Source organism: Strigops habroptila, chromosome 6, assembly GCF_004027225.2.
Source record: "Strigops habroptila isolate Jane chromosome 6, bStrHab1.2.pri, whole genome shotgun sequence".
Classification (NCBI taxonomy): Eukaryota; Metazoa; Chordata; class Aves; order Psittaciformes; family Psittacidae; genus Strigops; species Strigops habroptila.
The window spans coordinates 11705024-11774807 of record NC_044282.2 but is presented as its reverse complement, the minus strand read 5'-3'; the positions used below and the strand labels follow the sequence as shown (position 1 = coordinate 11774807).

Here is a 69784-nt window from a genome sequence, read left to right as displayed (position 1 = left end):
TTTGATTTAGAGAAAGATAATTTGGGATTGGAGTAGACGATCTCCAGAAGTCTCTTCCAACCTCAACTATTGTGTGATTCTGTGACAATGCTACTTTCAGTCATATTCTGGGAGGAAGGGCTGGTGTCCATAGGTGCCAGAACGTAGAAGAGCCAAGTGGGATTTCAGGTTCCTCTCACTACAGGTCACTGTAGGCAGCCCTGAGCTTAGCCAGCTGTTCTTAAGGAACTCTGTTTTTGAGAACCTAGATCTCCTTATGTTCATACAGCAGGTAAGCTGTTAGGCACTCCTCACTCAGCTGTAAGGAGCTATGCAGGCAAGGGCCAAGATTCCTGAAGGTAGATAGGTTTTATGCCATCATTAACTTGGTTGAGGTTTGATGCTTAAATACATTTAAAATTGACTCTAAAACTTCTTGGACTCTAGGACTTCAGGCCAACTTATCTTTTTTTTTTTTTTTTTTTTGAGAATTGATTCAAGGTTGTCATTGTCACCCTTATTCTGGAATTTTTTATTTATTTTGGTTTTCTTTTGAGATCTTAAAAGGTCTCAGCTCACCTTACAAGGTTTAACTGATTGTGTTATAAAAGTAAACACACATCTGCAAAGAGAGTACAGGCAGAACAGGTGACACTCATAAAAATTCCTTTCAGATAAGGAAAAGAACCCCAAACAGCAAATCTGCAGGAGTCACTCTGGAGACTGACTTCAATCTTCAGAGTTAAAGACTGAAAAAAAGGTTCACGAATCAAACCCATTGGGAATACTCGCTGCTAAAAAGTTCACTCTTATAATCCTGTAGAATAACCTATCACTTTACACACTTCCTACAGAATATTGTACACTGTTGGTTAAGGAGAGCTCACATACACAGAAATACTCCATTACTAACTTTGAGGTTAATGCATGTATTGTTTTCCCATCCAATTTTTTTATTAAAATCAGTATTGTTTCCTTTTTTTCACACATCAACTCGTTTATGTAGATTTCCATCACTCACTGGGGAAGTTCTGTTTTCCTTTTATTCCTAGTGATAAGTAAAATGTGAGGTACCTTAGAAAAACAAAACATAAAAAACCTCTTGATTTTAAGGAAACTACAGCTGTGATTTCATCACCAATGGCTGTCAGAGTTGTACTATGAACTAATAATTACTTTAATATTCAAACTTGTTAAAATCCTTCATCTACATCAAACACTTTAAAATGCAGATACCACGTTCTCTAAAAATGTAGAATAAATATTCTTGTTTACATGGATGCAGAATTCTTTAACATACATTTGTCTGAGAAGGTGTATGTGGGCAGCAGCTTTTTAGACTCATAGAATGGTTTGGGTTGGAATGGACCTTTAAAGATCATGTAGTGTCCTCCCCTGTCATGGCAATGTAACTTCTGCATTGCATTATTAACATATAAACGTTAATGGAAGAACAAAAGAAAAAAATGCAAATAGCTCATCTGCAAGAAACACTAGCTTTGTATATGTATCCAAGTAGTAAGCAAAAGCAAGCAGCTAGAACAAGGCAGACAATTACAATATTATTTTGTTATGATTATATTATAGTACTACTGACACACCATTCAGTGTATGTACGTCAAACAGTTTCTTAACCCATACATCCTCTGGCCTTGCACAGATCATACGTTCTGATCACAGACTAATATTCCATGCTCCATAGTGGACTGATTTACAACATAAAGAGAAATAGACAATGAGATGCCAAGTTTGAATGCCTGTACAAGACTACCTTCTTGTATTTGAATATTCCCAGACTTCGACGGCACCGTTATTATTTCTCATGCACAAATAAAACCAAACCCAAACCAATAACAAACAGTTCAACTGTAACTGGAAGTGAATATTCTTAGTAATAATTATTATGCACCCTTTATTTTGGTACGTAAGTGACTAGACCACTGTTAAACAACAGGCAAAACACATCCCCTTCCCTACCAGTAATGACAAGTGCTTTAAGAATTAAATGGACTTGTTAATGACAGAACATATTTAACTTTTAAAAACAGCACAGTCTCTGAAGGGAAGCAGAATGAAGAGATGTATGAGCATGCGAACTTGCTCATTTTTTCCTAGCTTCCCAACATGACACTAGATATGACTGAGACAGACAATGTTGTATCACCTACCCTGCTGCCATCAATAACAGTAAAACTCTTCTATAATAGGATAAGAAAAAGGAACACTCATCCTGGGCCTGTGCAGCTCCGGACAGTGATCTACATTAAGAAGAGTGAAATTCTGTGCAGCAGTTTTGCTTAGAAAATCCCAAACGCTGGTCCCTGGAGGTTGTCTATAGTTATGCTTCTCTTGGCTTGGAGTCAGCCTTCATTTTATGGCACAGTAACCACATAGTAATCAGAAAATACAAATTGAAGAGACATTCCAAATTTAGGTAGAGGGGATCTATTCAAACAAATATTCAATTTAAAAATATTTTATTCTGTGAGATAAGTAAAGAGGATAGCAGAAAAACATTTCTGTTTCGTGTTCACTAATTGGAAAGTTATGTTTCAGAGGATTTAACACAGATATACTACCACTGGCAATCTCTCTCCTAAACCCTTTTGCACATAAGTACGCAGCTTCCTCTATACTCACAGTACAGATAATATCCTTGTTTGAAGACTAATGTAGGCACAGAATTTTTACAAGTACTTCAAACTGCCTTCCCAGCTCTACTGTAACAGAGGATTTGAGGAAGTTGCTGCTGTTTCAGTAGACATTAACATGCCTGTTGTGAGTTATATAGAATATCAGAGAAAAAATAATTCTTAAATGCGTATTTTAGGGTCAGAATTGTTTCATCTTATTGATCCAACAGAAAATGTTTTGAAGAAACACAGTCTCCAGAGTTTCTTATCATTAAATTCATTCCCATGAGAGCTTTCCTGTTCTTACCAGGTCTAGCCCTTATTTGGTCTGTTTTAATTATGTTATTTCCCATTTGTAAACAGTGCATGTCCAAGTGCCTTGTTTTTAATGAAGTGTAGCAGTAAAATTTGATTGGAATTTAGATAAACAAACAGATAAATCCATATCTGTTTTCTTCAGGTTTATATGCATATGTATTAAAAATTAAAAATGTAGCTAGATAAAAACAAAAGGCTGGTCTTTACTACCACATCTTATGGTATTGAACATATTGTGGGAAATAGAAAAGATATTGTGGGATCGACAAAGTTCTTTGTGGGATTCCCCTGAATGTCAAAATAAAAGTATTATGAGAGAATCTTTTGTGGAGCCCTTGTAAAGAGTAATAGGAGAGTTGCATGGAAAAGTCAGAAAAAAACTATACCTATAAAAAATTAAGAACTTCTTTGTCTTGCACAAGATAATTGCAATGGCTCTTTTCATAAATTTCAGCATATACTATGAATTGTAATACTTCCATAGTTTGTGACTATAAGCATCTATAGGCACTTATACACTAGGCAATGCACATAACAAGAAACAGTTCTTCCCCCAAAAGATTTACAGGCTAACCAAACCCAAGAAACCATTTAACTTTATTTTACAGAGAGAGCACATGACTTTTCCAAGGGCAAATCAGATATGCTAAGAGCAAGCATATCTGCTTGCTCTTAGCATATAGCAGCCTTTACTGAGTACCATCACAATAACCCATCCATCACTTCAGTATGCCATTAACTCAAGCTCACATTTGTTCAGATTGCAGTGGGATGTACTGCTAAATCCTGCACAAATGTTCTGTTCACTTAATCTGTTGATAACAGACGCAGCAAAGACCCTTCTGATGTTTTCAAAACAGTTAGCAGGTTGAACAGGTGGTGTTGAAGGTGTTCTGGGTGAAGGAAAGGACTAGGTGAGGCTGGCTGGGGCTGAGGAGACACTCAGCCTCCTTTGGCTTGAGTAAGAGAGTACAGAGTAAGAACAGAGTAAGAAGTGAGCAAGCTTGCTTATTTAATGTCAGTGGTTTGGAAAGCACCTTGCCCGCCAGGAACCTGACCGTTGCTGGGTAAATCTAGTACCTCTTTACCAAGCAACCCTTATCAACACAGATCCTCTGTGGCATGTGAGGCTTCACACTGTGCCCTCCCCAGAGCATGGCTTGGTTTCTGTCCACTATCACAGCGATCCCAATGATCTTGTCTTTGGCCAGTATTTGCACTTAGAAATTCTGAAAACATCATATAATCACAGAATGTTTAGGGTTGGAAGGGACGTGACCACTTTGTGGTTAAAAATAAGAGATCTTTGACAGTAAGCAACACCACTTCTCAGACACAAATATCAATCAGACTTCATTTTTCTCCTGCGCAGATTCCAGAATCTGTTACTGGCAAGAACTTGTGATTTTACGTAGAGCACAGTAACACTGTGATTGTGTACATGCGGCAAACTGAACTTCTATCTATTGTTTACTTAGCAAATAAAAACCTAATCAAGAGCCCATTGAAATCATTCAGAAGAATACTATTGCCTCTGAATCAGGCATTGAATTGCTCTGACATTTTCTGTCATTAAGTCTAACATATATAAAAAATTATTTTAAAAATATTGTCCAAATACATCATGCAGAAAAATGTCATGATTTTTTCTTCTGTCCCAGAATTTAAAAATAATTCACTATAATATATAAATTTCTGGCAAGCACCATTTTTTTCAGTGTCAATCAGGGGCAGGTGGCTGCAAACACCTGGTTCCTAACCTTAGAAAACACTTGCTGGAATAATTATAACTCAGAGACTAATGACTGCGTGAATTTCTCTCCATCCAGGAAACAGATTCAAAGCCTCATCCCTACATCTCAATACAGAGCATATGCTACAAATAAGAATATGCAAAAGGGCAAGCAGTGGTCTTGTTTCCAGGCTAACTGGGGGCCTGAGTAACTTCCAAGTAAGGACACTGTCTGTCCCTGAGGCCTTCTGTAGACTGTGGCTAATCAATCTCAAGAAAAAAATAAAAAAACCTATATTGAAACACAGAATTCTCCAAAGCAACAGAACACCAGAGTCAGATACATCCCATTACAGCACTCAGCAGCTTCCTAAGGCAGCATGCTTCTACTCATGCATAGCAGGAAGAGCATTGGTAATATTCCATAAAAGATGGAAAGTCAAGCCTGGGATTGGAAAAAAAAAAGGGGGGGGGGGGGAAGGAAAAGGTTAGTAGTACATTACAGAACTGTAATGTATTATTTTAATGTAATAAAGTCACACAGTAACTGGGAGATCATTTGTTCAAAGAAACCTGAATAAATCTACAAAGTACCTTTTGCCAGATGCACATTACTCCTGACAGCTGTGGATAGGTCTATGGTTCCACAGGCAGTTGAGCAGATCTTGTTGCTGAAAAAGTGAAGAAATCTTGCACCCCTCCATTCTCACATAACTTCTGCCTCCTCTATCCTACCCCATCCTCCTTCCCTTTCCCTCAGCCCCAGCTGTACTCTCCCACCTGTATCCTGGCTCTCATTACAATCTCTGGCTTATTTAACTAATTTGAATATCAGAATGCTCTTCACTAGTTTTTTTCATGTCTTGTTTTCTGTTATTTTAGTGAATTAAACTGGCACAGAAGTGTCTGACAAGTGCTAAAGCTGTCACAAGGTTAGCAGCAGTAGTGTGTGGCCCAGAATAGTGGGGACAGAGAGACACATCAGGTGAAAACAACCTGTTTTCAGCAGTGGTGAGCTGCCTGTGAATGCAGCACTTAGTGAGCTATACCCAACTGCTGGTAGAGCCCTTAGGACTCAGGTTTACATAAAGAGAATAGTCCCTTGACTTCAGTGGTTTGCTTCTGTTAACACCTATTTAGCAGTTATTTGCGGATAGGCTAGGTATACAAGAACAAGTGTTGCTGATAGAGCTGCTTGGAGTATCTGCAGAAACTCTCAAAACCACTTCTTCAAGGGTGAACATATTCTCTAACTTCAGCTCTGTTCTTGGGTCATTCACAGGGAAACTAGAGATGTTTGTATAGCTGCCCAGTGAAAAACTCAGGTGACCTCCTTACTCTTCTTTTCCTGGATCCTGCCCACCAAAGCGCAGTGCAAATACATGAATAGTTAAGTGGCTGTTCGGTCTACAATGTTGTAGGAGCATGTACGTATATGAATACAAATATTTTCTCCTAATTTGGCAAAGGGAAAAAGAACAGATACTGAAAAATGGCATTTTAAAAACAAGATAAGTAACCTCGGATAATTGTCTAACAGCAGCTCAAAAGAGAGGTAAGCATGGGAAATTTTTACTTCCAATATAGCTACATGAGGTCAGAATATGAAGTCCCCACCTGCACTTTACCTTGACTACCAACAGAATGTGGAGTCTCCCTGTGTTTGTAGAGCGTAAAGACATGTGAACTGTGAAGGGATTAGTGTCATACAAATATAAAATGAAAGTTTATTTTGAAGTTTCCTCCTTGGAAAGAAAAGCGGAAGTGTCTACTTTTATACAAAGCAATGGATTTTCGTTAAAGAGAATATGAATGGATGCCGGAGAGGGACTCTTCATCAGGGACTGTAGTGATAGGACAGTAATGATAGCTAATGGGTTTAAACTTCAACAGGGGAAGTTTAGGTTACATATAGGGAAGAAGTTCTTCACTGAGAGGGTGGTGAGGTACTGGAACAGGCTGCCCAAACAAGTGGTAAATGCTCCATCCCTCACAGTGTTCAAGGCCAGGGTGGACAGGGCCTTGGGCAACATGGTCCAGTGTAAGGCATCCCTGCCCGTGGCAGGAGGGGTTGGAACTAGATGATCTTACGGTCCCTTCCAACCCTAACCATTCTGTGATTCTAAGAACTGGAAAGAAGTAAAATATCCAAATGTAATGAGACAGACAGACATGTCTGGCCTTCTCAGCTGGAGACCGAGTATGAAATACTTTATTAAACATCACCATCTACTGGATGCCAGCATCTGTTCCTTAGGAAGGAAACCCTAAGCTTCTATACCGAATTAACTACTCAGACAAGCCTCTGCTTTCACACATCTGATGCTGCTCCTATAGTTATTGTCAGGATAAGGTTTGTGGACCTTTTCAGTGACAAGTTGGGAAAAGATTTTCAGCATTAGGAAAACAAACTCAAAAAGTTCAGGGTGATATAATACAGTCTGTGAAATTGTTAATAAGCCACAATGGGAACTTAAAAACCAGAAGGTGGAGGTAGTCAGGCACAGAGGCAATGACATCCTTTGAGTAATCAGTTTGTTTTTTTGTGGTGTGTGGTATGTTTATGTAGACACACACACATACGTGCACAGCATGGAGCTGCATGGCTGTGCCCCTGGGTAGCTCACGCTGACTGCAGTTCCACAGTTTTGAACATTATCCACTCATTCTCTTGGCTGCACAGAGAAAGTTCCACCTTATTTGTGTGATTTTACAGCACCAGGACCAGCAGAGGGGCTCACAGAGCTTGCTGAGGGCAAAAGGCACCAGTGCAGGTTGCACTCCTCCACTATAGCTGCTGGGCTGACCCAGCTGGGCAGTGAAGGATGCTCCTTCTCTTCCTCACTGAGAGAAGTCCTTGGCTCCACAGTTAAGGATGGCTCTTTCCTAGCCTGATACTTCCTCTCCCCCTTCGTTTTAGTTCAAGTTTCAGAGAAGCTGCAGCATTGTGTGGAAGAAATGGACTATACAAGTATCCTCCTCTGTAGTAGAAGAAAGATCTAATGGAGAAGTAGTAAAACCTTGAGGGCCCTGTCTTTCTTTCCCTTTGCTTTCTCTTTTGCTTTGATTTCATTCAGTTGTATTCACACAAGCAATGACTCAAGCCACCAGAACTAAACAAATTCTTCAGAGAAATTAGAAAAAATTGCTGAGGTATATGCACCTTGGGAAGGTCTCAGAAAAACTGCTGCAATAAATATGCAAAGGCAAAGAATTTTTCCTGACTGTGAACGATGCTCTAAAGCCATCATTACAATTGGTTTATCAAAAGGATTGATTGGATAACTATTGAAATGATAAATCTGATATTATGGAGGATGCTTCAGAGCTTAGACTCTTTAATTCTTAGACAGATATTTCTCTAAAGAAATTTTTGTGATTAAAAAACTTATTCCTGGTTATATCCTTTCAACAGGTGTTGATTTTTATTTTTTTCTTTTTCGTCCAGAGAAAAATTACCTCAAAAGTAAAAAAGAAAAAAAAGAAGGGAAAACTGTCTTGTTGGAATTGTTGGTATTTAAAACTCCTTGTAATGAGTCACAGGAAACCAGAAATGGGGCATCGGGCAGAGCTAGAACCACGCTACATCAAGGCAGAGGGAATGACAAACACTGATGATAATGAGAAATTTCTTTATTATTTCCTTGTGGAATACTGTTACATATATGTTGTTACATATATACATATATACTGTCCAAATATGCCAAATATACTGTCAGCATATTTGGAAAGAAATAGGTGTTAAAGCCTAGCAAATAGTCCTGACATCAGCACTGCATCAGAGTGAGGATATGAGGTGAAACAGTTTCCAACACTTATGCAAACATCATGAAGTTACACAGGAAGAGATCAGTAACAAATTATATTTCTATTGCTGCATTTACCTCCCAAACCTTTTCCAGTACAACACACAGAATCCCTCAAGTAGGTTATTGTTATTGGCAAGTCACACTGATACAAATAAAGTTGAAAACATTTTGTTTCAATGTGGTGAGTTGGCAACAAGAAGGAACACTGACGCAAGATGAAATGGTCCAATACATGAGCGCTGATATAAAAAATATTTCACATGTAAATTATTGAAAAATAATTCTACTGTGCTACAGAGCACATGTACCTGAGCATTCACTCCAGGCTGCATAACAGAATCTGTTGAATTTTGGTGGGATTGAGCCATTACCAAATTCACCTAAAACTAAGGGAGACTTCCTAGGCTCTCAGTACAGACAAGGAAGGAAACGGATTTGTGAGAGGATGATTCGTTTCAGTGCGTAATGTGCCCGGTATGCATTATTCCAGGGAGACACCTTTCTCTATAAAGAGAGACTTGAAGTGACCAGATCAGACTCAGAAAACTAACTCTGAGAAGTTAGAAAAGAGGGATCCCATGCTTCAGGGACATATCATAGAATTGCAGAATGGTTTGGGTTGGAAGGGACCTTTAAAGCTCCCCTAGTTCAACCTTCCTGCAATGAGCAAGAATAACTTCAACTAGATCAGGTAACTCAGAGCCCCATCCAATCTGACTTTGAATGTTTGTATGGGTGGGGCACCCACCACCTCTCTTGGCCATGATTGCGGTTAAGTATATATATATACACACACACACATATATACAATTTTTGAATAGGAAGATCATAAAGAAACAGATATATGTGGATATACTATTTAAGAGTTCTACTTTATAATTTTGATTTCACTCAGTAATGAGCAATATTGATAGCATCATAATTCTCAATGGACACATCACAAAATGATAATAAATATTTCTAGGCCCCAGCACTGCTGTCATGTCTGTGGTACTTCTGGCTCCAGCTAGCCCAGCTCTGCATCAGTTCCCTCCCTTTTGTCTCCCAAAAGCTGAGATCATACCTCTTAGGTGGACAGCCCACTCCAGCAGCAGAGAGCTTAAACATGGGGTAGGATTGTCACCTGCCGTAGCTTTTGGTGCCCTTCCTTTGCTACAGCAAAGAGCAGGAGCACACAGAGTTGCTGCTCAGAGCGGGTTTGTAGATCCCAAAAAATGATTGAATGAAGGAGAGGTGTTGTGCGGGGATAGTCTTTTAATCCCAGGAATGGGAGAGAGGAGAAGGAGGTCCCAGTGCCCTCTGGCTCACTTTATTCTGCAGTCTGTACCAAACAATAAAGTCACCAACAGCTCAAATGTGGAGTTAATGATGACAAAAAGAAAATTATATCCCAGGCCAACATGAACCACCCTGAGCCTCCCCTGGCCTCTTCTCCAAACAGTTCAGCATTGCACTGTTTGATTCTAGTGCCAGGAAATGGTGGAAGTTTTTCCCAGCCCCATGTTTAAGGCACTGCTCAGCAGAAACCAGCCTTCTGACTGATACAGGATGAGAGCTGTGTTCCCAGCTTCCAGGGAAACTACCTCTTCTCAGCTATGACAAGTTTTGAGACACAGATGAGAATCAGATTTAGCCTTTGGGAAAGGCTTATCTTTCTTATGACATTACTAGCTTAAATATATATTTTTTAGGCAAAATATGAAATATCTTGCTCTAAAATTACTGCTTTGACTCCTAAAACACCTACAGAACATATACCTGTAATCACCTGAAGTGCAGGGGTATTCTCCTCATCTGCTGCCTTATTTGTTAGATGCTGCTGAGCTGATTCGCACAGAGTGCAGGGAGAAAAGCAGTCTCTGCTGCAGGAGGATTAGTCCAAGAGTCTATTCTTCTAACTACATTGAGGCTATAGATGGACTATTGGCTTAAAACTTGAGTTAGATGCTGAAGATTTGTTTCTAGCATGGAATCCATTTCGAGAAATTTGAGTTTGCAGCTCAGATGTCTGTGCTCAGGACTCAAAGCACTTATGATACTTGCCTTCGAAGAGAGTACAAATTAAGAATGCTAGATGATAATGAAAGCATATGTTTTGTTTATATGAAATATGACCTTTTCATCAGGATGGATGCTTTTGAGATTACATCAAACAACAGAAAACCAGGAATTAACTCCCTGAGGTAAAAAGAATAGTACACAGTGTGCTAGTTATTTTGCAAGATACCTTTTCAGTTGCCTTGAATCAACACCTTCAATAGGCAGGTGTAACAAGTTGTCACATTTAAGCTCATGATAACTTGCTTATGGTGCTTCAGAATGCATTAATGAGGGAAAGGCTCTAGGGAAGTCAGGCAGATGAACAAAAATAATAGCAAAGGTGCCACTAAAGGCAGAGTTGAAGTATGGCTTAACAGACTGCTAAATGGACTTGTAAATGGAAGCAACATGGTACAAAGAGAATGGTTGGAACTGGATGGAAGCAGGAATAGTCTGAAAGCAGGTAATGAGTGATGAAATAATTAAGGTAGAAGATGAAAACCAAAGCTAAGGCAATTGTTTTAGTTCCAAGAGTGGGAAGGTGTCGTGATTTTTAAGGAATTTATAAAGAAAATTGCAAAGTGGCAGAGAAAATTACTTGAGACTGCAAGCCTATGGACAACCCTCTGGGCTTTTTGGCTAGGCTTGACAGTTCATGTTGGGAGTATCGTTGTGCCAGTAAAATACTACAGATGTACTATGCAGGTACCAGAAATACGGCAATTAAAACTACTCTGAGAACTCCCTGACAGCAAAGCATGACGTGGTGACTGCTGAGGAGGTATCCTCTGAAGAATGGAAATCTTCCATGGTGACAAAAGAGGGCAGAAAGAACTTCAAGTAAAGAACAAACATAAATTAAAAAGAGTTGAGAGTCAGGAGAAACACTGGAAGACATGAGGAGATATGAGAAATTGGTACAGTACATTTAATTGTACTGGTTTGGTTTTGGTAATGAAATGACAGAAAGCCAGAAAAGAGACATGCTAACAATCCTCAAATACTGAAGAAGTGACAAAAATAGAACAGGAGTAATCATGTTCTTATATAGATAGAAAAAAGAAGCAATGGACACAAGGTGAAGGGAGATCGTTTGACACTAATACAAATTTTTCACTGACAGATGATCTGGGCATGACGTGATCCTCCATCACTGGACATCTATAAGAACAAGCTAGAGAAATTATTTTTGGATCATACAGGTATAGTGATACCTGTCTGTAATCGCAGGGTGGAAACTAGCTGGTCCCTGGGCTGGACTCCTCATTCAGTTAATGCCTGTGTTGATGATAGTTAGAATTCATTAGCATCACTGAGGATATTCTAATGTCACAGCAAAGGAAAATCCTGGTCTTAAGAAATAACTACATTTAGGTCCCTACTACCAAAAAGACATTGGATCTTGCTCACAAAAGTCCAACACAAGGATTAGTAGCTGGGAAGTTTTATTATACTGTAGAAATACTGATCCTAGTGAGCCAAATTCTGAAGCACTCAGGTCAGCCAAAAGTCACAGAAAAGTCAGAGGGTCAAATGTGATTTTACCTCAAAACAAAGCCATTGAAAGCAGAAGCTGAAGTCTCTTACTGAGTTATGCTAAGAACTGATTATGCTAAGAACTTGAGGCAATACCAAGCACAAATACAGGCTGAGCAGAGGCTGGATTGGAAGCAGCCCTGAGGAGAAAGATCCAGGGGGTGCCAGTTGATGGGAAGCTCAACATGAGCTGGCAGTGTGCGCTCACAGCTGAAAAAGCCAACTGTATCCTGGGCTGCATCAAAAGGAGCGTGACCAGCAGGTCAAAGGAGATGATTCTGACCCTCTACTCTGCTCTGGTGAGACCCCACCTGGAGTACTGCATCCAGCTCTGAGGCCCCCAACACAAGAGGGTGAGTCCAGAGAAGGGCCATTAAGTTGATCAGAGGGCTGGAGCACCTCTCCTATGGAGATAGGCTGAGTTGAGCTTGTTCAGCGTGGAGAAGAAAAGGCTCCGGGGATACCTTAAAGGAGCTTCCAGTACCTAAAGGGGGCCTACAAGAAATCTGGAGGGGGACTTTTTAGAGAGGCATGGAGGGATAGGATAAGAGGTAATGGCTTTAAATTGAAAGAGGGTAGATTTAAATTAGATACTAGGAAAAACTTCTTCACTGTGAGGGTGGTGAGACACTGGAACAGGTTGCCCACAGAAGCTGCGGCTGCCTCATCCCTGGAAATGCCCATCGGTACTCCTTGCTCTCACCGGGAGTGGATGACGGGAGTCCCTGCAGCCACCCTCTGCTCTGAAGAGGTGCGAGGAGCCCCGGCGGCGCCCCCTTGTCTTTGCTGCGACGGGGCGGCAGGCCAAGAGCTGCACCCTCACACAAGCGGGAGCCACCGCTGGCGGGAGTTAATCATTAAGTTCCCAGTAGATCCGCTCCGAGCAGGTTCTCCTGAACCTCTCGAGCCTCCAGCCATGCCCCGTCCCCTCCCGGTCAGGTGCGACCAGCCCGACTGAGCACCAGGGCGGGCGGGGAGACGGGAGGCAGGGACGGGCAGAGCTCCCCACTGCCGCCCGTCAGCGACCCCATCCCAGGCGGAGCCCTCTCTGCCGGCACGGGGGAGCAGCCGTGAGGAGGGAGTGGCGCCCGCGGGCCGCCTCTGCCCGCTCAGGAGCAGCCCCCTGCTCCCTAAGGCTGCCATTGCCTCGTCCCGTCCCGCCGTCCATGGGGCTGAGCAGGCGGCGGTGAGGAGCATGGCCAAGGGACCCGAGCAAGAGGACGCCTTCCTGCACCTCCCTGTCGCGCAGGCCGTGCCCTCCGCCGCGCAGGAGGACTGCTACGAGGACTTGCTGCCCTACGCCGAGGAGGGGTTGTGTGCCGCGGCGGGCGCCGAGAGGGGGCTCCCGAAGCCGGCGCTGCCCGCCGGCATCAAGGCAGGTACGAGCCGGGGTGCCGGCAGCGCGCTCGTCGCAGCCTGCGGGCAGGGCGGGTGCGGGCAGCCCGGGCGAGTAGCGGCGGGCGGGCGCTCGAACTGTCGGTGCTGCTCGGGGTCCTGCCTCGGGCGGCCCGGCCCCTCCGGCAGCGGCGGGCAGGGCGGCCGGTTAAACGGGCGCCTGCGGCGCCGCAGCCGCGTCGGGAGGAGGCGGCTGCTGCCGGACCGTAACGATGCTCTTGGGTTTCTCTTCTTGTTCTCCCGCCGGCGCTCAGAAACACGCTTTAACAGCGAAGCCCTGTCCTCGGAAGAAGAGGATGCAGACACTCGCGACGGCGCACTGAAAGCTGCGGACCAGTGCCCGTCTGCGAAGAGGAGCGTCGCGCAGATCATGAAGGACAAGAAGAAGCAGACGCAGCTCACCCTGCAGTGGTAGGGCTGTCCAGGCGAGCCGCTGCCGCCCTGCCCCGGGGGGACCTTCTAGTAAAAGCCGAGTCAGCACGGAGGGCTGCACCTCACAGATCTTTTAGGAATAATCTATGGGTTTGTGGGGTGATGTTTGGTTAGTGGTGGGTTTTTTTCGGGTAAGCCTCGTCTACAATTAAGGACATCCACCCCCAAATTTCTAGCAGAGGTTTATCAGGTAACCAAAATCTCCAACAGATTCTAACAGTATGTGGCTATCAATGAAACGTATCAAAAAAAAAAAAAAAAAACAAAACGTAGAAATGAAGCATTACTTAAGAATTACTTTTGTGAATGAATGTTTTCATTATCCTTTAAGGCTATGGCTGTTAGATTTTCACTGTTCTATAATGTATTTCTTTAAGATCATAATCTACCATCCATGGAATCTCTAACTTCATTTAATCTGGGCAAAAAAATAACCAAATAGCAGATAAAATTCTGTGGACATTAACTGATAAATGTTTCTATTAAAGCACATTTGAAATTAGGAAGGAATGGTGTTGAATTAAATGGAATTTAGTTACCAAATACAGGCTGTACATCTAGATTTATTTTTTCTTTTCCTTCTAACTGAGAAATGAGAGAAACCCAAATTACTCAGTTTCTTAGTCTAGTTTACATCTGATTTAGAGCATAAATTGTAAGGATTTGAGTCTGGTGAGTCAGTGCAAAATTATTCAGTGAGCAGCATTTACTACACAGTATTTTCTTACAGATTTGTGAAATTTGAGAAAGAAATAGTCTGCACGTCATCCCAGGAGTAGCAAATAGCGTAAACTGATAAAGAAACAGGACCACAGAGAAATACCCAGCTGTTACCAAGAGTTCAGTTCAAGTGAAGACAGACTGTTTTACTTCAGTTTTTAAAGTTATACTTTAGTGACCATCACTAGGCACTTCTATTCTGCAAATTGATTGGGAAGCTACATAAAAAAGGCACCCCTTTGAGAAAAAGCCAGTTCTTTGCTTTTCGGTATGGTTTGGTCAAGAAATGGCTTCAGGTCCAGTATAGAAATTAAAAAGCAAAAGTAGGAGAAGAAGATATGTTAGCACAGATGTTAAAAATACAGTGGGGCAGAAGATGCAATCCAAGCCCCCGCTCTATTCAAAGGACAGACTTAAATCTTTCGTAGTCTACTCTTATTTTCAGAGCCGGGCTGGCCCTTAGATGATGATCATTTAATTATTTCTACAAAGTAAAAAGTTCAAACGTTGAAAAAGACTCATTAAGAAGAGGGGCCTGGCCCCAGGTTTTCCATATTCTGCAACTAACCTGAGCGCCAAGTGTGCAGCCAGTCTGTGATACCTATCTTGTTCAGGAGAAACCTATTTGCATGCTCTCATGGAATTTTTCAGTAAAATTAAAAAAGAAGCGGGCAGTACAAAGAACCAGAAGGAAAATAAGATCAGGAGACATGGAATGTTGCTTCTTATTCTGCAGTTTCTTTCTCTGTACAGGCTGGAAGAAAACTACATTGTCTGTGAAGGAGTTTGTTTACCAAGATGCATCCTATATGCACATTATTTAGACTTCTGCAGAAAAGAGAAGTTGGAACCTGCCTGTGCTGCAACTTTTGGGAAGGTAAAGAGTAAATGCCTTCATAATTTATTGGATTAATTCTTTGATGGAATCACAATTTAGTATACCTGTGTCAAAATTCCTCTCAAATTCACGTTATCTACACGCATGGAATCAGACTACATTGTTTCATACTACAGGATTTTGTGACGTTAGATTTAGGAAACTGAGATTCCCTTTCATTTATTGCTATTTCATACAAAGACATTCTCTCAGAGAGATTTTTGTTTTCCTTTTTGATGATGATGTTAATAGGGTTATTTCCACAGACCCAGATCTGACATGGAGGACACTTTTAATTATACTAAAGGCAGTGAAAAGTGAGATGTGATGCAAGAAGCAATACAATAGGAGGAATAAAAATTAATAACACGGAGAGCTCCTGAATGGAAAACTGTTGATTCGTCCTCTTTTCTACCTTTCTCTACAATTAATCCTAAAATCATTTAATGAAAGGGAGATGTGAACTCTCCAAATTAAATCCTCAGTAGTTAGTGAAACAGGAAACCAAAAATGCTTCAAAGATCATCTTTTTTTAAACACTACTGATCTAGTCATTGTTCATACATAGCAAAATGCATTAATTTAATTAAATAATAATAATGGGTTTTAAATCCAGTTCATAAAATGTTCATTTACCAATTTTTTCCTCTTGAAATGGATATACTGAGAAAATGTCTAATTTTCATTACAGTTTCAGTATGAGGAAGACAATGGCTTTCCATATAAACATTGTTATGACGGTAATCTGTCTGTTAGATATATCTATTACGTCTACCTCTATTATTGAATTACTTTTTCACTTACTAAACCTTTTGCCTAAAGTATCATTCTTCACAGGAAGAGTAGGATGTTTTTAGGATACTAATCTCAACCTTAGGACTCCAGTGGCAGAACGTTTTGCTTGATTTGGATTAAATCACATAACATGAATTCTTTATGTGCAGCATAGAGCTAACAGAAACTTTCATAGGGTTTCAGTGGGCATAAATAAGTTTAAGACTGCTCAACAATTTGATAGTGGATGACACACAAGAAGCAAATATTTGCTTGCTTTAACCTTCAGATCACACATTTCAAATAAAAAATAAATTTATTTTTAGTTGTTTGACTGTAAACAGAATAGCTAGAGGGCAGACCTTTCCCTGGTTCTGTTTAGATCTCTGAAGCAAAAGGTACAGTTGCACGTTAGGGACCTGAATGAAGCAGGATCCTGGTGAAGAAAACTAGATTTTAAACCGTAGAAGTGAAAACAGAAGGGAAGAACAGGTGAGAAGGGTGGGAAAGAGTTTATGGGTGGGGAGATTGGACATATATGACAAGAGGGACAAAGGATGGAAGGACATCTGCAGTGTAAAAACATAGAATCATAGAAACAGCTAGGTTGGAAAAGACCTTTAAGACCACCAAGTCCAACCAGTACCCTAGGACTGCCAAGTCCACCACTAAACCATATCACTGAGGGTATCTACACAATTTTTGAACACTACCAGGGACGGTGGTTCCAACACTGCCCTGGGCAGCCTGTTCCAATGCCTGAGCACGCTTTTGGTGGAGGCATTTTTCCTAATATCCAGTCTAAACTTCCCCTGGCACAGCTTGAAGCCATTACCTCTTGTCCTGTCACTTGGGAGAGGAGACCGACCCCCACCTCACTACAACCTCCTTTCAGGTAGTTGTAGAGAGTGATAAGGTCCCCCCTGAGCGTTCTCCCAGCTAAATCCTCCAGTTCCCTCAGCTGTTCCTCATAAAACTTATTCTCCAGACCCTTCACCAGCTCCGTTGCCCTTCTCTGGCCCCGTTCCAGCACCTCAATGTCTTTCTTGTAGTGAAGGGCCCAGAACTGAACACAGGGTTTGAGGTGCAGCCCCACCAGTGCTGAGTACAGGGGGATGATCACTGCCCTGGCCCTGCTGGCTACGTTATTGCTGATACAGGCCAGGATGCTGCTGGCCTTCTTGGCTGCCTGGGCACAAGCTGGCTCATGTTCAGCTCTGTTAGTCAGTACCCCCAGGTCCTTTTCTGCTGAGCAGCTTTCCAGCCACTCTTCCCCAAGCCTGTAGCATTGCATGCTTGTTTTTGTTGTGATGTGTCGTTAATATTTATTCATGGATTACATTACAGCATATCTTAACACTACGATTCTTCTATGAACAGATTGCTAAGAAAGCATACCAGTGCTGGAAATTAACACTGTTTTTTTCTCTTCAGACCATTCGCCAGAAATTCCCTCTCCTTACCACAAGGCGGCTTGGAACAAGAGGCCATTCAAAGTAAGGCGCGCTTTATCTGTGTATCCACTAACAGAACTCATTCATAGAATGACATGTATTTCCACGTCTCCACTATATATAATTAGTATAATCTATGCTAATGGGCATGGGGGTTTTAGTCAGATGACAAGCTGCAAGTGATAACGTTCAATGTACATGATGAAACTGATAGAGAGTTTGAGTTTTGAAAACACTACTTCAGGCATAATTTCTAAAATTAAACTGATTAAGCTTCTAAACCTTGTCATTATACTTAGAGACCCGTGCATTTCTTGCAAATATATGTAGAACTTTATATATAAATTAATTATATAATACATATATCTTGGTTACAGCTGCTCATCTTGTTACAAATAATGTGAAATTTAACTATGGTTTTCTTTGCCTTTTGCAAATCTAACAACTTTCTTTCTGTTCCTTACATAACTATATGGATTAAAGACCCTAGAAAAAACCATCGCATTAAATTGAGGAGAAAGAATACATCTGGTCTTTGTTGTGGGTAATTCATAAAAACTGAAAAGTACACACCTATAGTGCAGTCGTTTCATAAATAATGTAAATGGTTAATTTGTATATTTGATCTATGGAATATTAGGCTGTAGGAATAGATCACAGATAACTATATATCACCTGTGGTGATATTTGTGTTACTTCTGACATTATGCTTTTGGTCATGACAAAGTCAGTGTAAACCAGTGGTGAACAGTGGTAACAAGATAGCCACTTACATCCAACCGCCCTCCTATGTCCTGATATCGAGACTGTTGAGGAAGGCCTGACGAATTGTCCCCAGTCTAATTTTGTTTTTTAACAGGGGAATGTTACTTCTAAGGAAATGGAAAAAATGTGTAGTGTGTTGACATAAGGAATGTAGAGAAGTCAAAATAATGCTCTAGGGTGTTGCTAGAGTCAAGCTATGAGTTAGGCAATTCTAAGAAAACTTCTGTCCCTGTTTGGGGAGTCACAAATATAACAGTTCTCTGTATTGCCTGAAACCAAGCCTGACTCTGAGCTTTTCTGAGTGTTGTGCTTTAAAATGTTAGTTTAGTGTTTGTTAATACCCAGTTTAAGAAAAATATTTAAACCTAAATAATGTGCTGGTACCATTCAACATAAAATAGGGCTAATTAAATAATTTTGTTCTTTTAAAGTAACCTCCAAAAACTTAATGGTTTTCAATCCCAAATAACATTTAGACCAGATCCTTATCTGTGCATTTCTATTGATTTTAAAATAAGTTCTCAAAAAAATAAGGTATTTCTATGAGGAGCAAATTAAGATAGATATTATCTATCTGTAAACACAGAAATTATTATCTGTAAACACAGAAATTGAACATTTATTATTAATGCCAATATTTTAGGAGATGCATGCCTTTAAATATGTGAGTAGCCCTAGGATTTTTCTCATGCTTAAAATTATTCGTATGTACTTACTCAATAAGATTCATGAAACTATCCTTGGCTTATAGAAGAAAGCACAGAGGGATGATGGTTTACTGAAACAAAACTAAACCCCAGCAAATTACCAAAGCATTTTGCTAATGAACAAGATAGAGAACCAGAATTACTGGCAGAAGAGACTCAAACACTCTGTTTGTTTGGGAAAACTATTTTGAATGACTCAGCCTTGAAAGACAAAGTTATTATTGTCTTTCAGTAATTTATAAGCAAAACTCAAAATGAAAGGAGACTGAAAAGAAAAAAAAGCTACAAGGCTATGGTTTTCCCAAGTGTTTTGCAACATACAACAAATATCTGAAATGCATTGTTTACTTTTATAATTCTGGGGGATTGGTTCATGTTATGCTTGGTTTTCTTCCTGCCTTCGAAATATAAGAAATAGCCAGTTGATTCCAACTTAGTTTTGCTAAAGAATGCACAGGAGATGTTATTTGTGAATTTTAAGTTTTGTTGCAGTATAAATGAAGGTGGGGAAGAATTTCAATTGCCAAGTTTTACAAAGACATTCTATTTCTTGGGTATGTCTCAAATGTTTATTTTAAACAGTTATTAATTAAAATAAAATTAAAAGGAAATAAAGCCTGCATAGAATATTTTTCCTTTTTTAACTGAGGACAGTTCTTGCACAGTTTCTGTCACAGTCTTACAAATTCGTAATTCATTGCGTACTCTGTCTTGAAAAAAATCAATCTGCTTTGTGTAGAGGAAAACTGGAACTGAAGTTAATTTCTCTTTTGTAACTGACCTATAGAAACTGAATAGAGAGATTTTGAGGGAAGTTACTATTAGAAAGGTTATTTATAGGAGAAAAGAGGGATTTCATGTATTGTCACCTGTGGTGAAGTTCACCCATTGTTATGGGCATAAGTTTATGTAGACTTAGCTTTGCAGATGGACGTTTGCTGCTGGTGTTGTGTTTAAGGTTTTAGGATACCTGGTACTCACAATCTGTGCAGGAATATTCGACAACCTACTAATTTCGCAATGAGTTGGTTAAGTCTTACTCAGGTTCATAACCCAACATATTTGAAGAACCACTTTCAAGTTATAATGAATGAGATAATACAAAGGGGAATATCTCCCAAATGCTTATCATAATTTTGATCTGACATATCTAATCAATTGATAACCAGGATCCAGTCAGGATCTAAACTTCCAAACAGATCATGTGTCCACATAATTTAAAGCACAGTAAGTCAACCTCTATTAGGTAACGGAATATATTTCAAATCTAGTCTTTGACATGGAAATCTAGCTACAAAATTGTTTTGGAATATGTGTCACTATATTCCCTTTTTCTCTAAGACATTTAACATTATTAGCATGCAAATGCCTCATGCCCAACACTTCTTCAGCAAATCCCATATCTCTATTGACCTTGGTGATATTATGTGCCATATTTTCATATGGATTAACTGTTCTTGAACAATTTCCTAAAAGGGATGAGGCATCAGCAGGTTTTGTTTGAACATCTGGCATTTGTTTTTCCCTTTTTTTTTTCTATCTGAGTTTTCCTCAGAGACTTGTCCTCTTCAATTCTCATTTCCACTGAGATACATTTACATTGTTCTTGCTGTGTAAAAAAAGGACCTCATAAAAGGTACAAGTAACAATATCTCCAGTTCAGAGACTGAATACAGCAGCCAACAGTCATAGAGAAGTGGCAGTATAAATAATGGTCTCTGATTATCTATATCTCTATCTCTGATATTGTGAACCATGCTCACCGCAGAACCACAGACTCACTGAAAAGTAAATTCATTTCTGCTTTCACCAGGTAGCAGTTAGTAACATAACTCTAATTTCAGAGGTATTTCAATTAAATTAATAAGCAATTTAAAGGGCTGATCATCAGTTTCAGAAAATGACTAGTTACCCTCTGCTTTTATGTCAACATGAACTCTAAATTTTGTAAGCTGTTTCTGTGTGGAACAAAGTAGGGGTTACTAAGACTGGTAAGAGACACTTCTTACTAGCAGTTAAATCCTATTTTTCAAGTGTGGAAGTGTAGTGACATTGTTTTGTTTCTGTTGTTGCTACATTATTTTGATATAATGTTAGTAGGAGCAGTAATAGTAATATCATCACTGATAGTGATGTTTCATATGGCGTTGCCTAGGTGCTCTGATCATTGTCCGGGCCTCTACTGCACCAGATGCTGCAAAAGCATGAAAAGAAAAAGACAACTCCTCTCCAATGGAATCATTATTCTTATATATCAAGGAATAAAATGCCTTACTGAGCACTGCATGCACACACAGTAATGTATTGATAAAGCCTGGCTGTGCTCAGAAATCAAAGAAAATCAGTTCCTTTTCCATCATCTTCAAGGTGACAGAAACAGTTTTTCTCCCACACCAAAACAAGGCCAAGCTCTTTCAGGCATTCTCATGAACATGGATTGGATTTGAGTAAGAAATTCTGCTCTTAGGTGTGGGATACACAAAGGTTAGTTCCTCTGATTCCAAGCAGCATTTGTCATCTCCAGTTCTGGGCAAAGGAGAGACTTAAAAAGGGGTCCTAGAAGTTCGAGTCCAGATTCTCTCTCTCTGTGTTTACATCCAACAACCCGTTTGTACAAAAGTGTCAGTACCACAACACTAATGTAAGTATTTGGCCAAGAAGGTACAACACATTGGGCACAATTTTGTTAACTAAGTTCAATCATTGCATGTCCATGCTAATCACCCCAGATTGCTGATTGTAGGGGAAGGTTTCTATATTCCTGCTAAGTGGAAGAAACTCCAACATGATAAATACTGCAAACTGCTCTCTTAGCTTAGTATTTCATAAGCAACAGTTGTCTGTGCAGCAGGTTCTAAATCCACCTTTTTGCATAGGTAATATTGGACATACTGTGGTCACTGCTAGAATTCAGTTATAACCTTCATGGTACATGAGTTACCTGGAGTAGCTGTTTGGGAAACGTACATACAGCTCAGTCCATATACACAGAAGACTGTTTGAGCTCAAGTTACAATTTAATTTCTTTGTAGACTTTGATCAATGATGAATCTTAGCTTTTATCCATCATGTCTGAAAACTATTATCTTATTTATTAGGAGTGATTTAGTGGGTTAATAAAACTGATATGGCAGCTGGCCCTGTGATAACAAGTTATTGCAAGTCCCTGAACAGCTTAAGCATATCATTTCCTTATCAGCTATCATTTGTGTCAGTGTATGCTAAAATCAGGGCTACTAGTTGTGTAGGAACATATGTTACAACAAACCACTGAAAATAAAAGAGGAAAAGCAGCTCAGCTTGTTTTTCAAAAGGTTTGTTAAAAAATTTGAGAATAAGTTCCTTGTGATGACTGGTTTCATTTTATTAATTACATAATAGCAATATAAATAGTAAATACATATATACTATACATACACATAGAAATATGCATATAAAGACACAGAAAAAAGGTACCTGAAGTTGTAGGTTAAGGATGTTATCAGTGTCTCTGGGATGGGTGTACTCAACTCTCAACAGGGAGCCCAAAATAAGTTATTCAGATAATTACTTTGGCTTCTAAGACAATAAAAATCTTCACAACTTATTACTCTATAAAGTATGCTAGAAAGAGCTTGAAAAGTACTGTTTATACTTTTTTTTTTAAGTGCTTCTAAGTCATGACTAGAAAGCTGTACTTTTTAGTACTAAAAATTCAGCTACGCAAATAGCTGAAGGAAATCAGAATGATAAATGCTATGTCTTGATACACACAGAATAAGCACTGAAAATACCTATTCTCCATAACAAAATGTCACAACAGTAAATTCTGATATATTGGAGGAGGAACAAATGTATTGTCTACCACTGGAAACCTGAAAATCCAAATCATACAACAGTTCCTGTTTCTAACCCAAATATGTTAATATTGAATTAGATGTTGAATAATCTAGATATTGAATCCTAACTTTGTAAAGAAATAATGTTTTTCCTTGTCTCTGCCCACTCCAACTTAGCAGAAGGGCATTCCAAGTTTGTAGCGAAAGGATGGAGTTTTAGTTTTAGAATTTTAAAAAAGGCATGTGAATAAAACTAAGAGATTTAGGGTGTTGGAATGAGATACAGGTGACTGCTTGCTTACATGGCTAATGACAAATGTGTAGATAACATTGTTCAGCAGCAGTCACAGCTCTGTTTTGTTTTCCATCCTGTTCAGTGCACAACCTTTGCAATGCCAAGATGAAGTAAATGCTATTAATTCAAATAATCCATACATGTATATTTTCAATACCTCTTGTGTCACATGTAAAATTGCTTAATTTTCATGAAAGAAGAAAAAATGTTAATACTTGTGGCATTTGTGTTAGAACTCTGAATAATATTAGGAATTTCCAGATCTGGGTCTTTGGCTCAAGTCTTTCTGTTTAATACCCCTAAACCAAAAGCAGTGGTTGAAAACCTTCAGGACTTTAGCTCACAACATGGGTGACACAGTACTATATGTGAACCAGAGGACAGCAGTCTAGCATTAGGGCATTTAATGAAAGGTCTCATTGGCATTCTAAACCACCTTGAGGTGTCACTTTGCTTTGATCAGTCCACTCCGACTTTCCTGGCTAAAAAGGGAGCTGTTACGAGCACATGGTCCTATGTCTGAGCTTCTGGGTATTAATGGGTATTTAAAAATGGTCAGTGCACCACATCATCATCCCTCAGAGAAATACAGTTATGGGCAAAAAAAATCAACAGTAAAGAAGCAGGGGAGAAACAATTTGCCTTCCTATGGGTCACCAAGTACCACTGCGATCTGGTGATATTATGTTGACTCATCAGTTTCAGGCAAAGAGTAAAAGCTATGATATTTAACAGCAGCCACTTTCTGTTCACATTTCTGGGCTGTAAAATCCTGAATGCACACAACAGACTGTCCAGAAATAGAATGACTATTTCAGCTGATATTTTCATAGCTACCTAGAATAAGCAAATATACCAACCGAATGAACATTTTCTTAAATATCTTTTGTATCTAATGGCTTTAGTCAGCTTTGCAAATATAAGCATTTGAAGGTTTTGTTCTTATCTGTGACTGTCCCATACAGGAACAAACAGTAAGATTGTAATTTCTTTTAACAGGCATCAACAGGAACAACAGAGATGAACTGAAAACTTTTGTTTATGTGTTCTATGACTATTTGTTGGGGGCTTTGTGTCTTAAGAGTGAACTTCTTCAAGCTTTTGAGAAGTTTCAGTGGAATTAGTGCAATTCAATGTACTTGAACTATAAGCATTACTTTGAAGCAGTTCAGTTAAACCAGATGCCATGGTGTTTTCAAGCTAACTTCGGTAAAACCCGAATGAACCTGACTGAGTATACTGTCCATAACATTCTTAGACAAATTTGGTTTAACACAATCAGTTTTTAAATCTATTGAGCAGAATTTTTAAGACAGGGCCTATCACTTTTGATAGATGAACTCAAGCAAACTTTGCTATGACTGGTAAAGAAAGAGCTGCCCCCAGCTTGCTCTCCTGCCCTTCTCCTGAAGGTCAATTCTTTTGTAGCAAAATCAGTGGAAAGCAGTAAGTATCTACTGCATAGCTGTTTTCCTTAGCACCAACCCACCCTTTTTAGTATCTTTGGTTAAGGTGTTGAGCTCAGCACTGCAGAGCCTGAGCAATAAACGTATTTCCTTCTTCCATCTGTATTTGGGAGCAGTGATCTCCAGGAGAACAGCAAAGAAGACAAATGTGGATGAGAACTGCTTGAGTGGCTAAATAATTCAGAGTTTGTCAGCGTACAACCTGAGAGAAGAATGAATAAATGATAAGTTAGCATTTTTATTCATAGGAGGCTCAACACTAATTTATGGGGTACACTGGTGAGTTATTTTCAACTGGGAAGTGCTCTGTGGAACTGTCTAAATATAACAGTGGTAAGTCTGAGAAAATAAACCTTTAAAAATCCAGCTTTCAAACCCAGCACCTTGCCAATAAATAAATAAAGTAAAATGAGGGAGAAAGCACATTAGGGAAAAAGAGATGCAAGATGTTTCTGGGAGATTTGCTGGTCCAGCTACATTATTGTAAGAGAGAAAGTGTTTTAAATGTAAAAAAGATCCTACCCTTGAATTTTGGATCAAATCATAACAATACTGTTTTCTATGAGACCAGATTTTGTTTCATGTCAGTGAAAGGAGTTGGTAGACACCGTTAAGAAAAGCTTTCAGAAAGCATTGAAAATCAATTTGACAATTCTCTTGATATATCACTCATAAGCAATCCTTTCCCCCCCCCCCCACAGGTATCACTATTATGGAATTGGCATTAAAGAAAGCAGTGCATACTACCACTCTGTGTATTCTGGAAAAGGCTTAACCAGGTACAGTAACATAACTTCTGAGACTTAGCCAGTGAAAGTCTAACTTTAATCTTCCCTTAGGAAGGTATCTGTAGGACACTAATTTTTGTTGATACCACAACTAGTATTGCTGCATATCTCAGTGTGTTGTATTCCTATATTTAAGTAGCAGTTTGCTCCCTGAAGATACTGATTTTTTTTTTTAACAGGTTGATCTAGACCTTTTGGTAGTGACTTCCAGTATGGCCCCACAACAGTCAGTGTAGAGCTGCAACAACTTATAACAGCAGAGGATTTGTTCAATTTTGTGTGAGGCAGCAAAACACCATTTTCAGAACACTTGTATCATATTGTTTGCTTGTGTGACACCCTCTGAGTTCTTTCCCCAGGACAACTTCCCATTATGAAACGTCTGTAGAATGGTGTGAAGCTGACACCTGTGGGGCAGGAGGGAGGGCTCAATGTGGATTAATATTTACAGGTCTTTTGACTGGCTAATATCAGTTTAAACCTAACCCAGGAAGCTCTAATTATATTTATTTAAGGGACAGCTAGCAGGATCAATACATTACGATAGCTGCCTGTTGGTTTGCCAAAGATTAATAGTTCGTAAAACAAATGTCTCTGTTCACATATGGCTTGAACGACTGCTTTCATTGTCTACAGCAGTGTATATGTATTAAGTGGGGACTCTGAGAAAGGAACGGGATAAATGAGTTTGTGATTACATATAGAAAATTCAACTGCTGGCAGATTTAGGTAATACCCAAAGAGACTTTTTCCAAACAATAGGACAAGTGTAAAAATTGATTGCCAATGATGCTTAAAAGGAGGGATCTCTCCACTGCAGAATTTAAGGTGTAATAGACTGGAATATGCCATTTCCTTGTCCAGTGTTTATCCAGAGCTGTGGAGGTGTTGCTGGTACACAGTGAGATGAGATTCTTTAATAATACAGAAATATCTTGAACAAATTGCTCATTTAATTGACTAAAAGACAGTTATTTTTGTTTAAGGGAATACAAACACTCTTAGTCATCAGCTTTATGTCAGCCAGTGCCCTTTTCATGTAAAGATCTGTCTTTGCAGAATCTAACAACAATGAATACAACGAAAGTGGAGGTACTGCAAAATTTCTCACAGCTGCATTTCCAACAGTATACGCTCACATAAAGATGGCATAGATACTCTCTAAGATTTTCAGGAGTACTCACTAGATTCACTAGTTAGGAACCTTGTCTTTGTGTAGGAATTGTGCTCTCATGTATGAGAAATTGAATTTTCCAGGTCCAGTACTCAAATTGCCTCTCTAGCTATTTAGAACAGAAGCCCAAATGCTCATTTTGCACAGTCTGGGCTGAGACGGTGGTTGGATTTTTCTGTGTGAAGAGAATGATGCAGTAGCCTGGAGTTAAGAACAACCTTCTAAGTAAGGAAAGGGTCAGGCAGTGTAGGGATTCAAAATTGAGAGTGAATCTCCCAGTTGCTGGCTGCTGCATTTAATGATCTGTCATAAAATCTGTCCTTTGATGTCTATTCTGGTAGGTGAGCTACACACATGGTTCCTGGATCAAGCCTAGGGGAGAATTAGGCAGGAAAAATATAAGGGTTGATAATGGTATCAGATCACACCATGTCCGTGCACAAATATAGGCATATGGAGGCCTTTACCACAAGGCTTACATGTTAGATGGCAGCTTGTGAAAAGATTAGAAGGGGCAATGAGGCTCACTTTAGTTGCCTAAATATAGACCTCTACTGCTATTTCAAACTAAATTGGTATTTGTGTATTAAGATGTAGGTAATTGAGCTGAGTACAATAGTTCTTAAATGCAGGGTTGCAGATGCCTGAATCCTTAAATTCCACTGTAAATTTGACCTCCCAGTTAATTTAAGTATCAAGCCTTGCGCTGTGAAAGGAGCATACCTAACATGCTAACACCAAAAATCATTAGTATCCACAGCACTGTGTGAAGGGTAGCATTAGCTAGCAATTAAGGCTCTGAGGGAGAAATGCTACCAGATGTGTCCCTGTCCTTGGCAGGGAGGTTGGAACTAGGTGATCTCTAAAGCCTTTTCCAACCTCAACCATTCTACGATTCTCTGAGTCTATGTTGCTTCGTGTTTTTGCTGTACATTCTGTGTACATTTTGCTGCACATGTGGAAATCCACAGTCTGTAACAGATACATTAGCTATGAAGCTAATTAGCTTCATGTTGTAATGCACTGAGTGACGCCTTCTTTCATACTCATCTATTGACAACCAAGGGAATTCTGTAGGTAATGCATGCTGGGTCATCACATGATGGGAGCTGCCAGGCACCTGCGCCTGGCCTGGGTGGGACAACTGCTCAGCCTCTGGTTTTCTGTCCTGCCAGCAGACCATCTCAACAGCATGAAATCACAATATTGCCACTAATAATTATAAGACTTCATGTTGCCCGTAGTATCTTATCAGTTGGCAGCTAGCAGAACAGGAAATAACAATAATCAAACAACATTTATCATTACACTGATCCATTAGAATCTCTGTGATTACACATTGTCTAGTTTAGTAGTTATAATTTTAAAAGTGTGCTTTCTAATTTCTGCACGAAGAGTTGCCTGGTAGTCCAGTGACTTCAATTGGACTCTTAATAGGGTATTCACTATACTGCAATACATTTCTGCCAGTTAATGAATCAGTTAATGAATCATTGATCTCAGAAATGCATTTTACCTGCATCCAAACAATACTGTGGTAAAAAAGAATGGAAAATCACTATGATTTCTTCGTTTTCCTGAGAAGATTAAATAATACATATTTTTTTTCTACTTCTAATTTGCTCAGCTGTATCAACGATTATTTTGTATTTCCTGGTAAAGACCTTAAGGACTTGCACCTATGCTGCCCTTTTGCTATTAATGAAGTTGCAAAGATCCAAAGAAAAAAATGAAACTCTGTTTTATACTTTACTGTTTGGTCAATGATCTGAATCACCATGTTTTAGAAGTAGATGTCCTGACATCCTCAGGCATTTGCAAACCAATGGAAGAAGTTAAAAAAAAAAAAATAAAAAGGTGATTTTTATTGTAACTACGTTTGGAGGAATGTGATAATCTTTTTCATTGATCTATTCTATATGCATGTATATCTACAAACTCTAAAAATGTTCTGCTTATGAAAAAAATCATCAAATGTGTTTATTTTCAAAGGTTCTCTGGAAGCAAGTTAAAGAACGAGGTAAGTGTTGTAGTCTATTTCCTTTCACTTCTGTTATAATTCAAATATTATATGATCCGTGGCTTTAATTTCTTTGAAAATTACAGCAATATTTTCATTGAAGATTAGACTGTAACATCTTTTTTTTCATGAGCTGGGTATTTTCTCCTCTGCATATTCAAAGAAAAATAAGATTGGAAGTCACCTTCTGGGGTTCGGGTTCTGTTTCTGACCCAGTTCCCCATAGTCACAGAGATTCACAAGAGACCCTCTTAAGCAAAGGATCAAGCTCTAGCTTCATTTTTTTGCATCCATAACTTTGGCTTTTTTGTAATCTCATTTGTCTGATTGGAGGCCAAAAGATGGATTTTTTTAGTAAACAGAATTGTATACCTCCTGGTCAGGATTGTCTTTCTCTATTTTTTGGTTTTTGTGACATTTTCCTGTGATATGTCTTTTCACTGCTTTTGCTTGCTAGGTGGAACAAGCAGCACCCTTAGGCGCCTCTGATCAGCCTTATAGCCTTTCACTGTGCTTGTTCCCATTTGAATATCTTCATAGAAAAAAATAATCATAGAGAATCATAAATGGCGTGTCTCCAGTTTCTATTGGACATATGCCTTCTGATGAACTCTAGAACTGTGTTTGGTTTTTTTGTTCTGGTTTTGTTTGTTGGGGTTTTTTGGTGTGGGTTTTTTGGGGTTTGTTTTTTTTTTGTCCTACACAAGTAGCCTACATTTTCACTTCTGTATGCTATGATAGAGTCACTGTCATTTTGGTTACATCTATACTAGAAAAATATGAATTATTGTACATTAAGGGTTAAGGATTGCTCCCAGGATTTTGCTTTGACACTGAGTTCAACTGGCATGGAATAGCCTGCATGCACATTATTAAACTCCTGAACCTACAAAACAACACAAGCACATCTCATCCACATTGACACAGAGAAAAGTCCCTAGCATGAGGGTACTTTTGAGGCATTACTAGGAATTGTCTGGGAGACTGTTAATTGGCATGGGCCAAAAGAATGCCAGGAGCCATTCTGCATAATACTGTTCCAGCATTGCCTGGGAATGTTTCCTGACACCATTTAGTTTACTAGACTAAATATACCCTCTGTGGTCAACTGATACACAGCAAGTCTTTCTCCTTTTTCATTTCCAGATAAGCAACTCCTAGCTGATAGCAGAAATTCTTATTGGTCCCTGGAAGTGTAGCTTTGCTGTATTGATTTTCATCCCCTTTATTGCTGTTATCTCAAAGCCATCCAGATCTTTCCACATGACCTTTTAGTCTTCCTCTTTATTGATGATTTCATTAGCTCATATCAGCCAATTTAATCTATGAAATGTTCAATGAGATTAGCTCCAAATCTGATCTTTGAAAATCTTCAATCCCTTTTCAACCTGTAGTAGTTTCCCTGTCAACACAACTTGTTAGCATTTCAGCTGGAGTCAGTTTCTTAAACATTTTACATTCTTGTACTAATCCCCATTCTCACCAGCATAACTAATGATTTCCCATGGTGACATCACGTCAAGTATTTTAGTGAGGTTCAGATAGATTAGATCTGCTGCATTTTCCCCATTCGGGTAATCAGCTATCTTATCAAAAAAAGATAGTGTTATGCCATGGGATATCCCCAGCATAATCAAGAATTCATGAGCACTACTACAGCATTCATTCTTTCAGAGTTTTGGGATGGGAAATGTTTGGTTCCCTTGGCATAAATTAATGTACATTTACTTCCATCTCTGATGTGGCATTGCCCATCTGTTTGGGAACTAACAGTCCCGTAAACCTATTCAATACATTTGTCCTCCCAAAGTTCAATACATTTGTCCTCCCAGAAAAAGAATCAGAGAAAATTTGGTGGAAATAAGTGAGAAAGGGCGCATCAGTACGAGTTTTTGATTGTCTAGCTCTGCATTGTCTGAAATTATTCAGGCAGGTCTTAAAAGAAAAAAAACCCAAAAACATCTTTCATGGTCAAAACTTTTTTAACAATCTCAGTGTACCGAAATTAGGCAGCATATTTTCGTAAAAGTGAACAAATGAATATCCTTATTCATTTGCTTGAAAGTACACGCAATTAGGTATTCTAGAAAGATTTACAATGATTGCATAAGGTGTAATTCTCAATAGGAACATAAAGACATTGAAAGATGTTAAAGCACTGATTGTCTAAATATACTGAGTAAATGGCATTTGAATGAACACTTATAGAGTGCCAGGGACACTGTTTACTTCTGGTATGTTTTATCACATTTTCTAGTATTCTCTCTGTAGGGGGAGATATCAGCAAATTCTTTTATCTAAACCAGTTAGTGCACCATTAGAGTCTGCATGGTTAATTAGGCAGATAATATTACTGTCATTATCTTAATGTTAAATGGTCATTAGAAACAGATGGCATTAAATTGAAAGGGCAAGTGGCAGTGGGTTAAAATATTAAGCCTAGAACTGAGGCACAGTCATATAAGTCCATTAGCAAGGTAAAATCGTTGCAGATTACCCTCTCTTAAACCTCCCACTCCCATCACTGCCTTCTTTTAAATGAACTAATCCTTTTAATTAGAACTTTTAATATATTTCATGGGTAATTACATAATAAAATCATTAAAATTACTCCTGTTATTAAAAAAGAAAAAACAAACCTCCTGGTACCGGTACGCAATTATAACACCACAAAAGTATTGACAGGAAGAAGTACTAATGTTTCTACATTTCTTCAATTTCTTTGACTTAGAGTTTTATACGTATTTGAATAGTAGATAGTGAGGGCAAAGTGTGTTTACATAGTGTATGCTTTCATTCCTTGCTGTCTGTTTTGGCAGACATTTCACCCTATAAATATAGGGAGATACATATATGGTGAATAAGTCAGTTACAGTTATAGTTTTCTGAATGCAGTATTTGAGAGAATTTACCTTCAAACTGGCCTCTAATTCATAAGTCAACATTTATAGGATAATACTCCCCTTTGCACACTTTTATACTATATACCTACTATTGCCACCTCAGTGAAATCTGACTGTATGCAAAGGGGTAGGAAAAGGACACTTCAGGCACCATTCAAATGCCTTGTGCATGGTCATAAATTCCATTCACTAGTACAAAGGAAATCTGCACAGAAGTAATGGATTTACCGCAGGTATATGCAGAAGGCCTGCTCAAGGCTCTGCACACTGCCTTGATGTAAGGACTGGGTGGACTAAAATGGAACCAAAGGTTTCAGCCAAATAGTCTTCTCTGGGTTTGAATGCAGTTCTATGAGAATAAGTACAGTTCCATCAGTAAGGACAGAATCATAATACAGATTTTATTGCTTCTCTTGAGAATGAGGGTTTCATCTAAATTATATCATTTGAGAGCTTACTGAGCATAATGTGGTGTGCATTATAAATATAAGCATGGTAACACTGTATCACTACAGAACGTTATTGCTCAGCTTTACTGAGAAGTAGACTAAATCAGATTCTGTGCAAGTATTAAGTTAGGAGTCTAAATAAGGGCTAATTTACCATATGTTGCTTAACAGTCAGTATCCACATATAGAAGGCAGCTTGTTGTTTCACCCTTCAATCCCATCTCTCCAAAGGTTAGCATCTAATAATGATTCAAGATATTTTTTCAGTCTGTCACTAGTACAAGATGTGTCTACAATATTTCAGATGTCACAAGCTAAAGAAGTTTAGGAGGCTGAAGAACTCTAAGAACTGAAAGAAACTCAGCAGAATTTAGCATAATTCAGGAGGTATTTAACTTGTATCCAGGTCAATACTGACCGTGTCTCAGCAATAACTGGAGAACACTAAATGTCCAGGAATATCATTCTTATTGATATATGAAACTGGGGCTTCATGTCAAGTCTGCCACAATCACAAAGCAATTTGTAATAAATACTTAGATCAGAAGTGTCCATAGACCCTACATACCATCACATCACATACCATAAAATATTATCAAACTTTATGGTAAACTAAAATAATGGTTGCCATAGTAAAACAGCAGAAATCACTATTGCCGTGCTATCAGAGCACGAAGAGAGCAGGGGAGAGCAATAATATCTCTACTACCCTAGATCCTTGTGCTAGCAAGATACATATTAAATAAAACTTAGGGTTTCCATAAGGGTATGGCAGTCCATACTGTAGAGGAGAGAATTTTTTACTTCAGTTTTTAAACATAGATTAAAATTAATAAAAACATAAAATCTATGGTTTTAAACATAGATTGTAGAATTACATGAACTAATGTGGTTTAAAGGCTCCATCACTCTGAAAACTGTTTGGTGGAGTTTAGATCTAGGCACATATTTATTTACATTCTTGAGCTGGAACCCAAGTCTGGATACACATCGATATTTGGAAGGATTATCTGAATGCAAATATTCAGGAATGTTGAGAGACTTGTGAGATAATATACAACTTAGCGTGAATTTTTGGTTTCAATTGAACCTATATTGGTTATTCCAATGTTCCTGTTTTTTTTCCCTTCCATTTCAGGGTGGTTTCACTCGTAAATATTCTCTGAGTTCCAAAACTGGGACTCTCCTCCCAGAGTTTCCAAGTGCTCAACACCTTTTGCTTCAAGGGTGCATTTCTAAAGACAAGGTAAAATGTGAGCTACTTCTCTTCTGTCTTGCAGATCAAAAATTGCCACAGAATGTTTCTTCATATCTTAGCCTTTGAGGTATTGACATGAAAGAGCCAGAAATGTCCATAATCAAACAGAGGTGACTGATTTATAGAGGGGGCAAACCTTTACTAACACCGATTAACTGGCTTTCCACTGGAAAGGTGGTTGAATTATTTACCTATTAACTGACCTAGTATTTTACAAACTGATGGTATGTAAGACTGGGAGAGCAAAACAAACAAATAACTGAGTGTTGTATTCATTCCAAATGTCTTTGGTTTTAAGGTAAATTTTGTTCTGATTAGATCAGAACAAATAATTCACAACAAATAATTAGATGAACTATGCTTTTTTAAATTAATTGTTTGAAAAGAGACTGTGAAAATCTGAACTTTTTTTTTTTTTTTTTAGTAGTAAAATTTTATTCTCCAAATCAATACTTAGTATTGCTCATCCTAATGGTAACTGTTCTGTTCGAAGTATTGCGGGTATATGTTTTATGTCTTTGAGTCCTTGTCTGTGTGCTACGTTTGTTTTATTTCTGGTCACATTACAGGCTGCTACATCCTTGAACTGTGCTAGAAACCTTTTGATACACATTGAGAACTCTCCAATTTAGCCTCCAATACAGGTCATGGTGGTGTCTGTCTCTAGAAATGTTGCTTTAAAGCTTTTCGGTTTATGACCCCTTCCTCTTAAGTTTGATTTGTGAAAGCAGTGAAGTCTAGGATTCCTGCTGTGAGGACTGAACAAAAGGAGCCATCTGTAGGACAGAGATCTTAGCTAGAAATTTTACAGTTCCTAAAGAAAGCGCAAGAACTGGTGTACTCAGCAATGTGCATCACCTGCTGCTATGGTTTCCATCTCTCATATATACAGTATTCTTGGTTACATTTAAATCTGAAGAGCATTTGAGGTTCCATGCAGACCCAACACAGCAGTGTAAGCAAAACTGAATTTTACCATTCCAACAATGAAGAAAAAAATGCAGCTAATTTTATCTTCATTTTTGGGTTGCAGCATTTAGTTGCTCTGATGTTTTAACCAGATGATAGGAGGGCCCAGCAGAGCTTTGAGGGTGATTGTCTGTGGACAGACTCAAGCAGTTATGAGGAGACTATGGGAAGAGAGATGAACTTCTGTGTGTTTCCCGCTCTCTCTTTCCTTGCTGCTCTTTCCTCATTCCTTGTTGTCTTGTTTCCTGTTTTCTTTTTTTACCATCTTTCCCTTCCTTCATCTTATCTGGCCAAGGGTTACTGAACCTAAAGTATTTAGGTACTCTCTTGAAGAGATCCCATACATGAAGTTTAACTCCTGTGTTAAACTCTTAAGAACTTGCATGCAACTGAAATCTCTGGGGAGTTCATAAATGTAGCAGCCTACACTAAAATAGATTGATAATTTCTTCATTTTATGTTTCTGAAAAAAGCTTACCCAAACCTTTGTCTTCCATCAATTCCTTAAAAAAAAATATTCTTTAAAATGTTCTTGAATCTTACACTTTGCCAGTGTTTTTCAAAGATACGTAATTACAGAAGCAGATGTGAAAGTCAGCAAGGTCTGTTTTCAAAGAAATCTGTATGCTAAACATATTCAAATAAGGTGGTACTAGGTTCATTTGAAACCTGACATTGGTTTGCCAGAGAAGTTCACAAGCTGTGACAAACTTTCTGGGATTCTGGATCATAAGAATGGTTTTGCTAGCATTTTTCTTTCCTTAAAATACTTCACAAAATTTCTTGGTTTATAATCTGATACAAATTTTAAAATTTACTACTATTTTTCACAAAGTCTAGTAATACCTCTGGACAGTCATTAAAATAAGGGAACACTCCACTCAGATAAATTAGCCTGATGAGATGAAAGGGAGTTCTGCTTTTTAAAGTTCTGTTCATGTAAGGCAGTGATTAAACTTTGACCAAATGACTGGCAGCTATTTTCTCATTTGTCCAACTAGATGATGTTTCAGAACAGTCATAGACGCCTATAGTAGCCTAATGATTAACTTGTACTACTCTTTGGGATTAATCTTAGCTTCAGAAAGGGGAATTTACTTTGCCATCTGACTGTCTAATCTAGTTATTGCCTTGCTTTGATATCCACATTTTCACAGTGTATGGAGTCTCAGATGATATATTTCTGACAACAGCATCCAGACTCTAAGATGTTGATAAAACCTAGAGTGACCACCACATCACTTCTGGCTAAACAGGCTGTCTATTTGTGCATATGCACCGTAATACAATTTGTGTTCTATATTTAAATCCTAGCTACAGAAAGCAGAAACCTACATCATTAGAGAAGTAAAGGAGAGATCTAAGAAACTCTGTTTAATCTTTCTTTCTTCCAAAATAGGTAGATACTCTTATCATGATGTACAAGACACACTGTCAGTGTGTCCTTGACAATGCAATTAATGGGAACTTCGAAGAGGTAAGGTTGTTTGAACGACCATTCTTGGTATATGTGCACAGGGAGCCAAGAAAACGTTATTTATGTCCATGAATCTGGTTCCTACTCCTTTAGATTCAGCATTTCTTATTACATTTTTGGCAAGGAATGCCTGACCATCTTCTTCCCCTGCTTGAAAATCCCATCATCGTTGACATCTTCTGCGTTTGTGACTCAATACTGTACAAGGTAAGTTAAGCATTTAGCTTCATGGGTACATTACAGCTTTTGCTTGTGTAAAAACAGCATTGCAGTTAGAATAACAGGACGCCGTGACTGCTTTCTGCCTCTTACCCGTGTAAATCAGGAAGGATTACATTGAAATCATGGAATTTGGTGCATGTAAAAGCTGAAGTCCAGTCTCAGCTCTGCTGAACACTTGTTGCGTGACTACAGGCAGCACACTAATGGTGAAATACTGACCTGCTTGCTGGGCTGTTTCACTGACAAGGCTAAATTAAGCCTGGGTGAAAACTGAAGCCTTGCTTTTACTTAAAAGATTATTCAGGTTAGATATAAGGAAGTTCTTTATTGTGAGGGTAGTGAGGCACTGGAATGGGTTGCCCAAGGAAGATGTGGATGCCCCATCCCTGACAATGTTCAAGGCCAAGTTAGACAGAGCCTTGGGTGACACGGTCTAGTGTGAGGTGTCCCTGCCCATGGCAGGAGGGTTGGAACTAGACGATCTTAACGTCCTTTCCAACCCAAACCATTCTATGATTCTATGATTATTGCAATTTCTACCAGTGAAGACATTCTGTGGCAGATCAGTAAGGTGATTCCACACACAAACTGCTACTCACAGGTTATGTCAGGCCATGGCTTCATGTTACAAAGCTGGAAGAATATTGGGTTAAGATATTCCTGCCTCTCCTGCCTGCTACACTTTGTTTCTGTTCCTATGCTGCTAAATGTACCAGCAAAACTGCTGCACCCTGAACTGGTTTGGGTTTAAAAAAATCTAAGGAACATTTATTTTGCAGAGGTTTTATGCCATATGTGTTATTTGATCTAGTTAACAGCATGATCACACAAATAGCTGAAACTAAGTGAAACTGAGGAGTATTGCCAGGTCAGGATTAATCAATAGAGCACTGGGGAAAAAACGTAATGCCACTGAAGCTTTTAATTTGGAACATCAGACTGGATCATTAATTAATAGCTGCAAAGTACTTTAGGTTCCTCTGATATGACATGCCATATAAATAGAAAATTTTTGTCATCCTCTCTTTAACAAATTTCACAACCACATGTTGATGGGAAAAAATAACTATTGGCCTAACAGTAAAACACCAAGCAGCCAAAGCAAGGGAGTTGGGGTTGTTTATCACTGTGTTATGGTCATCTATTTCATTCTTTAATGTACAAAAATATGGGTGAAAAATCCAGAAAAGATGAAAATATGTATTTATTAGAAGCATATCAAACTGTAAAGTGAGTAGAGGTGTTTTAGCTAGCAGGGAGAAGTAAAGATGATTAGCATCAAGGATCATAATTACTGCCCTGGAGATGAGCCATTAAGCCTCATTTACTTGTAGAAGTTATATTGTACCTCAGGTTTATGAGTTTTTCCTTGCTCTAAATGTGCTGTCCAATATTAACTTTACTTGTAATAAGCTTTTAATGTGACAGAAGAAGAAATACTAGAGGAGCCGTAAATTATAAATCAAGTAAGACAGAATTTCTCAAAAGTTCATAAATTTACTATTGTGCCTCTTCTTTGTGTCTCACTGTTTCTCACTTATAATAATGTTAGATATTCTTGACAGCACAGCTGCCAGAAAGAAGGAGGAATTTTGTTGTGTTGTTATCAAACCATTTACATCAGTAGTGGAAACAGATTTTTGGGATATAAGCTAACAGCTTTGCCCTCTGCAATAACATTCCCCAGAAGGCATGCCAGATGGCACAGTTTTTTTCCCAAACATCTCCAAATCATACTTAGCTATAGAGGATTTGTCCTAAAATATCTGAACACATTCAGTATGGCAGAAAGAAGAGTCAAGTGGCTAATAGTACTCAAAGACTTGGGACATGCTTTACCGAGACTCACAGTGATGTTAGAGAAGACAAACTGTTTATGCATCTTACTTCTACTGATTTCCCTACTGTAAGACAGGAGTGATAGTACTTTCTTGTTTTACTGGCATGCTGGCATTCAGTAAGAATTGGAGCTACCTATATATAAAAATATCTCATATGTTCCTACCTAATAGTGGTGGGAGAAATCTAGGCATATAAATATCATAGAATCATAGAATGGTTGGGGTTGAAAAGGACCTTAAGGGTAATCAAGTTCCAACCCCCATGCCACAGGTAGAGACACCTTCCACTAGACTAGGTTGCTCAAAGCCCTGTCCAACCTGGTGTCAAACACTTAAGTATCACTTTAAATAACATGTCACTTTAAAAAAGTTAATCACTTCCAATAATTACTGCTTTAAATAACACTTACAGTATCTGGACAATAAGTTGAATGGCTTTATTCTGCATAAATTTGCTGTCCTTATCACTTTGCGATCTAAGTAGACAAGAAAGACATGAGTGAATAAATGGCCAGTGGAAGCTTAATATAATTTTCTGTTACCTTTTTGAAGGTCCTTACAGATGTACTTATCCCTGCAACAATGCAAGAAATGCCAGAAAGGTAGGTATTTGTCAATAATAATGTTAAATTCTGTTTGTTAAGCATGTTCCAGGTGAAGAGCAGAAATTCTATATCCCAGATAAATTTTCTTATATTTATGCTCATTTTTAGAATAGTAGAGTATGTATGGCAAAATATGCTTAGCTCTGAGGACAGCTATAGAACATTACACAGTATAGTAAATATTACACAGTATTTTAATGTCCTATTTTACTGGCTTGTTGGATATGTTGAAATAGGCTTTTTCTACATTAACACACTATAAGAGCAAAAAAGAAATAAATGTACTTGTGTTGTTTAAGGAAAAATAATTGTTACCTTTTTTCCAGACTATTTTTCAGGTTTGTTTCCTATGCATCACCATAATATTTAAGCATTTTCTCAACAAGACTTTAATAAGAGGATTAGTATAAGTTGTTTCTGAATCTTCTGTTAATCATAGATTGAAATCTAATTATTTAAATTAATGCAAGACAAAGTTTATTGATGTTTCTCTAAAACACTTTTTTTTTTTTTCTTATAGTTTACTGGCAGATATAAGAAATTTTGCAAAAAATTGGGAACAGTGGGTTGTTTCCTCTTTGGAAAATCTACCAGAAAATCTGGCAGATAAGAAACTGCCTATTGCACGAAGATTTGTTTCGTCCCTGAAACGACAGACATCATTCCTACACCTAGCACAGGTAAAGAGAATAAGACTATATATCCAAAAAATTGTCAACTAGATTGGTGCACCTTTCAGGCTATGAGATACAATGCAGTATTTTTTCAAAGTTCAACTTCAGCCATGGAAGACTTCACATGGAATCATAGAATCATAGAATAGTTAGGGTTGGAAAGGACCTTAAGATCATCTAGTTCCAACCCCCCTGCCGTGAGCAGGGACACCTCGCACTAAACCATGTCGCCCAAGGCTCTGTCCAACCTGGCCTTGAACACCGCCAGGGATGGATCTCGTAGTATTAACCATGCAAGAAGGAAAAACGACCATAAATAGATCTGACCAAAACTTCAAACTTTTGTAGTGGAAACGAGAGAAAAGACCATGGTTATAATGAAATACTATCATGGGAACTTTAGGCAACCAAGTGATGAAGTGTAATATATGTGTATTTTTTTTTAGTTCCAAATTGGAAAATATCAAGATGATCTTTCTTGCCTAGCAAAGGTTCACTGTCTTGTCCATGGTGTCCTTTAGTGAGCTTATTTCTTTTTGAGTTCTAACTGAAAAGAGAATTTGTGAGTGACAGGTAGCCAAGGGCTCCAAGGCTGTCTAGGCCAAAGTATCTGCAATTAGAAGGCACCTCCATGTGATGGTTTGGTAGAACATACAATGGGGTAAAATGCCTTTTGGGAACTTCAGTGCTAACAGCTTGGGCAGAAATCCTCATGAATAACTGTAGATGCACCACATATTCATCTTAACTTAGTATTCTCTTTCATAAAAATGAAGACAGAAGTAGCAAGTGGGTGACATCAGGAAGATAATCTGATAGAAAGGCACACTGGAAACGCGTTAGAAGTGTAATGGAAGGGAAACATTTTCTCAACTGATCTATGAAAACCCCAACCATAACTAAACAGAAAATGATTCTTCTCTGAGGAGTTATTCAGGTGATCCCCAGGTGTGGGTCTGTGCTGGTTTTGGCTGGAATAGAGTTAATTTTCTTCATAGTAGCTAGTATGAGGCTATGGTGTACATTTGTGCTGGAAAGAGCGTGGATAATTCAGGGATATTTTCATTACTGCAGAGCAGAACGTATACAAAGCCAAGGCCTTTTCTTCCTCTCACCCCACCAGAGAGTAGGCTGGCGGTGGGCAAGAATGTGGGAGGGGACATAGCTGGGACAGCTGACCCCAAGTGACCAAAGGGATAGTCCATACGATATGGCATTATGCTCAGCAATAAGAACTGAGGGAAGATTGGCAGAGGGGGCACTGCTCAGGGACTCAGTGGGCACCAATCAGTTGGTGGTAACCTTTTTCATTTGCGCCACTTGTCTTTCTTGGGTTGTATTTTTCTCTCTGTGATTTTTTTCCTCTTTTTCTTACTATTGTTACTGTTATTGGTATTGTTACTGTTATTGTTATTATTTCTTTTTTTTTTCTTTTTAGATTATTATACTGTTTTTATCTCAACCCATGAGTTTTTTTACATTTCCAATTCTCCCCCCATCCCACGGAGGGGTGTGAAGTGAATGAGTGACTGTGTGGCGCTTAGTTGCAGGCTGGGGTTAAACCATGACAGGGTCTGACCATTTTACATTCACTTCTCTTCCAGATTGCTCGGCCAGCTCTTTTTGATCAGCATGTGGTGAATTCCATGGTGTCGGACATTGAAAAGGTTGATTTGAATAGTATTGCCTCTCAGGCACTCCTTGCAGTCTCAGGGAGCACAGACTCTGATGGAGAGGTCTACAGTGAATGTAAGTCCATGGTGATAAATATATATATCATTAAAAGTAATTCACTTTTTCATTCCACACCACACTAGTCTACTTGGAGATGGACTGAGAAAAGTCACACAGATGCACTGCACCCTCTAGTCTAGCTCAGTGTTAACTTCAGCGTCTTAAGAAAACCAGTTGGTTGCCCTAGCATGTCCTACAACAACAGAACCTTGTGCTGAGAAGTCACAAATGATTGCTGAAAAAATCATTTACATGTCAGTTGCTAAGTGTAACCAAATCTCTTTAGAAGTTTTGTCCTAATCATATGAGGATAATAGCACAGATCAATTTTTGAAAGATGCCTCAAAAATTGCATATCATTATGGCTTGATTTAATGGATGTTTGAGCTACTTTAGTTTTCTTTTGTATGAATAGTTTTTTTTTTTGCTTCATGTTGATCTTTAACAAAATACATAATTTTCTATGAAGTGTAACAGCTATTTTCATACACAGAATTAGAGTGAAGAGTGTTAATTTTCATTTGTTGAAAAAAAATAGCCATTTTCTCTATTAAAGAGGTAACTTTTGTCATAGGAATCATGTTGATCAGAGTTTGAACAGCTGAAATGAATAGCAGTGTGTTGTCCTTTAAATGTTATTACTTGATCATGAAAGTTTGTTTTCTTCTTAATGGTTCAGAAACCTATTCACATTTTCATTTGAGTTGCCCATTTCCTACTCTTTCGAAAATGGGAATTTATGAAGTTAGATTTACATTATATTGTGAGAAACTTCTAAATATAGGGTAAACCTAAGACAGTACACAAGTCTGCCACATTACAGACAAAGCTTTACTACCAAGCTTAGTAATAAAAAGGTTTTCAAGGCTGAATCCTAAAAGGAATTGAAAATATCAGATTTTTTTTTTGTTTTATTTTCTTGTAAAATTTCATTGTCTTACAACCTGTATCACTGTAATGCTTAAGTAATTAAAATATATGTATGTGTGATGAATGTGTGTCTGCTTGCTTTGGTGGGCAATTGCTTATTTCTTCACTGCTCTAATTCTTTGCTTTTCCTTTCCATGCTACAATATTGTCATATTGCTGGTGAGTGGCTTTTTCTCACATTCAGAATAGCATGCAATGATATGTTCTCCTTTTTACATGGTAGATGACTCTGTTACAGTGTTCCAAGAACTGAAGGACCTTCTAAAGAAGAATGCCACTGTGGAATCATTTATTGAATGGTTGGATACTGTGGTTGAGCAAAGGGTTATCAAGGTACCTTTCAAATGTTCTGCCTGACTCAAGACCAAATCCTACTGCCCTTACTCCTTGCACAGCCCCCTTACTTACACAGTCCCCTTACATTTAGGCAGTCCCATTGGTTACCTTCGTGGGATTCTCATCTCTGCTCCTATCACCTTATTGTAACAGGGGAGTTCTTCATCTGGTGAGAAAGGTTCCAGTGCCATTAGTTCTAACTAATCATGTTGAGTGCTGTTAAGTGGTCTTATGAGTGCAACAAACTAAGAAGTATCTTAACATTAAAGTCAGCAGTGTACATGAAAGAAACCCATCCACCTCGTCTGTGTATGCAGAAACACAGGTATACTGCTCAGCAAACAAGCAGAAGCTGTTCCTTAGAGAAGCAATTCTTTATTTCCAGGTTCAGGTCAGGTTGGATGGGGCTTTGAGCAATCTGGTCTAGTAGAGGGTGTCCCTGCCCATGACAGGGACATTGGAACTAGATGACCTTTAAAGTCCCTTCTAACCCAAACCATTCTACGATTCTGTGATTTCATTGTATTTGAATGGTGTAAGTTAATGTAGCAGATGGATTCAGAAATACCTGTAGAAGGATTTCTACAGACCAGGATGAAAGATACAGTTTTATAGCTTTATTATGATTCTTAAAGCAGTAATTGATGGTTTTGATGGGATTTTTTCCCCCTCCTGATTTACAAGATGCTTTATAACCACAAGTATTTTATATGCATGTAGTTATATATGAATGGTTACGCTATGGCTCAGAACAAAATAATTGAGTTCTATGTTATAGCTCAAGTAAGAGATATTTACCAATTCGTGAATCTAATTAGCGTAAACTAGCAGAATAAATTGTTACCCATTGCTTGCTAGAGCTGAACACTGGTCTTCTCATCAGGTCTTGTTCTATCTGGAGATGGAATATTTAATCCACCATTTAAGGGAGCATTTTCGTATGAATGGATGCAGAAGGAGGAGGCAGTGCAGTTAGCTTTGACTGACTTGCAGGACAGTGACTCTGCCACTTACGAAACAACCATAGGCATGTCATTTTTCCTTTCTTCACCTGTTTTCTCAAGTTTCAATGGAGACAGTGATATTTCTTTCTTTTAAAGCACTTCGAGTTTCCTAACTTTGCTGTCACAAGTGATCAGCACAGTGAGGAGCTTTGAATGATTCAGGGCAGCAGAGCCAAAACAAGTCCTCATACATACTTACCTAGACACAAAACTCCCACTGAAGCTAAGCAATCACAACTCATCTAAATAACCAAATGATTATGGTCTAAAATTCATTCCACAATTTCAGAAGACAATTCCTGATAAAGAAGCCAGGCAGAAAGGGTGAAACTCTCTCCCATTCATCATCTACTATGTAATATGATATTATTAAAGTTAACAGGCATGGTTCCTAGCATTGTTTTCCAGTAGTTAAGGGTAAGAAATACCAATGAGTCCTGATAGGAGGCTAGGTCAACTAAGCAGAAGCTAATAAGTTACAGAACATGTAATCCTTCCGTTGCTGTCTGCCTTCTGTTCACGCCAAATTGTGGTTACTGTCAAACTCACACATCAGCTTCTTTCTGCTTGCTGTTTGAGAAAGCAACAGGGCATACATTACCACATGAAAAAATCACTGCCAGAGCAAAGTGACAGTATGAAATGAGCAGCATTAAAAGTGTCAGTGTCACGATAGTAAACGTACCATTTTGTAAGAGAAAGTCTGGCCGGTATTAGATTATGTTAAAGTACAAAGACTAATTTCCCTGTTTATATGGAACAACATAGTGGCAGAGGGTAGAGTTTCTAAAATTTATTTCTGCACTGTACACCTGCATATTTACAGAACATTTTGGCACCTTTAATACTAGAATATGAGGCAATTTACATACCTTCAGGGCACAGCAGAGCCCAAGAAGTAAGCAGTTTGCTTCATCTAACATTGTCAGAGTTCTACGCTGGTTACACTGAAAGGAGTGAATAGCTCTCTTTATCACTTTAGGACACATTCTGTGAGGATATCAGGTAGCTTGATCCAACCCTGTCACATCATCTGGAGTCAAAGACTCCTTGAACTCTCAAGCATATTCAGTTCTCCCATGTGCAGAAAACAAGTTAGCATACTTAACAGTATTTTACTACTCTCTTTCAGGCGAGCAAGCAAAATGGGAGGTCATTAAAGAAGAGAGCTCAAGACTTCCTTCTCAAATGGAGTTTTTTCGGTGCTCGAGTGATGCATAATCTAACTCTAAACAACGCATCAAGTTTTGGTACCTAGGCTTTGGCTTTGTAAAAACACTAATGTTTTGTACATAGGTGCTAGCACTTACCAGCTTTCCACCATTTCCTGAGCAGAGGAACATGTCCCAGTCTAAAGATTCTTTGCCTAAAGCCACAAATGTTGTCTAATGTGTTTTTCAAACTAACATCTCACAGTAAATGCTAGCAAGATTTTGTTGGTGAGCCATTTGAGTGTCATTTTTGAGTGTCATTCTCCTGTCACGTTTTTTTTTAAAAGGTATTTTTATTTTGAATTGATGTTTTGATATTGCTTTGCCATTTGAAAAGCTCTGGGTTTTTTTAACATGGCAACGTAAATATAACTGCATATCTCAGTATAGGAGACAGAAGATGTATATAAGTTGTTTTACATGTGGATCAGTATGGCAAAAAAAAATTACTGCCATGTAGAAGTTCTTATGCACGTTATGTTTTAATACCAGCAAAAGGAATTTGGCAAATCACCACTCATTTAATTTTGGGATCAGTAAACAGTCAATTAAACAGTGTTTGTGGTTTTTGAAACCCAAGTTTCACATGTCCATCTTTAGAAGTGTTTACATTTTTGGGGACTTTCGGAAAGAACCTTTTATAAAATAGAAGATGGTAGAGCAAGTGAAACTCACTTTAAATCTAGAATATAATTTCTTTAGTTGTAGGTAAATTGTTATCTAAAATTCAAAGGGTATTTTAAATGGCTGTAAGGAGACACACATTTTTAATATGATATATCCTTGAAATAAGGTCAAAGACTTTACCAGTTATTGTCTGGTTATTTAGCACAAGGCAAACAGAAATAGAGCAGAGGCATTCTAGCAGACTTTGGCCTTATCTAGCTCCACTGTGTGCCCTCTTCAAGTATAAAGCATGTCTCACTTTCATCAGTATTTTTCTTTGATGTAATTAGTGGTCAAATAGCCTACAGGACAGTAAACAATTGAGCTAGGTGGGCCAGTGCAAAGAGAGATTAGAGCTAGAATTTAGGCACTATTCCTTGTTGGTCTTGCCAGGTCATTTAAAGTCCACAATTATTTGTTTGTTTCACTCGCTTCTTGTGGAGTGGTGAGAGATGGTCACAAAGATAACTTAGCTACTCTCTCTCTTTCTCTTCCCAAAGGTTCTTTTCATTTGATCCGCATGCTACTAGATGAGTACATCCTGCTTGCCATGGAGACACAGTTCAACAATGACAAAGAACAAGAACTCCAAAATCTACTGGACAAATACATGAAGAATTTAGGTAACTAGAGCTTGATTCTTTTAAACGTACTCCTGTATTTTTAGAAATTGACTTATTTGTTTAAACAGAAACAAGCTTACTGTCTTCTCCTGAAGGTGTAGCTATATGCAACATTGTCAAATTCACCTGAAAAGCTTGTGACCCCTCAGCAATTCATTCCCACCTTCCTACCATAGTTTACTTAATAACAATTTATGGGAATGTGAGTAAACTGGATCTCTGAAATCATCTTGGGTGCAACAAACACTTGTAGGTACATCTGAAGGGCCACAAGCTGAAGTGTGAAAAGAGGTATAAGTAGCAGAAAGGGCAGAAATTCCTAATCCAGTTTTTCTGCCAAAGCTTAAATATGTAATTGGGCCTGGAACTAGGAACATATTAAACGTTACCAAAATGCAAATATTCCTGCAAGGTTGGAACACAAATTTGGAGCCCTGTTTAGCATCTGGCTGAAGTATTATTATGTGGAAGCAAAAAAAAAAGAATTTAAAACATTAGCATTTTCCATTTACCAGGCTTCTTCAAGGTTAGACAGTTTGAAGTATTATACTCCAGGTCCTTTGCTGTAAAACTGAATGAAGTTTGATTTGGATCAAATTTTAGTCCAAGTTAATCCCCAAAAATTCAGTGAAACTTGACTATATAAAAATGGTTCTGCTGAAATATTTTTATTAACATTAGCACCAGCAATCAATCTTTAACTTTTTGGTTGTTGTTACCCTAAATTTGCCCTTTGCTGCAAGAAACTTGCATAGAATTTGTCTGGCAGTTGATGCTTTTAATTCATCTTTCAGGAAAAAGATTTGTCCTATGTAGCAGTTGCCTTATGCTTGGATACTTAGGCGAAGTCATTGAAACCATAAAGTCAAGTCCTGGTTTCCCCTGAAAAATAGCAAGACTTTATCAATAATCTGCACAAAACAGAACAACTGCTGAGTATACCAAATGCTTTTCTCTAGATATCAGTATGAAAATAGAGTTCAAGCATTCTAAAATTCCCATTATTAATTCTTTAGGATGAAGTATCATGAGCTTGATTCACTCTTAGTACAATTTACTTGACTTCATTGCTGACTCTTATTACAAGAGAATCAATCTGATTTGTACCTTCAGTATGATGGCTCCAGTATGAAGCTGATACTCTGTGATGTAGATCTGTGGTCAGGGAATATGTTACAAACAATTCCACTGGGAAGATCAAGACTAGGGCAATATTTGTATTCATTGGCTACATGCAAAACATGAAGGCTTCACTGGGTTTTAAAATAAGCGATCAAAGATATGAACAAATCAGGCAGCTCATATGCTGTCTATATACTAGTGGTGAATTTATGTGCAATGAGCATACATAACAGCCACCAAGAGTTTTCACTTACTCTTCCAGACGCAAGCAAAGCCACCTTTACCGCATCACCGAGCTCTTGCTTCCTAGCAAATCGTAACAAAGCTGCTCCTCTGTCCAGCGACACTTCAGTCAAAAATGAGTGTCTAGCAGAGCAAACTTACGTGTCCTTGTCAGCTAGTCAGCCCAGCAGTGTAGCTTCTGGTCTGAATCCTTTCACTGCAGGAGACAGTGAGAACATGCATCTGACAGGTATGTATCAGGTCTTACAGTTTCTCCTCTTACTTGCTTGTTAGACTTTCAGTCCACAGTAACATGTTGCTGTAGGAGGAGCAATGACCATATGCATTTATAAAGACCTCTAGTAAATAATGTTTGATGAACTCACCCTCTGTGTTGATTTACAGAAGATGGTGATTGTAGATCCTTGCCAGTAATAAATCCTCTTGGAACAGTGGTAAAAGTATCCTATACCTCTTGGCTGGATGAGGTTCTTGTGAGGAGAGAATGAACAGTAACACCTGGAGCACGTGACTCATAATTCATACATGTATACAATACAATCATTTAGGTTGGAAAAGACCTTTAAGATCATCAAGTCCGACTGTTAAACTAGGACTGCCAAGTCCACCACTAAACCATGTCCTTAAGCACAACATCTACACATCTTTTAAATACCTCCAGGTATGGTGACTCCACCAATTGCTGGACGTTCTCATTGAATGTGACAGCCTCTAAGCCAGAGAATGAACGTGGGAAGCTTCATACCCTGAAGTCATGGATTGAAGAGTATGGGTTGTATAGGTGGGGGTCATTAGAGGGACAGTGTCTTAACAGTATATTCAGCAGTACCACAGTATGAATGCTGATCGCAGCTAATGCTTATTTATTCCAGGTCAGATGGAACTGTCTCAAAGCACTGGTCACCTGATGACTCCACCCATTTCACCAGCCATGGTCAGCCGAGGAAGTGTTATCAACCAGGGGCCAATGGCTGTGAGACCTCCAAGTGTAGGTCCAGTGTTATCCACACATTCACAGTGCTCTTCCTATTCAGAACCCCTTTACCAGACATTGTCACAAACTAATCAGAATTACTGTGGAAACAATTCCAATTACCAGACGATGTTCAGAACTCAGGCCCATTCTACTTCAGGAGTTTACCACCACAGAGCAGAGCACAGTCGCTTCAGTGCCTTGAGTGAACAGCAGTTCTCCAGAGACTACTTCAGCAACAGTTGTGCTGTGTCTCCATACAACGCCAGATCCCCTTCCAGCTATGGTCCCTCATCCATGTCTCAGGACACACACAATATGCAGTTTCTGAATTCTGGGAGTTTTAATTTCTTGAGCAACTCGGTGTCTACATGCCCAGGAGCAGCATATCCTGCTAATGCTTCCAACGGTATTAATATATATTTTCTTTTTCCCTTCTGTTTCTCTTCCTTGCTGGAGTAAAACACCTTTTATCTGCCTTTTTCTATGGAAGATGTTTTTCAGTTCTTATTTGTACCTTCCTGTTTTGCACTTCTCTGATGACACACAGAGATTGTAAAGTAGCTTAACAAGCTACTTCAGGATTTATTTTCCTCTGGTGAATTCTCAGTAGACCTCAAATGTATATGCTGTGCCTATGGTAATCTTACTTTGGCATCATTGCCATGTCTTGCACAAAGGAAGCAAAACCAGGCTGACCTTGTGATTTAACATTCCCTTGAAAAGCCCCCAAACATCTACTATGAAACAGAGCAGGCATAAGATAGTTTACCTCTGGGATCAGCATAATGGACCATTCTAGTCACAAGGTCAGGGTGGTGAGACAAAGTATAAACATGTACACCAGCACTAGTTTGAGACATCGTCCCTAATATTTCTCATATTTCAAACGTAATGTTATTGCACCAATCTGCTTTAGAGATATGGTCAGCAAAACCACCTCCCTCTTCTGAAAGAAAGACACAGTAAAATTATTGCTTTTATATGGATTTGTATATGAAGTAAGTATGTATTATCATGCAGAATTTCTTTGCACATATACTTTCCTTGATGGTGTGCTTCAGAAGGGAGCACTGACCTGTGAATAGGAGTCTCCATGGTGTCGCTTACAGCCACTGACTGTGGGCTACTCTTTGATTCTTGATCTTAGAATGGAAGGGCAATTCTGTACTGAAGGCGTGACCGAATTCTTAGGATATTTTTCTCCTGTGTTACCATCCCTTTTTTGGGTCAATCACTGCATATATTTCTAATGTCACTAAGCTGTATGTGTACATAAATAATCTTACTCTCAAGGAACTCAGCTGGTAACAATTACCTTTTGTCCCAGGTTATCACAGGCTCCTACCCTGCCCTTTGTCTTCAACAGTATTTTCACTCTGCTTTTTTCCAATCTCCTGTCAATAGGGTATTATGGAAACAATATAAATTATCCCGAATCTCACAGACTTGGAACAATGGTGGATCAACATGTTTCTGTAATCAGCAGTGTAAGCAGCATTCGATCATTGCCATCATACAATGATATACATGATCCGCTGAATATCTTGGATGACAGTGGAAGAAAACAAGCAGGCTCATACTACGCAGAGTCCTCACCTTCAATCACCTGTCGGACTCCTATGTGTAAGTATAGCCAATGACCGAGGAAGAGCTACGAACTTTTTAGCATCCTAACAAGTGCTGAGTATTAAATTGCAGCTCACATATATAGCATATGAGATGCAATATTGAGATAAAATGGCTCAGTACCCAGGATGTATCATGTGTTTTCCTTAAAATTGCAGGACAGTGGGTTTAATAACTCTTTGATTCCATAAGGAGGACTATGATCCATTGTCCATGAGGACTGGAATGACCAGCCTGGCCCTCAGTTGCAGAAAAATCTGTATTAGGAAACACTTACTATCTATTAAGTGAGCTAATAATGGACTGAACTCTTCTAAAGGCTCTTAAGGATCCTCACTGTCACACAGATCAAACGAACTCTGGGTCAGAGATGTCTAGACATAGACTTTCCATGGCATAGTCCCTTCCTGTCCTGTGCTTCCACAACTGCATGTCTTAGGCAAAGATCCCACTGACAATGAATTTTAGGTGAAATTACCTAACCCCAAAGCGTTTGTTTTGGTATATGCATTAAATAAAGGGCATCTGAGTTTGGTCTCACACTCAAAAAAAGGGTTACATGGAAGATATAAACTAAGGCACTGTTTGTTTTGTTGCTGATTACATCTTCCTACTACTTACCTGTTAGCCTTGCACAGAAGATCAGACATTACTTGCCTCATTAAGGCTCTGCAAGAATTCGGTGCCACTGAAGAAAATTTATTGAAGTATACATAAATTGAGTGAAGTATAAAAGTGTTGACATTTCCATCCTTCAGATAGTGTGCCTGGTAGCTAAAGTTTCCATCAGATGCAATTGGATTGTGGTTTTTGTTAAATTCAATAGATAGAAAACTTGCAATTATGGTAACCTTTTTTGTTTCCCCACAGCTTCAAACATGCAAACCACATCTTCCCAGTGCATGTATGGAACACCTGGTCAGTTCCCTTCTCAGGAAAATCTGGAGCCCCATGGCCCACCAAGCAGAGATATAGTGTCATCTTTACCACCAATCAACACTGTATTCATGGGAGCAGCTGCTGGAGGAACTTAACTGGGAGAGACATGTCAGTGCCTTAAAGCTTACTTTCCAAATCCAGACATTAAGGCTATGATACAATCCCCTCCAACTTGATGGAATATAAAAGTATTACATATAGGTGTTAAAGAGGGATATTAGCAGTGCTCCACACAGAAAAAAATAGCTATATTCAAATTTGGTCCTGCTTGTGAATTCAGGATTGTTCTCACCATTACGTCTTCTCAGTCAAAAATTCTGGGCAAGCAGAACGAGCCAGTGATTCTTGCAAGACTAAGTTGTAAAGAAATTATTACATCTATTCCTAATTTATTAAAAATGCTGTTTTAGTCTTTCACTTACATCTTTTTGTATAAAAATGTTTATTTAATGCCTGTGTTACTCATTATTTATTAGGACCACAGAGTAACTGTTTACTTTCTCTTATTTGACAGATTGTCAAATGTATGTATCCTACCTCCTATGGAAATGTTTACAAGGTCAATTTTTACTGTTTTAAATGAAACTAAGCCAAATTCTTAAGTTTTTTTACTGCTGTGCTCTGGAAAGTCAATTTCAAATGTTTAGTGCCTACTTGTGTAAGTGAAAGTCCTCAGGAAATAAATAAAAGATATTGTGTTTTGGTTTTTGTTGGGTTTTTTTTTTCTTTCTTTCTTACAAAATAAACCATTTTTTTTTAAAATCACCCCCCAAGAAACATTAAAATATCATAAGCTATCTAATTGCAGTAGCCTGCTACTGTAGCCAGATAACTGAAACAAACGAAACAATGCCAAAAAATGCCACAAGATTTCAAAATTACTTGTGCTATGAGCCCAGAATTTCTGCTGATGGAAATCCACAAAAAAATGTCCATCAGCTTTCATGGGTTTAGGGTAACTGTGTATACTGAGACCAGAAATGATAAAGATGATTAAAAAATACTGCAACACTCCTGATCCGCTATTTTAATAGAAAAATATTTTACACATGCCATAATATTCTGTATACAAACATGCATTTCCGTGTGCTTCTGGAGAAGTCAGGTGAATATTCATTAATGATACTGAAGAGAATGAAGAGTAGAACACGCTTACAAAGCAAGCTTCTTGCTACACTTTCATGAAATAACAGGTGTTATTTTATAATCAGATCGTCCCAACATCAGATTCAGATTTGGATTTAAATCCAGTCTTCTGAGGTTAGTTGGTGTCTGTATTCCCATTCAGTCCATTGAATATATCCTGGATATTGTAGACTTTGGTAGTAGAGTATCATGATAAGTTTTTATTCCTAATCCTGTATAACTTCCTTTAGTTTCTATCATAAGAAGACTGACTGCATCACAAGGGTAAAAAGGAGCATTAGCTGGACTAGCTCATTAATAATTCCTGATATGCAGAAATGAGACACCATACTTCAGTAAATGAGATGTAGAACACTTGAACTCAATGATTCGTAATTCAGGGTAAAGTCTTCTGCTGTGACCAAAAATGTCATTATGATGCAAAAAAGTTTTGGTTTCAATACAAATTCCCAATGACATGGAGTGGTAATACAGGCTGTTCAAACATATATTGTGCAAGATCTTACAGCAAGTGAAATAAGTACTGCAAAAAAGTTATTCCATTGTGATTATACAGAGCAGGATATATTTGCTCCTAAAACTAGTCCTATTAAAGACAGGCTCCCTGTGAAACTGGGTCACCTCTACAGTCAATGAAGAGAGATAGATCCCTCCCATTCCAAGTGATATAAAATGCGGAAGGGGAGCATGAAGGTAACGGATGTGTCATTATGGGAAATGATAAGTCACTACCCTGAAATGCTTGGCTCCCTCTGCTGACAAATGGCACGGCATAACTAACTACTTTAAGATGGAAACTTTCAGATTGTTGAATTTATGTGAGAGCAATATGTAGAATTTAGAGGAAGCAGGCAGCCACTAGCAGACAGGGTCTTAGTCCACCAGGGCCTACATAAAAAGCACAGTTTGCAGTATGTAGTGACTCATATGTGATTTATATGCATTATTTCCAGTCATTTACCATTTTTTCATGTGAACCATTTTGCATTGTGGAGTGGGTTTTTTGGTGTAAATTACTTTATCTGCACTTTATCTGAGATAAGAAACAATATCATATCATTAGATGTGCAGATTCTTGTGATGGCTCATAACACAGAGTAGCATGAAGTACTACACTGTTGTAAACTGCAGTTAATTATCAGCAGCAAAGAGCAGTAAAAAAATACCTTAATATTCAAATAGCCAGTTAAGAGAAATTTCTCACAGTGTTGCAGAACAAAACAAACCCATAATAATTGTAACTATCAAAACCAAATGAGAAATTTCCAGTTTTTAACCCATTAGTTAAGTAAGTCAAATACGTGGTTTGATTAATTCAGTAGGCTTTGTCTGTGGGAAATTAAATAGTTCGTAGCTTTTGTGGATATCCCATGGGAAGATTTTTACCTTTCGTAGTATAGCAGCATTACAGTAAATAACATGAAGAATCAATGGAGTCATCACTTAGTGGTTTTGTATTACTTGGTTCAGGTGCATTTTTGTGGATAGGTTAATAAATTGGTTTTAATATATACATGCCAGAAAATCTGTGATAAAAGATTGTACATATTGAGTGCAATTAGTGTCAAATTAATATTGCCTAGAGAAAAAAAGAGAAGCTTTTTTTTTTTCTTTCTCAGCAGGAAAGATGAAAAATGAAATCCTTTTCATCTATTTGCTATAATATCAGTGAATTTGAACTGGTGCTAGGAAAGGCAAAAGAAATGGATGAACAGGTCAAATCTGTTTCCTCTTCTAAAGTACAACTGATTCTTATGCAAATAAAAGGAGGGCCAAGAGAACCTCCATCCTCTACTGGATACTAGGGGAATCCTAACGACTGAGGATGAAGAAAAGGCTTAATGCTGCCTTTGCCTCAGTCTTTAATAGTCCCACCAGCCATCCTCAGAGTACTCAGTTCCCTGACTTAGATGGCAGAAATGGGGAGCTGATTGAAGTCCCCATAATTCAGGATGAAATGGTTAGAGACCTCCTGTTCCACTTAGATGTACACAAACCTATGGAGCCGGATGGGTTACACCCAGGAGTGCTGAAGGAGCTGGCAGAGGAACTTGCTAAGCCATCTCCATCATCTATCAGCAATCCTGGTCTAGTGGGCTGGTCCCAGAGGATTGGAGGTTGGCCAATGTGATGCCTCTCTATAAAAAGGGCAGGAAGGAAGACCCTGGAAACTACAGACCTCTCAGCCTGACCTCAGTGCCGGGCAAGGTCAGGGAGCAGATGATTCTAAGAGATATCATAAAGCACACGTGGGAAAACGTAGGCCTAGTCAGCATGGGTTCATGAAGGGCAGGTCCTGCTGACCCACCTGATCCCCATCTACGATAAGGTGACCTGCCTGGTTGATGAGGGAAAGGCTGTGGACATTGTCTATTTGGATTTAAGTGAAGCATTTGACACTGTCTCCCACAGAGACATTGGCAGCTCATGGAATGGATAGGTGTATTCTTTGCTGGGTTGGAAGCTGGCTGGATGGCTGAGCCCAAAGAGTGGTGGTAAATAGTGTCACATCTAGTTGGCCACCGGTCACTAGTGGTGTCCCTCAGGGCTCAGTGTAAGGGCCAGTGTTGTTTAACATCTTCGTTGATGATCTGGATGGGGGGATTGAGTGTATCCTCAGTAAATTTACAGATGACGCCAAGTTGGCTGGGAGTATTGATCTGCTCAAGGATAGAGAGGCTCTGCAGAGGAATCTGGACAGGCTAGATCAATGGGCTGTGGCCAATGATATGAGGTTCAACAAGGCAAAGTGCCAGGTCCTGCATTTGGGCCACAACAACCCCATGCAACACTACAGGCTTGGGCAAGAATGGCTGGAAAGCTGCTCGGTGGATAAGGACCTGGGGGTACTAACAGAGCTGTACATGAGCCAGCTTGTGCCCTGGCAGCCAAGAAGACCAACAGCATCCTGGCCTGTATCAGCAATAACGTAGCCAGCAGGGCCAGGGCAGTGATCATCCCCCTGTTCTCAGCACTGATGAGACTGCACCTCGAACCCTGTGTTCAGTTCTGAGCCCTTCTCTACAAGAGAGACATTGAGGTGCTGGAGCAGGGCCAAAGAAGGGCAACAAAGCTGGTGAGTGGTCTGGAGAATAAGTCTTATGAGGAACAGCTGAGGGAACTGGTGGTTTTTAGTCTGGAGAAGGGAAAGCTCAAGGGGGACTTATCACTCTCTACAACTACCTGAAAGGAGGTTGTGGTGAGGTGGGGGTTGGTCTCCTCTCTCGAGTAACAAGTGACAGGACAAGAGGTAACAGCCTCAAGCTGCACCAGGGGAGGTTTAGATCAGATATTAGGAAAACTTTCTTCACAGAGAGGGTGCTCAGGCATTGGAACAGGCTGCCCAGGGCAGTGGTGGAATCACTGTCATAGAATCATAGAATCATAGAATCGTAAGGGTTGGAAAGGACCTTAAGATCATCTAGTTCCAACCCCCCTGCCATGGGCAGGGACACCTTGCCCTAAACCATGTGGCTCAAGGCTCTGTCCAACCTGGCCTTGAACACTGCCAGGGATGGAGCATCCACAACCTCCCTGGGCAACCCATTCCAGTGCTTCACCACCCTCACTGTAAAGAACTTCTTCCTTATATCTAATCTAAACTTCCTCTGTTTAAGTTTGAACCCATTACCCCTTGTCCTACCACTACAGTCCCTAAGGAAGAGTCCCTCCCCAGCATCCTTGTAGACCCCCTTCAGATACTGGAAGGCTGCTATGAGGTCACCACGCAGCCTTCTCTTCTCCAGGCTGAACAGCCCCAACTTTCTGTCCCTGGAGGTGTTCAAAAACCATGTAGATGAAGCCCTTGATTATATGGTTTAGTGGTAGTCTTGGCAGTCCTGGGGTAATGGTCGGACCTGATGATCTTAGAATCATAGAATCATAGAATAGTAAGGGTTGGAAAGAACCTTAAGATCATCTAGTTCCAACCCCCCTGCCATGGGCAGGGACACCTTGCCCTAAACCATGTGGTCCAAGGCTCTGTCCAACCTGGCCTTGAACACAGCCAGGGATGGGGCATCCACAACCTGCCTGGGCAACCCATTCCAGTGCTTCACCACCCTCACTGTAAAGAACTTCTTCCTTATATCTAATCTAAACTTCCCCTGTTTAATTTTGAACCCATGACCCCTTGTCCTACCACTACAGTCCCTAAGGAAGAGTCCCTCCCCAGCATCCTTATAGACTCCCTTCAGATACTGGAAGGCTGCTATGAGGTCTCCACGCAGCCTTCTCTTCTCCAGGCTGAACAGCCCCAACTCTCTCAGCCTGTCTTCATACGGGAGGTGCTCCAGCCCTCTTATCATCCTTGTGGCCCTCCTCTGGACTCACTCCAACAGCTCCATGTCCTTTTTATGTTGAGGACACCAGAACTGTACACAGTACTCCAAAAGGTCTTTTTTTTAAAGGTCTTTTCCAACCTAGACGATTCTATGATTCTATGATGCTAAATTATATCAACCAAGACAAAGCAATATTGGAAAACTGATTGTCTAGTGTGCTGGAAATTATGCTCCAGACTCAAATTAGCAAAAGAATGTTTGTCTTTACCTTTAAATGTGTAGTGAAAACACAGTGTAATTATTTTTTAAAATTAAGTCTGTGTATCATACTGTCATCCCCTATGCCATATGCATCTTACTGGTCAGATCAGCATCCTGACAGCCATCTCCGTTGTCATCGTTTAAGCTAAACCCAGGACATCCATCTAGTATGTGAGTGATCAGTGGTCACAGAGAGGAAGGGAGCCTGTAGTGTAGCGGGTAGAGATGAGCCACTTAGCAAAACTTTGTACTTAAGGCAGACTATTAGAATATTACAGATGTGCTGGAATAGGAACAGATGATTTATATGATTCAGCACACTTCTGTTTCTCTCAGTGTGTGATGAGAACTGAGTGGACTTTCGGCTCATGGAGTAAGTGGTCCAGAGAAGAAACAATGACAAAAAACCCTCACCGCTCCTACAGCACTTGAAGCAAAACTGTAGAGAGTTCATTACTCTTGGAAAAGCTGGTATTTGACACTAAAGAAGCTAAGTCTGTTAGGAATAGAACCAAAGATCAGGCAGAGAAATGCAAGAATCTGCAGAGAAATACAAGAATCTGTAGAAGCAAGAGAGCAAGCATACAGGTCATTAATGCCCTACTTCTGGACACAGACGTACTGCTAGAGGCCAGGAGTCCCACAGCAGCCAATACTACTGTACTAAAATAAAAGGGGCCACCAAACCAAGCTTAAAATTGCTGAGGCTGCTTGCTACTGATTAGATCTAGGTAATGCAGGAAGCCTTGCCTGGTTTTGATGACTGGTAAGAGATAGATTAGAGTTAGTTTTAGGTCTAATATGTCCCAGGTTGTAACAGCCTTTTGTATGAACAGCTTTGGGCTACAGTTTAACTGGAATCCCTAATGCAGCTTTAGGGATTGGATTAAATTTGATATTAGTCTTGGAGATGGAGTCTGGCAAAGGCTTGCCTGATTAGTATGGGCCTTATAGCTGTTGCAAATAAAGGCCTTCAAATCTATACTAAATCACCTGTCTGAAACAGGTCACAGGTCTAGTTTTTATGATGAACTCTGTTTGTAGGATTTGGGAATAGCTATAACTTGAGTTTATGGACTTGGATTCAGGCTACAATGTCAGATGAGTCTGCAAAATGCCCGAGCTTGGCTTACTGGCTTTTGCCAGTAGGGCCTGCATGTATGTTTAACTTAACATAGTTAATTCAGGAAAGTTTGCTGCTTTCTTCTTAATGATGTACTCAGGGTGGAGCTTAAATCTGAGTTAGCTTTGGCATTAGGATTAACTTCAGGGGGTGTGTCAACATGAAGCTGAGACCATGAATCAATATTGCATTTAGAAGTGGTCATCGAGCTTGACTTAATCCTACTGCTTAGAGGGACTCATGAACTATGCTTTGTTCTACATAAAACAGACAGCAGGGAGACCAATATCGATCAATATTGTAGTCAGAATTAAGATTTACTTGGGCAGAAGCTGCTGAAAGGGGGTTGTTTCTTCATTTAGCAAGGGCTGTTGAACTTATATGAAACCCACTGCCAGACCAGGTTATGAATCTTTCAAGGTCTAGTTTTAGGAGCAGACTTAAAGTTGATCTGAAATTTACATTTGGAAATGCAAGAAGATGAGCCATTTATGTTAAAGCCAGGTCTAGAAGAAATGAGTGAGACTGATTTGAGGGTTTAGGTGATGGAGACCACATTCTCAAACATACTTCTGAGACTGGCATTGGGGAATTTAAAGTCATTTTTGGGGTTCAGGCCAACATGAAGCGATGAACTAATTATGGATTTAAGACCTGCAAAGATCTATGCTCATTACTGAAATTAGTAAGAGTCACAGACATAGTCATTACATCCAGCTAAGAGTTGGTATAAAAGACTAGGACTAGGTGAGTAATTGCATAAACCAGAATCAATGCACACCTTAGCTGAAACCTCTTTGATGGAAAAGAGATGCATCTTTCACAGCCTAAGATGAGAAAAATATCTTTAATGGAAGGAGTACAGGATCTGTAGCCTCTAGAGAGATGCTGCATAATTGCTAACGATTAGATCTCAAGTGATCAGCATTACTGGGATGGTGAAAGATTAGGAAAGCAGAAGATCCTACCACAAACTGTGCTGCTTCCATGGTCACCAGACATTTGCAGCAACTACAAGGCTCAGCAGAATCACTTCTCACCAGAACCTGAGCTTGCCGATGAAGGCATGAACAGGCAAAACAGGATAAAACCAGGGCTGGGATCTGAAATGGAGGAAGGCATGTCCATTGCATGATTAGTGACACCAAATATGATTTCTCTACATTTTGGATTCTTTGTTATTTGCACAGGTTTTCCCCATTTAACAATGGCTGTATGTTACAATGTTTCATGGAGCAATGGTTACACAATTGGAAACACGTAAAAGATTATATTAGCAGCTGAACTAGGAAAATCTACTTCCCTTCCTTTTGGCTTAGTTGATTATTATCCTTGATCAAATAAAGGGCCACATGTTCATACTGCCCTTGTGCCCTGGTTGCTACAGTAAAAAGAGACATAGAGTGAAATGGTATATTTAGAATTTGATATTATATGCCTTTATAATTCTTGTCATATTTAATTTTCTCATATCATTCAGTTTTGTACAGAAGCCGACTTTATTGATTAGTTACCTATTTCATATCAAGATACATAGATCATTAAAATTTAATTAAAATGACATGTTTTAAAAAATCCCCACTACAGTGAAAATACCAACAATATGTAATACAGAGGTGGATACTAAATCATACATCCTTTGTCTTTAATACTGCCTTTACCAAGCTTCATCTTCACAGTATGAGCAGCCTTCAAAAAATAGCCCAGATGTACAGCATCCTCTAACAACATCTTTACTTTGACTCTACATGTTTTTTCCCATGTAGGTGTGCCATCCACTAGCTGATATACTGGCTTTGTCCTCCTCAACACCCAATCCACAGCAGCTGTGAGTTTCTGACAGCCCTCAGCTTTCAGTTCTTGGTAAGTACTTTAATTTTAAAGATCTCATGGCTGATCTCCAGGCATCCTTACGACAGCAGTTATCCAGCTTCTGGCTACTGAAAAAGAGCTGATGAACTACCTTCAGTGGCCTAGATGTAACAGTTCTCTTTCTGTTCCATTTCTGAAACTACAAAAATACTCATCGTGTAATTGACAGTATGGGTAATTTTAAAAGAATTTTAGAAGAGAATACGAAAAGCTACCTACACTATTAAATTCCTTCTAAAATTGAAAGGTGAATTTCATTCTAAATGAAGGTTTTGTGGAAAATTCTAGGGAAATTAATTTTTAAAATAGTAAAATATTGAGGATAAGACTGAAATGGACTCAGTCTATTGTACTGGAGATGGAACACTTTGCTTAAATAAATAAATATGAACCAAGCCAGAGATTAAGTTTGACATTGAGGTATTCCAGCTGATCATGATGTTTGCTCACCTGGAAGAAAATCAGATCTCTGATCCCTCTCTAAAGTTCACATGAAGTGGAACAGTGCCATCAGAAGAAACTAAAGACTATATGGTCTTTACAGTCAGCTTGGTTTGCTCCTTTTCTTTGCAGAGTGGTCTTTATTGCCTGATTATAACTGATGGAATAATGGCTTCACCCTTGAGCCAAGCAGTTCTCTCTGCCAGAAAATAGTAAAAATTAAAAGTTTGTCCTCTCCAGGATCCACATATGTTCTACATCACAGATGTGAACCAGATTTTCCTTACCAACCCTTCAGACTTCCAAGAGTAGCCTTGGGAGGTCTTGGGATCTCTTCAAGAAGCCGGGAATGAGGTTCGCGCTACTTCTGCCAGCAGTCGAAGCATGATCTATCATTAGTGATATGCCCCTGCGTCCTGCACAACTCAGACACAAGCAAAGCTGAACTATTTAGGATTGGAACTGTGTCCCTTTCTCCTCTACCTCCAGGCAAAATAGACTTTGGCAGGTGGCTGTCCCCGAGGCATGCTTTTGCTCAGCAAATCCCTTTGCTTAGCACTTGTTTCTTACACAGATTCTTATGATTGTGGCTCACATGACTTCCATGTGAAACATGAGCCTCTCCACGCATTCTGTGGGAATCCTAGATGTTTCAGTTGAGGTTGAGAAGTCTGGTTGGCAACAGGACATGTGGTAGTTATACAGTTTGTACATGACAAGCTTTAAGTCCCTTCATGGCTGTTGGCCCCGGAAAGTCTCAGTGCAGTCTGTGAAGCTGGGGTGTGATGTTTGCCCCGTTGCTTGAGCTACTCTGTGAGCCCCAGCCCCAGACTATCTGCAGCCCTGCAGAGATAACACCAACTTCCAAGAAATACTAGTCACTTAGAAGAGCAGATTGCACTGGGCATAACACAGCCTTTCGCCTGAAGTTGGATGATGTCTAGATAGTGTGCAGTGGAGGAGATGTGTTTAATCAACATTTGGCTATGTGTTACGTGTGCTGGTGGCTAAGTTGAGAGGGGACCAGAGACATAAGGTAACAGGTGCCAAAAAATTTTTTAAAATGGAATTTGAAGTTTAGCTTTATTAACACTGATAGGTACAGAGAGCTTTTGATATATAGGAGGATCTAATCTTTAATCCTGGAAGTAATAGAAGACACCTTCTAAAAAATATCCAGGCATCTAATTCGTAGAAAACTTACTTCTGTGGCAATACTTACCTATCTATCTTTAAAGAAACAGATCTTCACCCTTGCAATGCTGAGGAGAACAACACATGAAGAGACGTCAAAAAACCATGAGACTGCTGGTCCAACACTTGAAAATGCTATCCTCCTTTCAGTTTACTGATAGTTCGAAAGTTAAGGCAAGGCTTCCACATCTGCATTTAGTTTCTTAAGTAAGCAAACAGTTCTTCTGAAGTGCTGCACACTCAGCAGTTCCTGCTGACTGGCATTAATGAAATGGCTTTGACAGGCAAGTGGATGCTGAAAAGGCACAGAGATACAAACAAAATTTACAGAGTAGGGCTGGGTGGGAGGGAGGACTGGTCTTGCTTCTGGTCTACAGCAGCACTGCGTAAAATGCTACACTTTTTCATTACTACAACATGGTACAAGGGTCCTTGCTTAAGAAAGGAAATAAATAGAAACATGCAAATTCTTTACAAGGGGGATAGAAATCAGTGAAACCCAGTATCACTGATAACAGTGGTTATTATTGTCATGTGGGTTTGAATGAAATGCAATTTTTCACCCACCTACAATCATGCTGCATTGACCAGCTTTCTTTCAGCCTAAGGGAATCTTGAAGAAATCATAATTTCCCTGGGACAGGTTCATGAAGTTGCTGGGGAAGGCCATGTAAGACACACCAAATGATGACCAGCCCTCTCTCTATGTGTGTAAATGCAGCCTCAGAAGTCCTGGTGTGCTTCCACTGCTTAACAGCAAAAGTCTGCCTCTCTCAAGCACTACTTTATCTGCTGTCCCCAAAAAAGAGCTTCAGAAGCAATGATGCCAAACAAACTTGGACTGAGATCAAAGCACAGATCTACACAGCCTGTGTCATGGGCATGATAAATGGGAGAATAGTTGAATCTGATATTTAGGTAGATAGAACATTTGATGTCTGGTTTAGCACTTTCATCTGTCGTGAAAGAAAAATCATCTTTGAGAAACTAGAACACGAGAAAAAAGTGAATTTTGCTCAATTTAACTGGGAAAATTCCCTGCCACTTGTACCTTGCTCTTCTTTTTCAATACCTCTATTTTATGTGACAAGATGTGAGAGCGCATTTCTATCATGCACTGGCCAAAAGAGCTCTGCCAAGCAGAGTTAGTGAGAAAATGTAAGTGAACACACAAAACTAAGGGGAAGTGAAGCAAAATTTTTCACTAAGGGGTGCACAAAGATGTCTGGCCTAGTGATTTAAATTCAGCAAACCAGGAATCAATAATCCACACTTCTGATTAACTTTATACATGCAAAACAGGAAAACCCCTACTTTATCTCAGCACACGTTCAGCATGCATTTGGATCTGACGAAACTGCAGACCAAACCAACATGGTGAAACAAAACAAAACAAAAGTATCCCACACAACTGAGAGAAAGGAAAAGATGCTGTTCATTTGTTTTACCAAGGCAGAGAAAGACAGATCATGTTTTAATACCTAGCAGTAATACCATCATAAGTGATTCAGCTAAGGTCATCTTCTCCGCATTGACAGTTACACCGATGAATTTGGTGTTGCCAAATGCTAATGTTCATTTCACTGGGTATGCTGGATTTTTATACCCGTGGAATCATTTGCTATGGCTTTCTCCACACTTACTGCAACTTGCAGGAGTAGACAAATCCTAAGAGATTCATCCAAGATTATACATGCAGTGGCGCTACTGCTTGAGCTGCATTGAGAACTTCAGATACAAGGTACTGGATATCCTGGACAGCAAGGGAGAAACACAGGTAGGTCAAAAGACACAAATAGCTTCACAAAACTGCTGCTCTGTTTTCTGCCTTAACCCTTTCTTCTGTTTTCTTTCTCTAAAGCACAAAGGGCTCAGTGGTTCCCCACATGAGCAACCCTGCTTGCCAGGCTCTACCTTGGTAGAGCTCAGGCTCCATCCCCTTTCCTTAATTCTCCCAGTGGAAGTCCTCGGTGAGCCAGGAAAGGGAGTTCTCCCGCTAAGAAGCCCTCTGCTTTGCTCCTGTACCACGGGACGGGAGGAGCCAGACATGGAAGTTCTACATGCACCTCCTCTCACAAGAAGTAAAAGCTCCATGAGCATATTATCTTAGAAAAAGGAAATTATCCTTATTTTCCCTTTCTACCTCCATCACGAGAGGGGCTTTGCCATTAAAAACATGATTGTGTTTTTTTCCCAGAGAGGAGGAGTGAAGCAGGGGGTGGGGAAATCGTCCGTGTACCATAACAGATGGTTTAAGTATGGTGATTACAAAATCCTGAAGTTAAAATAGTTTAATTACAAAGTCAATACTGCCTCCAACCTCTGCTAAGCCTTCAGTGTAAAAACAACAGACGGTATAGTGCAAATGGTAGGACAATATTTAACCAGAACTTTGCATTAGCTACTGCAGTACAGCTCTCCATCAGGCCTTCAGCAAACGGAAGATCAACTGATTTTCCCAGCTTGTATTTGTTAACCATCTCTGTTTCAGTATCAATGGCTGTGAGAGAGCCACAAACAACCTTAAGGAAACAAACTGCAGGACTATACTGAAAGCTGAGGCTCAGCAAGGTTGTATGTAAAGTCCAATATTGCAAGCATACAACTGAGATGATAGATAGTTATTAGCACCTTACCAGGAATGAATACAGAGGTAAAAAAGATGAACAGGCAAAGTCTTTAAATATAAAATTAAAATAAAATTGATTGAAATAAGCAACGTTCTATTTTAGACTGGATTTTATAGAAAAAATAAAAGGACATGGGAAGGCACAGGGAAGGGAGAATTTGAGGATGATTTCAAATGGCACAAATTTTATCTTTCACATGCAAGGAAAACAGCAACTCTATATAGTATGTTGTAGGAAAGCCTTGCTAAGCTGTGCTCTTACTGAGAGCATTCTTCTTGGTCTTTGCTGAGTGTGTACGTATTCTATATATTCTTTCACAGTGACAAACCCTCCCTCTGTTGGCTTGCATCAACTCAAACATGGAGCCGGAAGAGTCAGAGGAAGTCTGGCTCTTCTTTATTTGCAATATACTAAAATCTGGTCCCATCTGCTTCCATCATGACACAGCATAAGATACCCTCCATCCATGCTACACACGAAGTGCTGTGAGGCACTGCTGTGTTACCAGCCTCCATGGGTAAAAGCAGGGTCTGGCAACCTGGTGACAAGAGATATGGACTCATGAAAGTAAAAGCAAAAATAGACAAACTGGAGATCATCTTCAACAACTTTTCTCACCACTGATCCTCACTGACCCTTAGAGTAAAATCAGAAGCTAACACAAGAAGGGAAACAGGCTCCAACAGTGACACTACAACACAGAGGAGTTCTCACAATTGTGTTACCCCTTTATAATTTATTTTACAGAGTTTGAGAGATGAAGAGTAACTTTGGGTGTCTGAGATCATATTTGCTAAGTCAAATAACAGTTTCTAGTAGCCAATCTCTTTCCTGGGGGTTCTTTGTAAATAACAACAGTCAGGACAGAGAGCTGCATTGGCTAAGATGGGGGAGAAGGACATCCTAGTAAATCTAAAGGAAAATCCTCTTTTAATTAAGAGGAAAGAGGAAACATTCCTAGGTCCTGGTCCTGTAGATTGCTGCATGTTCCAGTCCTGCTTTTATTAAATTAACTTTACATATATGAGTAGATTTCATTGACTTTCAATTAAGAGTAAGTGCAGGTTGAAGTGCTTCATTTCATTAGTGTGGAACTGATCCCTGTAATAACAGAAAAAAACATTAGCTAATGTCCTGTTGGAAATCATACCATGGCAACACAAAACCAATTTGAATTATTTCTTTACATGAGTATAAGATATTTGTATTTTTTCCTAGAATATGGCAATAAGCGGTTTTGTCACCATCTGTAACAACAAATAGCCCTTTAGAGCATCTTGTAGAGGCCTTCTGAATTTCTAGTAATTTCTTTTATTCTCATGCTTCCTTCTGTTCTTTACCCTAAGCATGCATTTGTAACTAGGAAATGAATTCCAAGAAATAAGACATGGTCACAACACTTTAAAAAAATCTTAGCCCAGGGCAGATTTGTTTGTGTCAGATCTCAGCCTCTCCCCACAGTGCATGTGGGACACAATTGCCATGTCTGCTCTCAGAATAACTCTGTATTTAAGCTAGTAACTTTTTAATGACTGCTCTCACCCAGAAGCAGTGGGCCTGATGCTCAGCACGCAGTTCTGGGAGCAGGACTTTTTTCCACCAGGAAAAGAAGTTGACACTGGGTCCCCCTTGCCCAGGCAGACAGGTACCTTAAGGGAGGAGCTGTGAAGTGAAACCACTACCTCCTTCTTCGGAAACACAACAGGAGCTAAGGACCGAGGTTGCCTTCTGTGAGGAGCTGATTCCTACAGGTGTACATTAAGTAGATCACATACATAGTGATACACAGGAGTTTAGATACCTAAAGTCCAGCTGGGGTTTGATACCTAAGTGTTTCTCATCTCTCCTCCACTGGCGCTTTCCAACTGACTGTTTCTTTGCCCCAATATCACATCAAGTGTCCACTTTTTGGAAAGGGCCTTGTATCCTGGGCAAGGTACAAGAAAATAGGTCGATTCAAGTGATTTCTGTAGGTACTGCTGGTTGGAGGAGTGCAATGAAGACTACACTTCCTCTGGGAATTTTGGCTTGTTTAGTAGAAGGTGTCCCTGCTTGTGACCGGGGGGTGGAACTAGATGATCTTTAAGGTCCCTTCCAACCCAAACCATTCTATGATTCTATTAAGCCAGGCTGCCCAACAGTAGCTGTTTCACACAATGCATGTTCAAGGTAATTACTGTGGGCTAGCTGGAAACCATGGCATTCAAATTTTATCTTTCTCTGCCCCACTATATGTTGTTTTCAGCGGGGATTTAGTGAGTAGATCAGGCAGAATTTGGTCCTAATGACCAGAGCCTTGACTTCACACACTCACAGGAGGCTATTTCTGCAGCAATAATTCTTCATGGGAGCTCTGTACTCTGAAGACACCTGATTTCACTCCAAATTTATTGGCAAGGCTTTGCATGCATACTGCTGGCGCAAGGACTGTCAGTGCTGTCACCACCGTTATTGGTGCTCTCAAAGTGCCTGGTGACACTACCGGGGATTATGGCCCTGCTGTGCTGGCAGCTCCTCAGATGCAGGGAGGAGGTGGAGGAAGGCAAGTTGTCACCACCCAAAGCTCACCCTCTGGAAGTTTGGAGGGGAAATAGCTGTGCAGGCTTGTTCAAGGCCTCACTGAAGAGCAGGGGATCTGAATTCAGCCTGAAATACACCTAAGCACCAGAAAACAAGATGCATTTTTAATAGAGGAAGTTATGTTTTAAAAAGTTAAGCAGTGGAAAACCTGTTGTTGTAGACCTGACCTTTCTTCCTCCTAACAAACATTTACCCAGAGTTGTCTCATGACTGGTCGACTTTTGTAATCCATTAGAAAGTGATGCTGTTGCATGACATGATCAAACACCAAATGCAGTAGAAAGGCCATAACTCTATCTAAAAAGCCTTTGTTTTGTCAGAGCCTTTCGCTAATGCTGGCAACAAAATTATTGAGGTCTGTAATGAGCTGGTCTGTTGTCAAATAAGCTTTGTTATGAGCAGTGTTAAACTTTATATCTGCTTTTAAACTAAACACTTTAAGTTTATTAATGTTTCCTTTCCTCTACAAATTTCTTTGTTGAGGAGAGGTGCCAGAGGAAATGTACTAGCAACAGTAGGATGTGAAGTATAGTTTAGAATACATTAAACATATGTTGATGAGGCCATTAGCAGAGTTTATAGATACCACCACCTGTCTCTTGTTTCACTTGCCATTACTTTAGTGACAGAAAACATACTGTAAGAGAGGTGGTATGCTACCATTTAATCTTTACTCCTGTATTAGAAGGAACATAGTAGCAAATTCATGCCTTATTGCTAAAAAGATTTTCCAATAATGGCTCATTGAGATAAAGAAACCTGAATAAATAAGGGGGGAGGGGGAGGAGGAGCTAAAGAATAAATACAACTCTGGCTTTGGATGCAAGAGAGACACTGAATATCTGAGAGGGAAAAAATTTGCCATTAGAAGTGTGTGTGTGTGGGGAGCAGTTAACGTTTTACTTGTTCCTTTCAAGCTAGCAAGTGCATCTCTTAAATCTATACTGCAAAAGGCACTCTTAGACCTACCAAATGTAGGCAGGGGAGGTTTTGCCTGAAAAATAAAATAAAATAGAATAAAATATAAAATAAAATTTAATAAAATAAAATATTATTTAATTAAATAAAATACATTTTAATAAAACAATACAAAATAAACCGAAACTAAACTAAACTGAACTAAACTACACTTAAATAAATAAAATAAAATAAAACAGTAAAATAAAGTAAAATAAAGTAAAATAAAGTAAAATAAAGTAAAATAGGTAAATAAGCGCTGCCATCACAGGTTGCTAGGGCAGACGGTACCGCCTCGGCCCTGCGGCGCCCCCTAGTGGGCACAACGCGGCCCTGGCGGCCCCCGGAAGGCATGGAGCGCGGTGCGGTGCGGAACAGAGCGCGGGGCGGTGCGGGGCGTAGGGCCGTGCAATCGGCGCCGCCGGAGGGGCGGAAGGGGGACGCTCACAGCCGGCAGCAGCTTTTCTAAATCGTACTGCCCCCGGTGCCTGCCATCTTCCCGACGTGGCCTCCCGACGGAGGGAACCCGAAAAGCGCCTTTGGCGTTACGGGGAAAAGGGACGCAGTGGCGCGTCTGCTCCAGGCCAGAGGAAGGAGGAGCACAAGCGGCGGGGTGGTGGCTGGTGCAGCATCGTGTGGCTGCAGGGAAAAAAAGAAAGTGGCAGTGCTGAAATGGGGAGCAAAGAGGAGAGCAGGCAAAGACGTGCAGGCTTCAAAGTTTTGCTTCGGAGGTGGGCACATAGCGGGTGAATCAAAAAAGGTGGGGTTGGACACGGCGAAAAACTCATTCCTAAAAATCTGTGTTGAATTTCCCGAAAACTTAGATTCAGAAAATGTTCCTCATCTTCCCAGAACGAGCAAAGCCTCTGCCCAGCCTCTCCTGCACCTGCTTGGGCAAACAGGGGGAGCCCTGTGCAGGAGTACGTCCCAGCAGCCCCGGTCCCCCCCACGCCCATCCCCGGGGCCGCGGCCCGCGGGTGCCCGCTGCATAGACATCCGTGCCCGGCAGCACCGGCAGAAAGGATGGGATGTGGAGCCCTGCAGAGTAGGTACAGGCACAGCCGGGGGTCAAAGGCTATTCACTGTCCTTTCTGGAAAGGAAGAATGTTGCCAGCCTTCCTTCCCGCCGGCTTTCAGCTGCGGAAGCCTCAGGTTTGATCAGGAGATGGCAGCACCGTCCTGGAAAGCTCGAAAAACTCACACACCAACACCTCCTGTTCGCAAAACCCCGGGAGGCTCAGGGGCGCAAATCGCCCTTGTGCCCACTGGAAATAGAATTTAAAAGAGGAAAACACGCATGTGTCTAGGAAGTATTTTAACTGAATTGCAAAGAACCCATTTAAAGATCAAAACTGAAATTGCTGCTGTGGATCCTTAAGCATGATGCTGGCAGCACGCCCTTCTCTGGAACATTGCAGCAAGACAAAAAATCCCACAAGAGAAGAAGGTCCACAGATACCACTGGAGACTTCATTGCTTCAGTTACAGCTCCTATGTGTATGGAAGTATGCACATATTGCTCACAGAACCATAAAACTTTACAATAGAAAGATAAAACTGTGAAATTTCTCTGATTTCTAGTATTTGCTTTGAATGGGTGAAAAAAAGATGATTTAAAAATCTGCCAACATGATAAGCAGGACTTTATGTCAGACCAGCAAGGAATCTGTTGCTAGATGCACACAGAACTGATGCAGGTTTGACTATAATCTATAATCTACACAAACATGTAGAAAACACAAAAGTACCTGTAGTGAGCTTGTTGTAAGTCAAACAAACCTGAGCAAAACTAAAGTCACTACAGATGGGCTGTTTCTGACTTACTCCTTGATGAGCTTTCAGTTGGCAGCTGTAGGCAAATGTATTATTTTCAAGCCATGTATTTTGCTCCTCTCCTGCCCCAGACTCTAGGCTTGCTGAGCCTGTGATTGAGGAATTCCCACAGACCTGCAGGTGTTGCCAGGAAAAAAACTTGCAGTTCATTAGGTGGTGCTGAAAGACTTTGCTAGAAGTGCAGTCTTGTTGACCCTTTCAGCTTTTCTAGAGCTGGTCCACTGGAGATCTTGATGAAGGGAGATGCTATTGGAAAAGATGTCTGGAGTTTGTTTGGCACCGACTCTGGCACCCCAGCCAGAGTCAGAACCTTTTGGTATTCACTGAATACACAAATAAGTGCATGTAACCCCCTTTCTTTTGCTCTCCAACATGTTCATAGATTCATCTTATTTTCTGACATTTTATTTAGTATTGGAAACATTCAAAGAGCATAGCAAATGGAAATTTAGGGTTTAACCAGACTGTATCAATTGTTGGTATTGGAACATCAATGGAGCTCAAACATGTTTTACTTGGCACAACAATTGCACAAAAGCATTTGATGTTGAATCACAAGCTATTTTCAAGGTTCATATGCACAAAAGGGTTCAAATATAAGCAAATTAAAGCCCCAGTATTAATGAAATATGCTCTCGTTTCCTTTCTACTTGCCAACTATTTAACCTGGTCAGGAGACAAATTCAAGTGGGATTAATTCTATGGAGCCAACCTCAGATTCCTCCTGGGTTTCCTTGAAATGAGGTATCCTTCACTTCCTATCCTGCACGGTTTTGTAATGCAGCTGCACATTGTTGAAAAATTGCCACAATTCATGGCGGGGTGGCTGCACTTCAGCAATGAGCAAAGTAATTTGGAATACATATATCTATATTTGCGTGCTTGTAAAGCTTACATGTCTGGCTTGTTAAGCTTTAGGAAGCT

At 39.6% G+C, this 69784-nt stretch overlaps 1 protein-coding gene across 1 annotated transcript; it reads left to right on the top strand.

The window, feature by feature from the left end:
• Positions 1-13242: 13242 nt before the first annotated feature.
• Positions 13243-51246, top strand: RFX6 (regulatory factor X6). The gene is made up of 18 exons (XM_030490342.1): positions 13243-13853; positions 15348-15471; positions 17680-17741; positions 25452-25529; positions 28705-28732; positions 33223-33330; positions 35711-35788; positions 35882-35995; positions 38404-38453; positions 38977-39136; positions 40735-40879; positions 42018-42127; positions 44267-44384; positions 45512-45634; positions 47019-47228; positions 47872-48381; positions 49380-49598; positions 50472-51246. Exons 1-18 carry the CDS (start codon positions 13243-13245, stop codon positions 50633-50635), a joined length of 3012 nt encoding a protein of 1003 aa, XP_030346202.1. The 3' UTR covers positions 50636-51246.
• Positions 51247-69784: the final 18538 nt, after the last annotated feature.

Bases quoted from the DNA above. Each gene is read 5' to 3' on its own strand.
- RFX6 (XM_030490342.1), top strand. From the start codon at position 13,243: ATGGCCAAGGGACCCGAGCAAGAGGACGCCTTCCTGCACCTCCCTGTC. The intron at 15,472-17,679 runs GTAAAGAGTAAA...TTTTCTCTTCAG, and splicing joins GTGCTGCAACTTTTGGGAAG to ACCATTCGCCAGAAATTCCC. The intron at 17,742-25,451 runs GTAAGGCGCGCT...CCCCCCCCACAG, and splicing joins GGAACAAGAGGCCATTCAAA to GTATCACTATTATGGAATTG.